Raw genomic sequence first — 72,089 nt, 5'->3', positions numbered from 1 at the left:
CCATTTGGTACCAAAAGAGGTAGAGGCTATATTCAAGCCAAACTGAGCCATGTCTGGCTTTTTGAGTTTGGCTGATACATTGTTTACCAAGTTCAGGTTCAGCTTGATGAGTTGATCAAGCTTGGTCAAGCTCCAGCTCAGTTTGGCTAAGCTCAAACTGAGCTATTCGCTACAAAAGCACATTAAAGGAAAATAAGAAGCTATTTGATTTTGAATGTTTAAGCAATATCCGTGCCCCAGTCCAGTCAACAACTTCCTTCTCACTCTAGATCTTCTTTGAGACTCCGCATCATTGCATATTTGTGTTGTGATGACGGATTTCTTCCTACCATTGATCTATGGGCTTTCGGTAAACATGCTGACAAATCTTCAAACAGGCCAACTGTAACTCTTAATGGCTCCAAGATCAAGCTCATGCTTGACTGTTAACTAAAAGAACAAGACAACTGAGCTTTTAGAGAGTCGAGCTTGTGCATCCTTGAAAATGTTTGGGCCTGTGGCCATCCTTAATAATATAGTGTTTGTTGTTTGCCTGCATGTGTGAATGTAATATGCATATGCATAACATAAGGCAGTAGAGAACATTGCAGAAACTGTCTCTTGAGTGTTTCTATTTGTGATAGGACTATTGAAAATCTTGCCAAGGATTGCCAAGTGTGAATCACCATGCTTTTGAAGCACCATGGAAAGTATCCAAACAAATGGTATAATGGATGCATGCTTTTCACTTCTAAGAATCATGCCCCAGATATGAGACTTTGATTTCTCTCTTTGAAAGTGTGATTCTGAAAAAATCCAAGAATACCTCCGTTTTTCCTTTCATTTTTTTTGTCAAGGGAAACCACTGATTTTTTGGATTGCCAAGAGGTGAAACATTGACCATGCATATCATGGTGCCCTCTGTGTAAAACTCCACGGATGGTACCCCCCCCCCCCAGCCCACCAGGAAAGCCTTCCCTTATGCTTCGGTTGCACAGGGGACAGACCGCCTCGAGTTTTGAATCTCAGGACAAATTGAGCTGCCCCTAACCATGTCTGTGGAGCCTGACCAAGAATTGCCAGATATGACTTGGACAGAGGGTTGGCAATTGGCAATCACAATATATTGCACATTTGCATAGGACTTCAATATTCCAAAAGCTAACATGGTTAATTACAATATGAACATATTCACCATAATCCCAATGTTTTTCTCTGATGGCCCTTTGTTGTATTCAGCTTAGTTGTTAATAACGGCACCTAGGCCTGCTAGGTGCAAGGGCACCACCTAGGCTTATGGATCTCCACAGTAAGACCCTGTTTTCCTGCCAAAGCCCCACCTAGGTGCTAAGGTCACAGGGACACAATAGTCTTCATTTTTTTTTCCTCTTCTCACCCCAAAACCTTTCCTTTGTGTTTTTTTCCTCATTATTTTTTCCTTTTTTCTTTTCCTCTCACCCCTCCACATTCTTCTTCTTCTCCTTTTTCTTCCTTTTTCCCCTTTTTTATTTTTCTTCATATTTTTTTCTTATTTTCTTATTTTCTTCTTCTTCCTCCTCTTGCTCCTCCACTCTTATTTTTTTCGTCCTACTCATCTTTTATTTATTTTTCTTCCTTTTTTTATTTTTTCTTCTTTTTCTTTTTTTCATTCTGTTTTATTTTTGTGAAAAAGAACAATCAAACAGATCATATATTCATTACACACAAAGAGATATATAACTCATAGTTGGCAAACCCAGCAAGTCGACTCGGGAATCGCCCGAGTCGACCTGGATCAGACCCCAACTGGGTCACGATTTAGGACTGCCGATCCAACCCATTAAATAAAATTTTTTATCACGTATTTTATTATTTAATGCATAATTTTTATATAAAGTCACTTGTTATGAAGAATCTAATATTGTTCAATAAAAAAAAAGTTAATAATCATGTATAATTATATGTTTTTCCAACTTATCTATTGACATATTAGCTTGAAGTTTAGTTATTTCATGTGCTTACACTATAAAATTAGAGTCCTAAATGAGTCACCGTGACCCAGTAGGGGTCCGATCCGAGCCCGAGTCATGAGTTTGCCAACTACTTAGTTGTCAAAAGTTGCGCCTAGGTTGGCTAGGCATAGGGCCACCGCCTAGGCTTATGGGTTTAGGCAGTAGGGCCCTGTTTTTTTTCCTAGGTTGTCCATGCCTAAGCTGCAAGGATATAGTTTTTATTTTTCTTCTTTCTCCCGTCCCAAAATCTTTCTTTTTTTATTCTCTCCTTTTTTTCTTTTGTTTTTCTTTTTTACCTTAATTTTTTTCTTCTTCCTCCTCCTTCCTCCGCTTAATTGTCAAAGGCGAAGCCTAGGTTCTGCATAGGCAGCCTTGCCGAGGTAGTCTCTCGGTCTGATACACAATTGCACACACATATAAATATTTTTTGTGTAACTGTATATAATTATATATATATATATATATATATTAACATATCATAAACATATATTATAAAATTTTAATATTATGTGTTTATATTATATATATACTTGTATATATATATACATATCTGTGTACTTAATTCATATATAATCTATATATGTGTATATAATTCATATATAATCTATAAGCGTATGAGTTATATATTTGACTGTTTTTATGTAATATAATTGCTTTACAATGTTCAACATATTATTTTTTTATTGCTTTTTGTTGATTGCTTTTATGTTGTATACATTTGTTATTAATTTTAGTAGTTTGTTTACATATTTTGTATGTTTTTTAAAAAAAATCGCCTGTCCGCCTGTCTTTTTAGCCTAGGCTCTAGCGTGTGTGTGTGTGTGTATATATATATATATATATATATATATATATATATATATGAGGTGCTACCCTAGTGGGTACGGAACTACATAATATATGTTACTGGGACACGCCACTTTAGGTGGCGTACTCGTGTCGACACCTGTACGGGCACCGTACGGAGGCAGGGGACAAGGTCTCCACCCCCATCCCGTTTCAAAATTTTTCCCTCCATCCCTGCCTCCAACCCCACACGGGTTTTGATTTTAACCTCCACCCCCAGTTCATTTCATGTTTCATGTCCTTCATCCCGATCCAAACGGGCGGGGCCCCATTTCTCCCGTCCTTCCACCGCTGCTGCCTTCCACCGTTAGAGGAAGGAGAGAAGAGAAATGAGAGTTCGAGCGACACGTTAGAGGAAGGAGAGGAGAGATTCGAGAAAGGGTTTTATGTTAGAGTTATAAATATACAAATATAAGGGTATAATAGTAATTTCATTAACAAAGAACGGGGACGGGCGGGGCGGGGGCAAGAGTAAGTCCATCCCCGCACAGGTTTTGATTTTAACCTCCATTCTCGGTCCATTCCTCGTTTCATGTCCTCCATCTCCAGTCCAAACGAGGCGAGGCGGGGCGGGGCTCCGTTTTCCGCAGAGCCACTGCCATCCCTAGTACAGGACACGCCATTTTGCATGTCCTATATTTTCAGTATATAATATATTTATAATATATATTTTAGATATAACATATATATTTAGATTATATTCAGTTTATTTTGAATTTATTTTATATTTACATGATATTTAATATATATACACATATATAGTCATGTCCCCATATGCACATTTTTGGAATTGTAGTGTCGTACCCGTACGTGTAGTTGCACCTGAAACCAAGTGACATAACACCTAATTGAAACTCATAGGGGGATTGTTGTTTGACCAAATCAGACCACATGGATGTGATTAGCATGGTCAAAATAGTAGGAATCGACCCTTGGGTCATAGTTTTTCGAAGTAAAAATATATTTTTTTGAGTTTGAAACTTTAGTACATTGTAGGCCGTTGATTTTTCAACCCTCTTAAAAATCTGACATACATGTCAAGAAAACATGATCCAAAGGTCAGTTTCTACTAAACTTAATATGTAGATCACATCTGGACTGTTAGATGTACAAAAACCGAAAAAAATAAAAATATTACATTTTTCACTAGGTGATTTCATACCCACAAGGATAGCAAACATTGCCCATACCTATATATATATATATATATATGTGTGTGTGTGTGTGTATGTGTATGTGTGTGTGTGTGTGTGTGCCGCAGGGGGGGGGGGGGATAAAATTTTACAAATTTTCCGATATGTTAACTGAATTACAAACTTCATTCATAGTTACAATTATATGTTTGTTACTAAATGTAAACTATTTATTGTAATATTTCTGTTTTTCTTGGGGTTTTTTTGTTCCATCTAGGCCGACTAGTCTCGCCTAGGCTCTGACTAGTCCTTTTAGGAGTCTTTCGCCTAGGCCCCAACTAGCGCTTTTGACAACTAAGGTATTCAGTTAAACATTAATTTTAGAGCAAATTATACCTTAAGGACCTGTTTGGTTACACCAAAATATCCAGATAAATGGGATATTGGAAATAAAATGATTTAGATAATTTTGTTTGGGTGTTTTGCTATCCAAATCAGATAAATAAAAAATATGAATCCAATGGCTAGCTGGATTGACAAAAACTGGATTCTTTCAAAAATTTATTTGTCCCAAAACACGGGCTTATGACCTGCTCTCTCTCTCTCTCTCTCTCTCTCTCTCTCTCTCTCTCTCTCTCTGACATGATGACACACCAAAGAAATGACCAGTGCCTCGTCCGTGCAAGTGAGATTGCTCATCAGAGAACTCTTTTGCCTCATTTTTCGGCAGGCCACCTCTGTTTGGTGGCTTCAATTGTTAACAAATTAGAATCTTGGATGAATATGCTAACTTGAGAACTTAGTTATCAAAATCGCTAGTTGGAGCCTAGGCAGAAGACCCCTAAAATGACTAATCGAGGCTTGGGCGAGACCAAAAAAATAAAACATTAAAAAAAACAAAAATATTACAATAAATAATTAAATTTAGTAACAAACATATGATCGTAACTATGGATGGAGTTTGTATTCAGTGTAACATGTCACAAAATTCACGAAATCACATAATATTGTACACCAAAACTTGGGGCACACCATCCGATTACTCTCTCTCTCTCTCTCTCTCTCTCTCTCTCTCTCTCTCTCTCTCTCTCTCTATATATATATATATATATATATATATATATATATATCCTGCCTCTGTTTTGTTAGGTCACTCTTAGGACCCTCCAAAAATCATAGTTTTTAGATGTTTTATGCTCAATCTGAACGGTTAGATGTGTTCATGATTGTAATTGAATGGAGAACATGTAATTGATTAAGCATCTTTATGCTCATATGTGTATTTTAAAGAGGTAAAAAAATCATAGGTTGATATCATACTAAAATTTCATGATAAAATGTTCACATTTTTACATCAAATCAATTTGAAACAAAGTTTGTTTTTCAATAGATAAGTATTGATAAACAATCTAATGGTTCAAATTGAGCGTAAAACATGTAAAACTTTGATATTTGGAGGGTCCTAACAGTAACGTAAAGAAAAAGGGGACAAGATGAACCTTGTTCTTTTATATATATATATATATATATATATATATATATATATATATATATATATATATATATATATATATATATATATATATATATATATATATATATATATATATAGATAGATAGATAGATAGATAGATAGATAGATAGATAGATAGAGAGAGAGAGAGAACTAAAAAACAGATTTTATATATGTATGTGGTGTGTGTGTGTGTGTGTCAAAAACACATGCATACATGTAAGCAACTTAACCGGGACACGGAACTTAGGGTGCCATACTCGTGTTGACACGGGTACTGGTACCTGGACACGCAAATGTCATGTCCCATATTATATTATATATTTTCAATATATAATATATATTTTAGATATATAATATATATTTTTTACTATATATTCAGCCGTGTCCCCATACCCACATTTTTTTTGGAATTGTCGTGAACCCTCCGTACCCGTACCCGTACCCGTACCCAGGTGATAGGTAAGCAATAAAAATAAAAAAGAAGGAAAAAATAAAAAATGGAGAAAATGAAGAAAAAAAAGAAGAGAGTAGAGGGGTGAGAGGAGGAAGAAGAAGAAAAAAGAAAAAAAAGGGAAAAAAGAAAAGGGAAAAAAGGAAGAGGAAAAGAAGAGAAGGTGAAAGGGTGAAAGAAGTGGAAGAAGAAAAAAAAAGAAGATAAGAAGGTAAAAAAGCAAGCAAAAGAAGAAGAAGAGAGAGAGAGAGAAAATAAAGCTTTTGGGGCAAGAGGAAGAAGAAAAAGAAAGAAAGAAGACAAAAAAAATGCAACCATATCTCTACAGGCGATAAAACCTAGGTGGAAAAACAGGATCCTACTGCCTAGGCGCCGCTTTTGACAACTAAACTTGAGAATAACGAGTAATGTCTTAGATTTTCTCTTAATGTTGGAAGTTGTGTGCCGCCTGTTTGATGAAATGTCTGAAATTGATGCCAATTGTTATCTCACAATTACTATATGATTTTTTTTTGAATTATTTGACTATTTATTTTATTATTTACCTTTTCATTTTCTTTTTTTTGTTTAAACTTTAACCAACTGTCTTGCTTCAAGGAAAAAAATTGAACAGGTTGCTTAAGGCATTGAACTTTTCTTCAGCCCTATAATATTATCAGTTAGGCTTTTAGGTGCCTTATATTCTAAAACCTAGTTGGGGGATGGCATAGTTATGCCGTATGATATATTGCCATAACAAGAAAAATTAAAGAATTTCATATAACCAACCAAACATGAAAAAATTAGAACTTGGATAATTTGTCCAATCTTGAAGTACATCCAAACACTATTAGTTATTGAGAACTAAAAAAATTGAGGTTATAAAAAATCATATAAATATGGAACCAGAAAAATAAATTTCTGGATTTGTAACCAAACAGGCCCTAAACAAGTTCAGAGCAATTCTATATTCACCAAGTCATATGCAAACAGTGCGACCATCAAATATTTGGTTAGAGATGTGTTTTTCTTTCTTTTTCATAACCAATTAGAGAAGCATATGCTGATCATGCACCACGAAATCAGTCCTTAACTCTAAATATTCCCATGGGCGACCCATTGATTCTTAAGATAATATAAAATATGTTTATTTAAGCCCACCATAAACCATTCAGGCAATTTTAACATTTAATTAAGCAAGATATCTTCGGACGCCAAATTTCTACTATGTTTTCCAGTCAAAGATGCATTCTATACCAATAGCATACCAAAAAACATAAAGGACATATAAAACCAATTCCCCCGCCCCTCTAACACACACAGTCATAAATTTGGCATAAACTGGAGTTTTGAAATAAAATATCATAATTTTAATTCTTCTACCGCCTTCCTCTGGTGTTGAGAACTAATAATCTTGACATGATAGAAGAGTTCTAACCGTCCGGATTGATCTCGATCCAGCATCAGAAGTGTAAAGACCATTGGTTACATGATATGTCATTTTCCGCAGGCAACACATGGTTGACTGGTCATACCACAAAACCATTTCATTCCTTATGATCACCACCAGAAATAAGAATCCTAGTTCTTACTGCTTATACCTCGTTCATAAGTTTGGATGCACCCACCTATGATATCCCGTATCCGGATAAGGGGATGCATCCAAACAAGAGAGAGTGTACCATAACCCTTAAACCAACCATGTTTGGCAATGAATTTTCCATAGAAACAGTGAAAGCACACAAACTTCTTTTTTTCTCAAAGCGAAAACAAGGGGAAAATAACAAAGAGAGAGGGAAGAAAGGAGCTCACCTGATGTGGGTACGGAGTCGAAGAGTCCGAGAGAGAGAGAGAGAAAGGCGGTGGGAGGCAAAAGAGCACGGAGCGGAGAAGAAACGGTGAGACTCCTCCCACAGAAAAAGAGAGGCGGTGAGTCTGCTCCCACAGAAAAAGAAGAGGGAGGGAGGGAGAGGGATCTAGAGAGAGTGTGTGCGATATATGTGTTTGGTTCCGGGTTAGACCCTTTTTAGAAAGGTTATGATTTGATCCAGAATAACACCTCAAGATCAAGTTCTGTACCTGCTTCTGCCACTCGTACGAGAAAGTCCTATTCCCCAAAGTGATCAGAACGTCGGGAACATTACTTGCTGACGCATTCAAGGTGGCAACAAAATCTCAAGAGACTTTTCTTTTAAACTCATTTTCGTGTTAATATATCAGGTTTAAATTGTTCATAGAAAGTTTTTGCGATATTCTATTGAAGCCCATTTCTTTACCATTAATTCCAAGGATGGGCTTCATGTTTCTGAATTTTTGTGATATAGGCGGCTGGTTTTCTAGGAACTGCCAAAATAAAGACCTCAAGTTAATGTCTGTCACTTAGGAACATGTTTTTTTTTTTTTCAATTTCTCGATTTGTGAATAAATGCTTATTTACCCTCATAAGAAAGTGAAGGGGAAGATTGTTATTTGAATTAGTTTAAATGAGATTTAACCCGAGTAAATGTAAATGGAAAGCAGGATATATCTCTGATTGGCAGTGTACAGGAAAAACCTGATGTGGGGTATATTTTTGAGATTACAACAACAACAACTACGCCTTCATCCCAAAACAATTGGGGTCGGCGATATGAACCAGTGAGGTTCAAAGCATTCATATCCTTTCCTATCACCTCCATCCATGTCTTCTTAGGCCTACCCCGACCTCTTTTAACTAATATATTTTCCCATTTCTCCTTCTAATTAGCGCATCAGGTTTTCACCGAATATGTCCAAACCACCGTAAACGATTCTCTCTCATCTTATTTTCAATTGGTGCAACACCTACCTTCTTATGTATCTCCTTGTTCTGAATTTATCTTTTATTGTATTTTCACACATCCATCTCAACATACGCATCTCAGCTACACTCATTTTTTGAATATGATGTCTCTTAGCAGCCCAACATTTTATACCATATAGTAAAGTGGGCCTAATAGTCGTCCTATAAAACTTTCCTTTCAACCGCAATGGCATTCTACGATCGCACAATACTCCAGTTGCACTTTTCCATTTCATCCACCCAGCCTTTATCCTATGATTTACATCTCCATCCAAATTTTATTTTTTGGTTTGGGCTAATGGGATCTGGAAATACGGATCAGAAAATAGGTGCAATCTTGGGTAAATGCGACACCAACTAAGTGCAGCATCCTATGTATGGTATGAGTCAGACGTTGGACTTGGTTGAGATTGCATTTTAGAAATGGGTGGGTTTTGACTGAGACAAGGACAAGTGGATCATAGATTTGGACCCAAATAAGCAACAAATGGGTCCCTTTGGAAATTGGCATATCTTAGCATATGCTTATAATATTAAAGAAGTAAAAGTTGGGGACCTTCAGCTTTCTCCACTCAAAAGATTTATGTATAGCCCATAGTTTTCCGACTATGTAGGCTTGTGGGGTTTAATACGTGTAGGGTGTCAATGTCGTACCATACCCTATAGACGGTTTGGTGATAAAGAATGAGGTCCATTTAGAATCTGGGTCAGACTTAAAGGGTCCGATTAATTTATGGAGCTGGATATTGTTTGTGAAATTTTATACCACGAGTTTCGATTAAGACTCATGATTTTTCAATGTAAAAAGGAAAAAATATATTATTTTACAAGGTATGGACTAGGTCTGGTTCATGTAATTCGTATAGGATCTGAGTATAGTTTTTCATCTGGTAGACCATATCAGAAGCGGTTCCAAACCCAGTACCCGCACCTTTAGTCAGATCTGGGTTCGAACTAACCTGGGTCAAACCCAGGCACCCCTACATACGAACGCCCATGCATATGAATAGGATCTGTTAGAGGCATGCCATGAAGTACCGCAAAAGATGTGGATTCCGATATGAATTATCTGACCCAGCATAAAACAAGAACAAATGCTAGCCTAACCTCACCATTTAATGGTGGAGTAAACGTCAGAGAGCGGTGGTTGCTCATGTGGTCAGCGGGATTTTTTGTCAAGCTAAAGACCCAGGTTCAAATCCTGCTGTTGCTTTATCATGGTTGGGGCACGTAAATTTGGGGGTCGTGTCTTCAACAGAAAGTTTTTTATTGCAGGGAAGCGGGATCCCGTTTTCGGTGAGGGTTCCTTGGTCATCTAAAAAAGATGAATGATACTGTTTTATTAGCTAGTGGTACATTTGGGTAAGTGAGCCTTGATTTACATAGACAGTTTTTTTTTCTTTCTTTGAGAATGCCTATTTTCAATTAAGTTAAAAAAAAGAGGAAAAGAAAAGCAAATGTATAGTTGGACAAAGAGAGAGTGAGCTTCTCTTTTCTTAGAATTTGGATAAGCATAGATGGATGAGCTCTTTCTCTCTCACACATGCATATGTGAAAGTTGGTATGATGCATTACATATGTTGGCTTTATTTAAAAAAAAATGACCGTACTATATCATAAACATGGTGTGTTTTTTTCAAATGCCTTAAAATTTTGAAATCCTCCAGTTATCCAACACAAATAGAAAACTTTTTAAAGCCTTTTTATTTTTTGCACAAGTGAACCTCAAGAAGTTCGCAGGATATATCATTATGCTTGTCAACTAAGACAAAATCTTACTTAAATAATTATTCGCACAATTACACATTGCAACATGCAAAAATACAGGAAGAACGTGACCTCTAAGGAGCCTTCCAATAGATATGTACTCTCATATCAGAAATTCATACAAGGAACAATACATATTAATACATAATATATTACATAATTCATGTTAAAAAATATTTTAGTTTAAATCAATAAATTAAGTACATATGAAGAAATAACTACCTCCAATAATACCAACATATCGATCATGTTTATTCTTCTGGTCCCTACGCTACTTAACCCTGCATAGATGTGTGCAAGTGTGGTTTCTCTTAATACCTATTGGTCGATGTGGTTAAAGTCTCTCACCAGTTAAATATATGAACTATAGATCGACTTTCCCACCTCTATCGATGAATACACATATGCCCAAGAAGTAGAGCAAGAATGCTATCAGATTCTTATCCCATATATTACGGATACCGATTTTCTCTCCAACTCATGGTATTTTTTCCTTCATTCTCCTCACCCTGCTAGGGTCGAAGTGATTCTTTGACCATAATAACTTCAGTCTTTCTCCTAGGAATGCACCATCCTTTGCTCCTAAATAAATATCACAGATGTTCTTAAAATCTTTTCACTAATGTTCATTCATTGATTTCTCATGACACTTAAATCTGATGATTTGTGTCATGTCCTTTATCATCTCAATATCTCTGAACTGAAATGTGTTGGTCGCAATATTCCAAAAGTATACAATAGCCTCTAAGAAGAGTTGACTGATGTTTCATGATGTGATCTCCAAGAATTTTCAAAAAAATGCATACAATCAATTATGTCATTCGCATCATCTGATAGACATAGGAACCACTAGTGTGCTTCAAACTAGTAGAACTAGTGCATGTGGCATGTTGGATCATTCTTCTCGTCTTGTGACTCCTATAGTATATATATGATAATTTAATAAATGATTGAATGTAAAATTAAAATGATTGTAAACATCTTAGAAACATGCATATAAAAAAATAACAATTGACCAAAGTACCTGTCCAAGAGTATAATACCTTCTTTTTTCTCTTTGATCTCGCCCTCAAAACTTACACTTTCTTCTATGCCTCCTTCCCTTGTTAAGGTGTTTGTTCTACCCATATATCATCCACATTCTCTATGGCTACGTCTCCAACTTCATTTATCTAGTTGTTTAGATTAGCAAAAAATTCAAAGTGAGCACATGGGTTAAATTTTTTGTTCGTTGAGTTTCCCCCTATAACACCCCAAGATTTTCAACCCTTGAAAAATAAGTGAATCAGGGAAACCCGGTAGCCATAGGCGGAGCTGGGGGTGGGGGGAGGGGTGCAGAACTGGGCTGTAGCCCAGTCCTGCCTCCCGACCCAGTTAAAAATAAAAATAAAAATTTAAAAGCCCAGTCCTAGCCCAGCCCTGACTGTAGCAAATAGTTTGATTTGTCCATATGAAATAGATTTGTATTAATAATTGTAGCTATTTTTTATTTTTATCTAAAAAAAAAATTCCGAGGGCGCTGCCCCCGAACCCCATACTATCACACCATTTTTTTTTTGCTACACCCCTATTTGCCCCCTCACATGAATCCTAGCTACGCCCCTGCCGGTAGCTCAAGGGAACCAGGTTAGCTCAGCAAGAAAACTTGATCGGCTAAGCAGGGGAACTGAGTCAGCTAAACAGGGGACCTGGGTGGCTAAGGGGTGAGCTGGGTTGGCTAGGGGGCTGGCTGGTGGTGGAAACCACAAGAGATGGTGGTGCTGGTGGGAGAGTGGCCGAAGGGAGAAGGGTGAGTGAGGAGCTTCGGGGGAGGGGAGGGGAGAGAACCCCCTTTTATAGGGGTGGAGAGGGACAAAATGGGAAGAGAGGGGAGAACATGGTGTTGCCAAATGGCAACACCAAGCAAAACAAGTGTAAAAATATTTTTTACACTTGTTAAAATTTGGTAAAACCATGGGAGAAACATTTTTACACTTGTTAAAATTTGGTAAAACCATGGGAGAAACCCATGAGCTGGTTAGGGAGGGGCTTTAAGGGTCTGAATTGGATCTTAACTGGATCCAATAGAGATCTATTGTGATTTGGATCTAGTCCTTTTAACTAGATCTCATTCTAGTTAGGAAAACTAGGCCCTATATATATTTATTACTTTCTGAAAACTTCAAAAATGAATTAAAAAGGATAGAAAATTAAAATTAACATATGCATCCACGAGAGGTTGACTGCTGGTCAACACACTGCAAGAAAAATATTTTTGCTAGCGCTAAAGCGCACAAATAGAGCCAGCAAAAACCTTTGTTGGTGCAAGAATGTGCCAACAACAGTGCCAGGAAAGGCATTGTCGTTAATGCATTTCCAGACGCAACTTTACACTGCCAAGAATAGACTTTTTGTTGGCGGAAATTTGCACCAGCCAACATTTAATACTGGCGCAATTCTGCCACAAGTTACACTTGTTAAAACTTAGTAAAACCATGGGAGAAACCCAAGGGCTGGTTTGGGAGGGGCTTTATGGGTTTGGATTGGATCCTACCAGATCCAATGTGATTTGGATCTAATTCCTCTAACTAGTTCTCATTCTAGTTAGGGAAACTAGGTCCTATATATATATATATTACTTTCTAAAAACCTAAAAAATGAATATTATAAGGATAAAAATAAAAATAAAATTAACATATGCATCCAGGAAAGGTTGACTGCTGGTCAACACACTACAAGAAAAACCAATTTTGTTGGCGCACAAATAGCTCCAGCAAAAACCTTTGCTGGCGTAAGAATGCGCCAGTAAACGCCAGGAAAGGCATCGCCGTTAATGCATTTCCTTGCGCAACTTTACACCTCCAAGAATAGATTTTTTTTGGCACAAATTTGCGCCAGCAAACATTTAATACTGGCGCAGTACTGAGCCAGTAAAAAACAGAATTGGTGCAGTATAAAACTGTGCCAGTAAAAAGTTTTTTTTTTAAATTATATATTCCAGTGAGCAAAATGGCATCTTTTCACTTCAGATATTCAGCATATTAACATTCTTATGATAACAAAAAAAAAAAGTATTGATAATTCATGGTCAGAGTGCACACATAGGTGTTTTTTTTACATACAGCAGGCCTGTTTTTCCAACAAAATATGAACTAACTTTATTTCCAAGAATGCAGTTGATATTATGAAACCATCCAGAACGAGTGCAGTGCTTATTTAATTATATTCCACTGTGAAATAGCAAAGTTGTTCTTTCCCACGACAGAATTTGTAAATCACAAATTTCAGGGTTTAGATGTGACATGAGTCAATGGTAATCAATTTCATCGATGAATCGCAGAGTATATGCAGGGGCATTAAGGTTCATCAAAATCATCCAAGAAACAGAAAATTTAGTCTTAAAAGACCACAAAGTAAATGATAGAACAATATTAGTGCTACAATACAAAAATTAATCCGAAGGAATTTATTATTGTTAGTTCAGAATATGTACATTAAATCAGATGCCTATAGCCATGGGAACAATGAAGAGATGGTTATTTGGTTCAGAGATGTTATGCCAAATGAAGTATGACATCCAACCACAACCAAGTTTCTGAAAATCAATGGAGATCAAAATACTACCCAATAATAGTTAATTTCATTCCTTCTGGAACTTTTTCTCAGTTTGAAGTACAAACTACCCTAACTATAGCTGCATTGAATTAATACTCAAAGAACAGTAATCTTGAGAAAGACACAAGGAATGCATACTACTCTGGTAGTCATGCAATAATATTTATAAATTACCACTATTCTCTACATGAACTGCTCCATATGCCAATGAAGTAGTGCACCATCAGCCTCCCATAGGCAAATGAATACAGCAATTAATTATAAAATATATGTATTATATATAATTTACAGAATTTACTGTTTTTTTATTTTGAAATTCTCGGCCATACAAGAATGAAGTTACAGCTTTAACAAAAAAAATCAAGGGAGTATTATGGAGGAATACAGCCAACATCATCGGAGGTGGATTGCAAGAGCAAATGGCACTCTGTACAGAGCCTCCCCAGACCATGCCTTTCTAAAATATGAATACAGAAATTCAATGCCGATAATTCATAGATTGTGCAGCAATAAGGAAATCTTCGTTCACAAGTTGATTAGGTGATTTTTTTTTCTTTCTAGTCCTTCATGTTCTGCTTTCAACTGTGTGTGTGTGTGGAGAGAGAGAGAGAAAGAGATTTCAACCCCAATTTTCCTTGTCACAAAAAAAATCACAGTTTTTCAACCTGATCTTCTAGTGTCACAGTCACAAACAAGGGAAATCTTTTCATAGAAAGATTTTTCATATGAAAACTTCTCATATGTAAAATTCAATGACTAGTTACTAGTATGAACATAATAGAACATTTGAAAAAATTTCATATTTGTTTCCACAGACATACCAGTTTACAGGAGTCCAACCATAAGAAATTGCTATCTCTTGAGCCTTCAACACAAAATACTGATATGCAGCTTCCTCAGTCATATTATGCTCTTGAAGCCTGCATATAGCCTGATAAAACTCATTCAAGAAGCATGGATACACAATCAGGCAATAGTATGATAAAATTGGTCTTCAGCATATCAAAGCCCAACCAAGAGTCATTCACATAGACGCAATTTTCCTCTGAAAGCAACTCATTTGGTACATGCTATTGAATTTTCACAACTGATTCGAGCAGACTGATATGCAGCTTCCTCGTCTGCAACTGATTGGAGCTTCCTTAGTCTGCAACTGATTGGAGCAAACCATGTTTACATGCACACATGAACCACATGAGGGCTAGCAAAGAAAATTGCACAGAAAATCAATAGCAACATTTAAGTACCAATACCAGTTCAATGCCAGGTTACTCTTTTATGAATTTATTAGCAAAGGAACATTCCTGAGCAATTTTCAAATGCTTGATTTTGTTGAGAAAATCTCAAGAACTTTTCAGACTTCAAGTTGAAAGGAAGAAAAAATTTATATAAAAAATATATGAAATATATTTGCCAAAACTTGAGGATAAATATGAGGTTAATCTCATCACAGTATCAAGACAAAATCTGATAAATTCAAATCAGTATATCTTCTAAAATTTTAGAATAATATCGAGATAACCCACACTGCTAACATAGATCTTGGTGATCTCAGGCTTGTCACTTCCATGAACCTGTTAACATTACAGTCAACAAATCTTACAAAATTCATGCCAAAGAACAAAATTGCCCAGGAAATTTACAGCATCTTATAGGGAGCTGGTCAAGAGGTTAAGGCACCATTGCTTGTAAGAAGCTAACTTCTATGGATGGGAAGAAACAGTGGCCACACATGGATGATATTCAAGGGAGACCAAATAAAGTTCATATACAAAACAAAGACGTGATAAAAGAGACCCAGAAAGGATTGTTGTGTACTTTTTCTAGGTGATAAAGCCTTCACAAAGTGAATAAGACAATGTCATGGACACCAAGTTCAACAACAACAAACTACAGCATGGTAAACAAAAGATTGTACATGAAAATATGTGCATTTCAGACTACTTACAAGCCATTTATCACGTACACAGAGAACCATATTCAACATATTTTCAAACAGAAAATAGCCCATGCACTCTGAGATAATAATGTCCACATGCTCTACTGGCAACACAATCTCTTCAACCTTGCCCTTCAAAACTGTGATTACTGTAAAGATAGAAGTTATTATGGGAGCAACAAGAAAAAAGCCTAATCATTTTATTAACAACGACAGAAGAAATACAGAGAATACAGGAACAGTGTTTTTAACCTAAAACAAAAGCTGCGGTAAAAAACAAGGCAATAATGGCGCCACAAATGTGGCCGTTATAGACCCATTCTATAACGACAACTTTAAATATCGCTGTTATTGCTAAGTCTATAACAGCGATATCTAATGGCCGTTAAATATTGCCGCTAAAACACTTAAACACAATATTTAACAGCCATTGAATGTCGCGTTATAGATCTATAACGGTGACATTTTGGTGTCATTGTTAATAGGTTTACTCTATAAAGACGACTTTTCATGTCGTCGTTATATAGTTACTCTATAATGGTGACTTTGTATGTCACCGTTATACAATTACTCTGTAATGGCGATTCTATAACCACGACTTTAAATATCGCTGTTATTGCTAAGTCTATAATGGTGATATCTAATGGCCGTTAAATATTGCCGCTAAAACACTTAAATGCAATATTTAACGGCCATTGAATGTCGCTATAGATCTATAACGTGTCGCAGTTAATAGGTTTACTCTACACTATGCCAAAAGGAACCTAGAGCGACGGGCTTAGGCAGCAGACAACATTGTTAAAAAAACAATGAAGGATAAGGTCATCATTGTTCAGGAAAAGAGAGATGACAGAAAAACAAAAAACGGGCCCACTATTCCCACTCTTTCTCACCGTGCCCTCCTGCCTCTCTCCCACTCTTTTCCACTAATAGGAAAGTTTCTTCTTTCTTAACTTGTAGGCAAATATCAAAAAAATCTTTCACCTGCGCGAGTGCACCCTCTCCCGCTCTTGAAACGATGCCCAAACCCGTCTCTCTCTCTCTAAAACAATGGTGCCGGTCGAAGTCGTGAAGCAGCAAGTGAACTACAGCCCTTACGATAACAATGGAGGGTAATTTTTCAACCCATTTTTATCCCTTTTCCCCTTTCATTTTTCTTTTGCGAATTCGCTGGATTCGATTTCATGGTGAAACGATTGCGATCGATCGTTTTTCACCTCCTATCTTGGTGGGATTTTCTCTTTCTTATCTCAGGACGTGTGTCGCAATCACGGGGTAGGATTACTGCATCATCACCGCAGACACGAAGATGTCGACGGGCTACAGCGTCCTCACCCACGACTACTCCAAGATCTCCCAATTGTTCGTTCCCCACAAATCCTAGCTTCCTCTTTTTTTTTTCACTTTTCTTTCTTCTTGATTTTGGATTGCCCGCACTCGGAACCCTCATTTTGGTTGCTTTGTTTTAGCTCGTATATGTTCTTTAAGGGGCTTGTTCGAATCATAGCTTATCTCTCTCTGGGTTTTGGTTGCTTTCCGTTATGTTCCTTTGTTTGTTTTTTGTTAGATGTTTTCATATTCATGATCTCGAATGTTTTGCATGCAATTAAAAATTAGGGTTTTTGGGTTTTTTCTTGTTTCAGACAGAGTGAAGTTTGAGGGAGGCGGATGTACTTGATGTTAGTTAAATTTATGCCTATATGCAGCAACTAGCACACGATTCAATACCAACAAGAGTAAACTGAGAGGTATATAATGTGTCTGGGGAAATCATTGTGATGATATCTAGACTCTTAAAAACATAGGGTTTGAACACAAAATCTCGTAAAAATATAATATGCAACTTTTATACACAGGGTTGTTCCCATGGGAAAAGATGTAGAATTTTTTTTCTTGTATTTGATAATGTTGTAGGTCCATGATTGCAATTGTTTATTGTATCATTCAGATATTCATTGCATTTTTTTGGGTTTTCTTCATAGTTCTTCAATTTCTTTATATGGAGTTTATGATTCCTATTTCTTGGTTGATCCAGAGAATGGTAATTCACTGTGTGAAATATGAATCTTCACATTTAGCTTGAAGTCTGGAGTTTTATATTTTCAATATATTTTGCATGTTTCCTTCTGTGAGTTCACCTTCTTCATCAGTTGTTTCTCTGTTTTTCTTTTGTTAATGGTTAAATTTCATTTTTGGGGACAATGTGGCTCAAGATATTACGCTCTGCTTGAGTTTTCTGTTAACTATCTATGCAAGAAAGCATTTTTTACATGCAGCTAATACGACTCTCATCCCAAGGAAAGTACTGTTGATAATATGATGCAGAATGCAACAAATTTAACCACTTGTTTGAAGGTTTCTTCATAATAAAAATACATGACTTTAATTGTATCCTTCTGCAATGAACCTATCCTTAAATCTTTCAATGCTACCACTAGACTTGTATCTTACTTTATATACTCATTTACATCAGAAAATATTTTTGCTTTATAATTTTTCTTCTATGTCCCATGTGTCATTTGTATATATTGACTTGATTTCATCTTTCATAACTTCTATTCATTTCTCATGTTTGATGGCTTCATAATGTGTGTGCTTTCTTCGTTTTCAATGCTTCTGTTGGGAAGATCTTATATTCATGTGTGAAGGCCTCACATGAAGCTCATATACTTATAGGATGCCTAACTCGTGTGGATCTTCTCAAGTCAGTTTTTGCACTTTTCCTTAATTGTGTTTGTGGTCCTGCACTATCATGGAGCTCCCCGTCAATATTCATTATTGATTGTCTACCACAGATTGATTTCATTGCATATCGTTGTTTCCTTCAAATTAGAAATGTGGCTGTGATTCCTTTTTCTCTCTCTCTCTTCTTTTATGGCCATGCATGGATTAGGTCTGTAATTTATTCGTTCTGATGAATCTAATAAAAATCCACTTTCCATGAAATAATACTTCTCCTTTACTATACACTATCAAGAACCTTTCATGTTGCTTTGGTAGATGCTGTGTATTTTGATTATGTATGTCTGGGTGTATCTACACCTTGTGAATCACCTCTCGATGCTATAACACCTTCATTTCAGCTGTGTTTTGATGAATTTCCTGGCCTCTCCTTGCCTCAACTAGTGTCAAACACTGTGAAGTACTTAGCTGCTCAAAGAATGGAGTAAATATTTCACCTAGATTATAAGGCACTCTCTGTTTCTTTGTGTTGAGAATAGGTGGTTTTAAGTAAAGTTCTTTTATATTAAGATGCTATTTGTATTTTTACTTTTATAATGGGACTTGATTGCAATTATGCTTTTAAGCCTCTCTCTATTTAACATAGAGAGATGCCCTAATAACTTAACGAGTTCTCTCTCTCTCTCTCTCTCTCTCTCTCTCTCTCTCTCTCTCTATCTATCTAGGGCTCGGTTCATCTTCTACATGGTATCAGAGCCTAGCCAATCGTGGGAGCGTGATCGAGTGTGATCAAAGCACAGTCGATCGTGGAGGCTTTCTTGATCGTGATCAAACTTCGATCCAATGAATATCTTTTTCCAACCAGGTCAGCGATTAAAATTTTTTTTTTAGATCTGATGACAGATCTGGGCATGCTGCTGGTCGTGGATGCTTGCTGTGGGTTTCGTAGCTCGTTTTTTTTTTCTCGTGAATACCTACTGCTGAGTTGGTAGTTCCTGTCGTGATTCTGCAAATGTTTGCTTGCTGTTGGTGATTCTGCATCTGTTTGGGGCCCTGTTTCTTTATCGCGTGAGATCTTGATATCGTGGAAATGGGTACAGTTTGCACTGAAGCACGTTAGTTTTTGTGTGTTACTATCTTTGCTTTCTAATCAACAGTGAATGTTTGAAAGAGATCAGTGCTTCTATTTCAGTCGTGATACCCTGATTTTTGGGTCCTGAGTTGGTTTTATCGTGCTTTCATGTCGTGACTTCCTGTTTTTTTTAGAAACAGCAATCCAACTCGTAGTGGTGTTGCTCGTGATTGAAAAATGACTGATTGTCAAGTTGTACATGTCTGGGGAGTTGCCCTTGTTATGAAACAGGTTCTGCGTATGCAGAAGTTATGTGGTCGTGATTCACTGACGTGCTGAAATTTTTTTTTCCTGTTTGTGGGCTGCTGCTCACTACTGTCGTGGGGTTTGTTTTTGTTCGTATGTGAACAACTACTGATTGTAATATCAGTTGGTGTGTGAGTGTAACACATGTTTTTTCCCTGTTTTGATTGGAGTCTGTTCAGGGTTTTTTTTGCGGAACCAGAAGTATGGCTGAAACTTCGAAATGTGATTCAAAATTGGAAAATATTGGAGAATATAAGGCATTTACCAATCCATTTTCGTACGGCTCGTCTGTAAGGTTGAATGACATTAACTATGCCAAGTGGTCCAGAACATTTATGATGTCGGTATCTGGACATCGTAGAAAACATATCTTGTTGGAAGACGAACCCACTGAAAAGGTGGGAAAATATGTTACCTGGGATGAAGATAATGACATAGTTATGTCATGGATTATGAATAGTGTCGAACCCCATATTACAGATGGTTTAATTTACTATAATACAGCCAAACAGATGTGGGACAATCTTCGAGATACATACTCACAAGAGACTAATGTGAGTCGTATCCTACAAGTTGAACAGAAAATATATAATTTACAGCAGGGAGATCAAACCTTGGCCCAGTATTATGCCTCCGTAAAAGTTGCGTTTGAAAGACTTAATGTTCACAGACCCCTCTGTTGTTCGAAACAAAAGGATCATCAAGAACAAACTATGGTTGCTCGGTTTCTTACAGGTTTATCTTCAGAATTCTCCGTTGCAAAAGTCCAAATGTTGACTGGTTCAGATGTACCTACTCTTGCTGAGGCATATAATCGTCTGAGCAGACTTGCAATCTCACTTCCACAGTCTCAGCCTGTGACTCAGTCATCTGCCTTAGTTGTCTCATCTGGTTATGGGCGTGAAAATCTTCAGAATATCAGAGGACGAGGTCGCAGACGAGGTGTGTGAGACAGAGGAAAGCTTCAATGTACATTCTGTGGAAAATCTGGACATTTAGAAGATCGTTGTTGGGATAAGCATGGCCGACCAACCTCCTCTTCATCAAAGTCATATGCTCCTAAAGCAAATGTTACTACTCTCGAGGCAACAAAGGCACAGGAAAATATCTCTGCAAGTGACAGTAGTATCACCCTCAATCGTGCTGAATATGATGAGCTGGTAGCTCTTCGTCCTTTGAGTTCCACCTCTCTTGTAGCTGGTGTTGCCTATTCAACTGGAAATCCTCTTTATCCGACTCACAGTAAGTGGATTATTGATTCTGGTGCATCCAGACATTTGTGTGGAAATTCACTTGTTTTTTCAGATCTAAAGGATATTAAGGCTCAGCTCGGAGTCTCATTAGCCGATGGGAGCACCTCCCCGGTTGTTGGTCAGGGAAATATTTCTATATCCTCCTCATTACAGTTGAAAAATGCTCTTCATGCTCCAAAATTTCCTCAAAGTTTACTCTCTGTTAGTTGCCTTATAAAAGAACAAAACTGTAAAGTAATATTTGATCCAATGGGTTGTCATTTTCAGGATTTGCTGACGGGAAAGAAGATTGGTGGAGGCTATGAAGAAAATGGAATTTACTACTTACATCATCCAATGGGTACTGTTCATGCTGCAGTGGAACATTCATTCAGTCCTGTTCAGTGGCATCGTCGTCTTGGTCATCCTTCATTGTCAAAGCTCTGTTCGGTCTTTCCTCAGATTCCTTCCACCACATCATTTCAGTGTAAAGCATGTCAGCTGGGCAAGCATCATCGAAGTTCGTTTCCTTCTAGTCAGAGTCAGTCTAGTAATAAAGTCTTTGAACTTCTTCATGCAGATTATGGGGTCCTAGTAAGATTCCTACTAGGACTCAGTGTCGATACTATTTAGTTATTGTTGATGATTTCTCGAAGTTGTCATGGGTGTTTTTAATAAAGGAACGATCTGACGTTCCAAGTATTATCAAAACTTTAATTCTTGAAATAAAAACTCAGTTTGAATCTAGTGTCAAGATTGTTCGCACTGATAATGCTCTCGAGTTTAAATCAAAAGGTCTGTTACAGTTTTACCAAGATAATGGCATCCAACCCCAAACTTCTTGTGCCTATTCATCTCAACAAAATGGGGTGGCTGAGCGAAAACATCGTCACCTACTTGATGTTGCCAGGACCATTATGATTCAGTCCAATGTTCCTGCGTTATACTAGGGAGATGCAATTACAATTGCTTGCTATCTGATCAACCGCATGCCATCTTTTTCTGTGGGTGATCAAATTCCAATTCATATCCTAAAACCCAATACCCCCCTCTTCTCCCTCTCGCCCAAAGTATTTGGATGTGTTTGTTTTGTACACAAACTTGGCCCTGACCGTGATAAATTAGCTGCTCAAGCTACAAAATGCATATTTATAGGTTATCCCAAAAATCAAGAGGGATATCGATGTTATGATCCTACTTCTCGCCGAGAGTATGTCAGTGCAGATGTATCTTTCTTGGAATCCACTCCATATTACTCTAGTATCGGTTCCCCGCTGCAAGTTGATCCAGCTGAGTCTTGTCCATTACCTATACCTCCTTTTCCTTTGGAATCCGTGCCCTCATTCCCGAACCAAACTTCATCCTCTTCTAGATTTCATAATCCTTCATTGGTATATGTGTGTAGAGATCCACCTTCGCAAGTGCCTTCATCGTCTTCTTCCCCTGAGGTAAGTTCTACTGACAATAGTGATCTTCATGATGATGATAATAGGCCGATTGCTCTACGCAAGGGGACACGACAATGTACCTTATATCCCATATCTCATTTTGTCTTCGATGCTAGAATTGGAAATCAGATGAAATCTTTTATTTCAGCTTTATCTGCTGAAACTATTCCTCTGAACTATCATCTGGCAGAACTTGATACTCGCTGGAAGCTGGCTATGCAAGAAGAAATGAATGCTTTAATATCTCAGCATACATGGGATCTAGTTGACTCCCCAGCAGATGCTGACATTGTTGGATGTAAATGGGTATATACTATAAAGTACAAATCTGATGGTTCAATTGAAAGGTACAAGGCCAGATTAGTAGCCAAAGGGTATACTCAGACATATGGTATTGATTTTTTTGAAACTTTTTCTCCTGTTGCACGGATGGGTACCATTCGTCTTGTTCTCTCAGTAGCTGTTCAACATGGTTGGAGCTTGTACCAATTAGATGTGAAAAATGTATTTCTATATGGGGACTTATTTGAGACCGTTTACATGCAACAACCTCCAGGATTCGAGGTTGAGGTGGAGTGTCAGAAGGTGTGTAGACTGAAAAAGGCGATTTATGGCTTGAAACAAAGTCCTCGTGCATGGTTTCGAAAGTTGTTTGAAGTGATGTCACGTTTTGGCTTTAATAGGTCAGCATCTGATCATACACTATTTATAAAGAAAACTAGCTCTGACATAGTTGTTATGGTGGTATATGTGGATGACATCATTCTTACAGGAGATGATGTGAAAGCTATTGATGCCACAAGCTCATCTTCAAAAACACTTTGTTACAAAAGACCTTGGTTCATTGAGGTATTTTCTGGGTATAGAAGTTGCCAGGAGCCGTGAAGGGATGGTTTTGTCTCAAACGGAAGTATGTTCTTGACTTATTAAAGGAAACAAGAATGTTGGGAGCTAAACCAGCAAATATTCCCATGGACCATAAAGTTCAGTTGTTTGAAGAAGGGTCAAAATTGGTTGATAGCAAAAGCTATCGCTCCCTAGTAGGGAAACTACTGTATGTAGCTGTGACCATGCCGGATATTGCTTTAGCAGTAAGTAAAGTTAGTCAGTTTATGGACAAACCAACTGAGGTACACTGGGATGCAGCTATTATGATTCTCAGATATTTAAAATCTTCTCCTGGAAAGGGGTTATTGTTCAGGAAAGGTGGAACTCTGGAGATAGTGGCCTATTCTGATGCTGACTATGCAGGATCTGTAGTGGATAGAAAATCTACCACAGGATTCTGTGTGTTCCTGGGAGACAACTTGATCTCTTGGAGAAGTAAGAAACAAAATGTGGTTTCTAGGTCGAGTGCAGAATCAGAATATCGGGCTATAGCCCAAACAGCTGCTGAATTGATGTGGGTTCATACTGTTCTTCTTGATCTTCAGGTGAAGGTTTCCTCTCCCATGACCATGATGTGCGATAACAAAGCTGCAACATATATAGCGAACAATCCTGTATTTCATGAGAGAACAAAGCACATTGAGGTTGATTGCCACTATGTAAGGGATATGGTTCAAGCTAGTCATATCACTACAAAATATCTAAAGTCGGAAGACCAAGTTGCAGATATGTTTACAAAACCTCTTGCTAGACCAAATTTCTCAAAATGTTGTGACAAGCTGAGCATGATTGATATCTATGCTCCAGCTTGAAGGGGAGTGTTGAGAATAAGTGGTTTTAAGTAAAGTTCTTTTATATTAAGATGCTATTTGTATTTTTACTTTTATAATGGGGCTTGATTGTAATTATGCTTTTAAGCCTCTCTCTATTTAACATAGAGAGAGGCCCTAATAACTTAACGAGTTCTCTTTTTCTTGTGCAGCCGTCTCTCTCTCTCGCTCTTTTCTCTCTCTATCTAGGGCTCGGTTCATCTTCTACACTTTGCATGCTGTCCGGATTTGCTTATGAACTCGGGTCACATATTTTATCACCTTAATTTTTGTCTTATTGAAAATTTTCTGCACCAATGCCCTTAGGAAGATGATAAAGATTTAATTTATCAAAAGTAACATTCCCAGAAATTGATCAAGCTTAGGAAGTTCAATGATTTAAGGGCTGTTTGCTTTCTGTCAAGTTTTGCTTGGTCCTTACTGAATTCTTTGTTTCTTAGATTTTCATCCGATGTCTAATAACTTATTATGTGTAGTTCTGTAATGAATATGCTATCCCAAAAGATAAACTGGAACATTTCAGAGATGTCACTCCACAGGATATTGTCTGCTCTCAGGTACTTAGCATTTTCTTGTTCTCATGTTAATGCTATTATGTTCATCTTTGTGGATAAAAAAAAACAGTATGTTCACTCTTATCTTTATTTTCAGAAGAATGCAGGAGTTACTTTAAGAGAAGACAATATTGCTGTTAGCAATGTAAAGATTGATTTGACTCGAGGGAAAGATAACCCGCTTGTATGGTAATAGCACATCAAATATTTGATCAATTTTACAAATGTTTCTATAGAAATGTTTATGTTTTATGCATTTGCATAATAATGACAATGTTTTCCTCTGCATTCGTGGAGACATGCAGGATCCATTTTTTCAAGGTAATCTCTTTGCCTTGGCTAATATTTATTAAATTGTTTCGATATACTTGTCTTCATTATTATGCTAATTTCGCCAAAATATTGCTCAAGTATATTAGCATGTACAGAATTCCAGGCATGGTTACCATGCTGGACCTCTACTTGTCTATATTCATGCCATCAAAATGTTTTAATGGATATTGATGAACTGTAGAGGGGTGCCATTGCACTAATTTTTTTATTGGCGAGCTGGGGTTAGGAAGATCCCTAACAGGTCTGATTCAGACCTGGACCTGTTTTGACAGGTTTGAATTAGACCTATTCCATTAGGCAATTCACATGCTGATATATATTATATATTATATATGTGAATATCCAGGACTGATATATATATATATATATATATATATATATATATATATATATATATATATATATATTTTGCCGCTATAGCCTATAGTAGCGACAAAAATTCGCCGCTATAGGCCAATAATGGTGACTTTTTGTCGACGCCAAAAAATGGCCTTTGTTGGCCAATAGCGGCAATTTTTTTTTGTCGCCGTTAAAGGGTGAACCAATAGCAGCAACCAATAGTGGCGACTTTTTTGTCACTGCTATAGCCAATAGCGGCGACTTTTTGTCGTCGCTATTGGTTATATGGCCGACTTTTGGGTCGCCGCTATTGATTCACCCTTTAACGGAGACAAGAAAATCGCCGCTATTGACCAACAAAGGTCATTCTTAGCGGCCACTTTAAGTCACCGTTATTAGCCTATAGCAGTGACATTTTGGGCAATAGCGGCGAGAAAAATCGCTGCTATTGACCCTCATCCTTGTAGTGATATAGAAAATGGAAATAAATATAGAAAAATCAAAATGGAGAAAGAACAATGAATCACAAACCTGATGCCTTCTCTTTCATTATGCAGGAAAGAAATCACAAACCAACCAATCATTATGGGAATCTACATCCCCGTCTGGGTTCATAAACACCAGAAATAAAAACTAACCAATCATTATGAGGATCTACATGGCTGCACTTGTTATAAAAATAAACTTTAGCATTGTACAAGATTGGAGGTAAACCATTTGTTTGTGAAAACAGAAAGGTTAGCACAACTAAATACAAAAACATAAGACAGGCATCTTCAGGATTTGAGACTGCTCTCAGCTCCCATCATCATTTTGGAGCAGATCCTTAATGGGAATCACTTGTAAGAAGCTAACTTCTATGGCAGCAATTACTTCCTCTTTATTCTTAGTATCTAGGACAATTAATTCATTTTGGTCCTTAGTATCCAGGATAATTAATTTTTCTTTGTAGTCAGAGTATGCTGTGTATGTCATCGTTAGACAATTGTGGTTCTTGTGCTGCCTGTGCCGATGGACCATCATTATTTTCTTGTTTTTTTTTTTCAGAATCTGAAATAATTAGTGTGCTAAATGCCTCATCAGCTTCATCTCTAACAAATGCTGGAAGGTGAGGTGAGAGACACTTCATTGCCGAGTGGTGTTTGAAAGGGATGATGCTATCCATAAAGCAGACACGACAATAGTTGCACTTTAAAAATTTTACTTCCATATATGTGCAACATTTTCTCAATGGATCTTCATGTCCCCACATATTTGTATCTATTAACAAAATCAAAGAAAGCAGTTAATAATAAAATATCAGTTCTCATAAATGCAAAGCGCAGAAAGAAATCCATAAAAAACTCAAAATGGCAACCCACTACATCACAATATTGAAGGAGAAAAAAACAAAAAAGGGGAGTTTTTGCAACACACCTTCAGAGGAGATACTAGCTGGCTGACAGGATGGGTAGGAGAGGCCACCCGGGAACCTCCAGCCCCTCCTTGCTCTGGCTCTTCTGAGATATTTGGTGCTGCCTAAGTCACACGGACTCGGCTAAAAGGTCGACGCACCTGCCTCGACATGCCTCGACACGGGTGAAGACATGGACACGGGGCGGATACGGGCAACGAAGTGTTGGACTCAGTCAATGCACCGGGGTCGAGTCCATTCATATTTTGGACTCGGTCAACTTTGATCGAGTCTATTTTTGTTCATTTATTAAAATTAATTTTGGATTCGGTCAACTTTGACCGAGTCTATTTTTGTTCATTTATGATTGTTATATATATATATATATATTTATTGTTATTATTGTTATATATATATTGTCAACTTTGATCGGTCAACTTATTGCTTTAAAATTTACAATCTTATTATATATATATATATAGCCGTGTCCCTGTGTCCAAAATTTTTGAAATTGCTCTGCACCCGTACCACACCCATGTGACATAGGGTGCTGCATTTTTGCCGTTAAACATATATAGTTAAACATATATAGAGACGACTTAGTTGAACCTCTCCTTTTGAAAACTTATTTCTTTAAATATTTTACTGCACACATTTTCCTTAACAGAAATCCAGAAGGAAAAGAGAATGAACTTGCCATCCTAGAAACAGATCTTAATTTGCATCTAATGGTCTATGTTAACCTTTTTCATTTGAAAAGCTTTAAAGAATGATTGATGAATTAAGATGCCACACGAAAAAAAGATTATTGAAACTTCCATCATCAGAAGTTATCAAGGCTTGATGAATCAACCAATCTATGACCATGATGACCAAAAAAGAAGAAACGGATACATCCCCTATTACAATCTAGTGTCAGGGTTTCCTACATTGTATAAAGTACCCAAATTGCTATAATATGCTACTTTACAAGAGAAAATGCCACATGTTCAAAAGAAATTAGAAAATCTCATACATTTACGAATATTTCAAATGACTGGAATATCCAAAAGTGCTAGTATGAATGGCGATAACTAGATGAAGCCCACTGAGATGCCCGAAAACCTCAATTCCGGGAAACCTCAATACCATTTTTTTACATCTTGAGAAACTGAATGAGGTATGCTTTAAATGGTTGGCTTGTTTCCTTTTATTGCAGGCATATGCATATTTTTTTCAGTTTTTTATTTAATGCATGTTCGGCTTTGTATTGAATAAATAATCTTTGTCTTGTTTTTTTTCTCTTCCTGGTAATGGGTGAAGTGCAGCCAATATAACACCCATGCCAGATAAAGCCCTGAAACCTCAATTCCACGCCTCCTCCCAATGCCTCACTCTTTGACACCCCGATCTTATTAAATCCCGTCCAACTCATCACATTCCTCCCCCTCCGATCACAGAAAACTGAATTTCCGAACAAAATCGAGAAAAAAAAAGATCCAAATACAAAAAGCAAGAAAAGGACGGAAATCCTCACTATTTCTTCGCCTGCTCGAGATATCGGGCGTGCCCAAAGTGGAAGAGATCGTAGATTCCATCGGCGTACACACAGACAGGCTTGTCGGCGGACGACTCCGAGCACGAACTCACGAGAGACGGATCCGGCTCGAACCTCGTCGAGGCCATCACCGATCCTTCGCCGGATTCCGACGTCTGCATCTCACAGAAGACACTGAGAGTGAGAGAGACACTGAGAGTTGGCCGGAAAAGGGCCATCCTAAGGGCTTTTCCGGCCAGAATAATAGAGAGAATCTGTTAAGGATGTTGCGCAGGAGGAGACACCCGATGTCGGAGAGGGAAACCCTCGTTGCTGCTCAGGAGGAGAAGACTTCCAACGCGAGAGAAACCCTCGCTGCTGGAAATGAAAAATCGGGAGGGAGAAAATTGTTTTCCCACGCGCAGCGTTACGTTGCACCAGAAAACCTATTTATTTTTTTTCTGGCATAGTGTTATGTGGAAGCAGATCACGTCATGCTGAACATGAGCGTTTTTGCTCATGCTGACATCGTGGCCATCCGATTTGCATTTTAAAAAGCTCGAAAGCCAACAAAACCACGTGGCATTCATCCAAAATGCAAACAGACGGCCACGGTGTCCGCATGAGCAAAAACGCTCATGTTCAGCATGACCTGTTGCGCCAGCAACAAAAAAAAATCTCATTGTATGGACTGCGCCAGCGAAAACATTTTTGATGGCGCATCCCATTTATGCGCCAGCAAAAGCTACTTTTCTTGCAGTGACATGAGTACGGACGACCAGTAAGTGATCTCCGAAATCTTTTGAAACTATCATAATATCCCTGGTCTTGACCAACGCCATCAGAACTCATGAAGTCTTATTTTTATTAAATTTTGATGCGAACGCAGTCGTGTACTTGAAAAACATAAAATAAATTATTAAAAAAATATCTATTATATTAATATTATAATCAATCAAAAATACAAAAAAATATCAAATATTACATTCTACTTCTTTAAAAAAAAATATCATCAAAATTTGACACCAACAAATCAAAATATAAACCATAACATAGCTCATCATATTTTCACTGTGCACTCTTATTAATTAATTTAACTCAATACTTATTAAAAACAAATTATTTTATACAATTCAACATAAATTCTAAAAAATAATACAATTTATATCACAATTCACAAGCAATGTATCTAACTATATTTTCAGGTTCTCAGTATTACACAAGTATATTAGCATCATACTACACATAATTCCATCATACTGCAATATATACTATCAGGCTTCACATGAGTGAAATCATGCTGCGATTTATCCTATTTGGTCCCATCATATTGTGATTTAAGCTCTGCATGGTTTCATCATGTTGTAACTACCCTACTAGGCTTCACATGATTTCTATAAATCTGCCCGACATCCTGAAAAATAAATATCAAGTGGATGCGATACACAACATTCAAAAAATAAATATGAAGTGGGTGTGATACCCAGAATCTAAAAATAAATATTAAGTGGGTGTGATACTCGGAATCCCAAAAATAAATATCAAGCGGGTGCGATACCCAACATCCCAAAAATAAATATCAAGTGAGTTCAGTACCCAGCATCCCAAAAATAAATATTAAGTGGGTGCAATACACAACATCCAAAAAATAAATATCATGTGGATGTGATACCCAGCATCCCAAAAATAAATATCAAATGGGTGTGATACCCAATATCCCAAAAATAATTATCAAGTGAGTGTGATGATGCCTCAAAATTTAAAACTCAAAAATTTTAAAAATATTTCTTTTTGTATCAAGATAGCGGAAAACGATGTTTTTGTTATTGCTAATAGGGTTTCACAATTCTGGGCAGATCACAGGGATGAATCGATATCAAGCATATCAAAGTAAAACCAAAATCTCAAGCTGGTTTGTGGATCCTCCGAAGAGTGCTGGTCCTCGACTCTGCTCCTGCCTCACTGCAATTCACTACATATTCTAACCTAAACCTGAAAAAAATCCCAAAGGGTAAGACATGTGACAGTCTAGCAAGTAGATACCAATTCTAGGTAAATTTATGATATAAAACAAATGTTGTCAATTCAAATGTCATAATTTATATCTGTGTGCAACTCGGATGTCATAATTCATCAACTGCTTTGCATATAATTATTTCACAGAAAGGTGCATGCTTTATAGTAATTATGTTGAAAAACACAAAAAAGAACATGTTTAACTGTTTGTATTATCAAGCTATTTACGTGAGAGACGACCATTGTAGACAGACAAAACATTTTAGGGTTATATTATTCTCATATATTTTACTTGGGTCCTGACTGCATACCTAAAGCGAGCGGTCCATAACCAGGGGAAGACACTGCTAAGGCTTATGGTCACCATGTAAGATGCATCACGTACTAACTGCAATAGCTAGGAATTTATCACTTAAGACACGTCGATAGCCTTGACCAAAGACCCTTGGAACGCCTTGCTCCTAAAAACATATATTGTCACTCGAGGTTGTATCATCTACTTTCTCCAAGATAGTTAAATTCCTGAATAAGTCTGAAAAGTTATCTTTGTTACAGGGTTCATTATTCAATGTGCCTCACTCTTGTATGCCAAATTAGGGTTCAGTAACCCCAATACTCGTTTAAGATATCAACTATAGTCTTGTGTACCCAACTCATTCAGTGATTGCTCTGTATATATGGCCACTTCATCTGTGCAAATAACAACTTTAGGTATGTATAAGCATGCATTAATTTCATTTAGTACCTTATTGAACCTATGGGTTTTAGTTTATCTCAAGCTCGCATACGAGCCAAACTTTGTACAATTATATGTCATACACACACTTTTGTGCTCTTATGACACTAACAGGGTTCCTCGAACTTAGGCCTTGTCCATTCTTTGGCGTGATTATTCGTCGCCTGCAGGGTTTCAAAAACCCTAGCTCTATTATTGAGCTACAATAATTATATTAGGTGTTTATGCATACTCGTACTAACATACACAAAATTAAATATTATTTTACCCATAAAGCAACATATGCAAATTAGATATTATTTATAAAGTGATGTATGCAAATTAAATATTATTTTACTCATAAAGTGATGCATACAAATTAAATATTATTTTACTCGTAAAGCAATGCATGTCAATTAAATAGTATTTTTTTCATAAAGTGATGCATGCGAATTACATATTATTTTTACTGGTAAAGCAATACATGCAAAAAAATTTGATTTCACTATGCATGTAAATTAAATATTATTTTACTCATGAAGCCATGAAATATTATTTATACATATCAAACACAAATAAATTATGCATATGAATAAAATATGATCTTTATATATGTAATATAGAAACAGGCAAAATTATTAACTCTGGTCTATACGTAAACTAAGGCAGGAGTAAAACATGCAAAAGCATAATATCCAATGTAAGTGAGTACATGTGATCTATATCATGACTTACGAGCATTTGGTAATAATAACTTTCTTCAAAAACTGTGTCAAATCAAAAGAGACAAAATTCTCAAAATATCTCTGAGAGAACATGTGAGACCGAACTAGTTAAGGAACCGGGTGGCTTCGGGGAGGGGGGAACCAAACCGGGTGCTAAAGGAGAGAACCAAACCGAGCACTAAGAGCCATTTGCAAATATTTTTATGCAAAAAAAAATTAGTATATGTAAGAGTATGATATTTGTGAATTTTGTGGTTTTAGTTTCACCGAGATTTCGCAAATAAATTTATGCAAGTTATTTAAGTCTAAATTTGCATAAAAAAAAACTTGAGATTTTGGATTTGAGTGTTGGACATAGCCAATGGGCAGTACAATTTTATCGCAAAAACAACCTAAATTCACAATTGTGAAGGGTAAAAGTGTCCTAATAATGTCAGATATTTACAATTTTGAACATTGGGAGAACATAAAAAATTGTAGGTTTTTAATGTATCACATCAAATTACTTGTACAATAGTCATTTTTTCGTATAATAAGAGTAAAAACATAACTTGCAAAATGTTTGACTCTACTGGATTGGTTGGCAGTGGTGGTGTTTCTCTTTAAGTTCATCAAACAAGCCTGTTAACATATTAACTATTACAAGGAGAATCGATGCTTGCTTCCACATTTTCATAAAATCCAGTGTAACCATTTCATCCAAACAGAAATTCAAACATCCAAGTATGATTATTTACAGTGCAGAGGCATCCCATGTAAATAGAACATTCTGTTTGATTTACAACAAGTTGAATACATGTACAGACACTGAAATGTTATGAATTGTGTTACAATTGGTGTCACGGATCAGCATGACCAGCCATTGCCTCATCACTTGATGGATACTCGTCTTCACTCACTTCTTCATCAGTACTTTCCTCTTCAGGAACGATGCCTATGTGCTCTGGCTTGGCATATTTTTCACAATATTCTGGACAAAGAGAAGAAGAGCAATGCAAGAGACAAACAAATTGCAGATTCAGGTCATACTGAGCACAAAGTGGGAATTCAACTAAGATTCAACTAAGCAAAAAATGAAGCACAAACTTTCAATTGAAGCTCTAGCATGCATCATTGAATAAGCAAAAGAAACAAAAGAGGCCCAGACATGAGAACTGAATGTTAGCAACTGTGTAACTTCAAAGTGAAAATTTCACAAGATGACAGGTAATATGTAGTCGTCTTCCTGCTAAGAGTCATGCCCGAACTGACATACACAACTTTCTGATACTCGATGTGGGGTGCCAGACTGCAATCCCTAAGGAACTTGCAAGTGAACCCCAAGGCCTCCAAATGGAGATGTGGGAATGCATAAAACTTTTCCTATACACTTCCATCACCCAAACAGAATACTTTCCAACAGCATGCAAAGAATTTTCAGAAAGAAAAAAACAGCAGACTAGAATATCGGCTTTGCTCATGCAATACATGACCAAAGAGCTGATAACTTCTGAAATTTGGACTGTAAAATTGGGTCAAGTCTATGTCTGCAAAGCAAAAAATAAACTCGGTCAATTAGACAACCGTCCATCTCAGACAATGATAGGCATTGAAAGAGGGACATTGCTGTCCTTCTTTAGTTGACTGTTCCATGGGTACTTTGACTTTCTTGTAAATGTTTAATATGGGATCATGGAAAGACCTTTTGGTCTCTGTACCTATGTCACATGGACACTCCATTTTGGGGCCTGTATCATGTCTACTTATATACTAATCAATAGTCATAATGGAAACTTCATAAAAAAGGTTGTATCCCTGTATATGCAGCCGTCTCCATGTGACTTAGACTTAACCTATTACTAATAAGTGTAGTGAATGAGAAGAGCAACCAAGTAAGACCCTGTTCTTTCCTCAACCCTCTTCCTCCTATTCTTCATAGATTCTCTTTCTCACTTTATTTTTTGCTTGCAGGTACCTAAAGATCATTTTCAAGATGTAATGATTAATCTACTTGAGAAAAGGCTTTGTTCCGGTAGAAGATCCAAAGTTTGAATGCCAAAAGGGGAGAGTTCACCTAAGTAACATAAGTTTTTCATAAATCAGTCTGATACTGATTTTATGTAACCATAATGGCCAAAATGGAACACAAACTGATATTATACAAAATGAATTAAACCAGGAAAATTCATCTAGATGAATTTGGCTGTTCACACCTCAGTCCCATGCTGATTCTGTGAAACAGGGTGAACTACACATGAAAAATGGTGAATGTATACTTCCAAGTGAATTAGCCACACAAAAAAAAGAGGCAGACCATAAGAATAGTCAATATAGAAACCAGAGGAAAGCAGACGATTTTAAGAGCTTGAAGAGGGACAATTGCAAGAAACTAGACAGGCTACATTCTCCACTGGTGAAGCTCGTTAAGAATATCACTGAAAAAACAAGGCTCCTGAAGTAATGCTACATGAAAAAGGAAAAAGGAAAAAGAAAAGAGAAGGGAAGAGAAGGGAAGGGAAGGGAAGGAGTAAAGCTACTTAGAAAGCATTGATAGATAACCTCAAAACATGGTCACTGGGTTCCCCACTTTTGGCAGCAAAATGCAGTCTAGTGTTCCAAGCATACCAAAATCCTTTTTAATTCAAATCCTCCTACCCCAGTGTACTGAGGTCTTTGGGCCTTCGCCACATGGCCACAACCAGTGAATGGGATAGACCACAAACCAATTTTCAGTGGTCTTCAGTGCATGTTTAAGTTAAATAGATTGTCCTGACAGCATCAAAAAGGGGAAATCTCAAATAAAAAGCATTTTTAATCTAAAAATGACAGCATACATTTTTTGCTGGTTGACTGCCAGCAAGCATATGAATTTCCGATTCTCCTTTCTCTACAGTCTACCCCCTAGAACTGGAACTAGGAGAGCCAATGCACCCTTTAAGACAGTTTGGTCATGGTAATGCAGACCTAAAACAATAAAGACTTCCAAAGCAAAATAATAAAAGATCGTGATTTCACCAAACTTTAGCTGAAAATAGTAATAAATAGGGAAACGAAGAAAACCCGAAACCATCTAGACGTGACAAGCATTTTCTTGTCTCAAAAGAAAATAAGGAACAGCATGAAATTCCAATATGCAATTTCTGTTGTCACAATCAAAGCAGAATAAGATTGAAAGCAAAAGATGTAGAAAAAGGCCAATCTCATTATCAAAACCCTGCATTTTAGCTAAAATTTCCCAAGCCATATGTAGACTGGTCCCTCTACAAGTTCACTGTTCAGTTTACTTCTCTTTACACCAGCACAGTTACATGCCCTAAGAGCACTTTTTGACAAGTGAGAATTGCCAACATGTGCATTTCTGTGATTAGCCTCCTAAAGAGAAAATAATAGTGGACTTAAAAGTCATACTATGAGGTAACATAACACAGATCTCATGCTAATCTCAGTGCTCATCTATGTTACTGCGACACAGCACTTAGGGTGCCGTACCCGTGTCGACACGGGTACTGGTACCTGGACACAGCATTTGCCGTGTCCTATATTATATTATATTTTCAATATATAATATATATTTTAGATATATAATATATATTTTAGTCATATAATATATATTTTAGATATATAATATATATTTTTCAGTATATATTTATCCGTATCCCCGTACCCACATTTTTTGGAATAGCAGTGTTGTACCCTCCGTATCTATACCCGTATCCGTACCCAGGTGGCATAGGTGCTCATATGCATCAAATTTGTGAAGCAACAAATATTATACGTCAATTTCATGAAGCTACACCAGTGGGTTCTGAAACCCTAGCTGAAACTCATGGGGGCAGGCTGTGTTGACCAAATCTGAACCCATAGATGTGCTGAGTGGTCCAATCTTTGGTGGAACTAGACATTAGATTTCTTATGAACTGACAGGGGCTGGTGTTTTTAGAAGAAATCTCTAGCTAGCCTTCCGGAAAGAGGTGGAGAATAAAAAGAAAGGAGATGAGATTCGCTAAGTATAATATGAACAACCTTCTGTGTTTTCGTGATTCCATGTACATATGTACATATAATATTAATGTAAGGGATGTCGTGCAGTTTGGTAGCATGTTTGTTTTGGGTACAAAATGTTATGGGTTCAAATCCTGCCATTGATCGACCCTTGGGTCATGCCTTTTGTTAAGGAAGAGTCCCAAGAGCCAATACGTCCCAGAAGCAGTGGGGTCTACATTCAGAGTCCAAGAATCCAAAAGACACGTCCAAGGCTGAGTCTTGTAGAAACTCATGCATGAGGACTCTCTCAAAGAGTCATCATCCAACAACCTCAAGGTAAAAGAGTCTTGTATGCTTCCCAAAATCAATTGTATCCTTGAGAGAGTCAAAACTCTCCTTAATGTTGGACTCACTGTGGCTAGGTCAAGCGTTGAAGCCGAGTACAAGGCAATCGCAGGAGCAGTTTCTGAACTTGTGTGGCTCAAGCAGTTATTGACAGAGATGAATGTCGTCCGATGTGAAACTCCAATACTATGGTGTGACAATTTGGGTGCCACATATTTTGTTGCAAATCCAGTATTTCATGCCAGAACCAAACACATTAAGATTGACTATCATTTTGTTCGAGAGAAGGTCTCTAAAGGAGAGATTGTTGTCCAGTTTGTTCCCTCACAGGACCAAGTTGTTGATATTCTCACTAAGCCTCTTTTCGGGATTAAGTTTGGATTCTTCATAGACAAGCTCAATCTCACGGAGATTGGCTTGAGGGGGCATGTTAAGGAAGAGTCCCAGGAGCCAAAGACGTCCAAAAAGCAATGGGGTCCACATTCAGAGTCCTCACGTTCAGAGTCTAAGAATCTAGAGGACACGTCCAAGAGGATTTGAGTCATGTAGAAGCTCATGCATGAGGACTCTCTTAAAGAGTCCATCCAACAACCTCAAGGTGAAAGAGTCTTGTATGCTTCCCAAAATCAATTGTATCCTTGAGAATCAAATCCACAAAGAACTCTCCCTAATGTTGGACTTGTACACATCTTCATAAATAAAGAGAGGCCCTCTCGTCCTCTCTGTCGTGTGTGTGAGAGAGAAAGAATCTGTGGATGTAGGTCACGTTAAGACCGAACCACATCAAAATATTGCCCCTCTGTGTGTGTGTGTGTCTCTCCGCGTTGGTGTGTGCACAAAACGTGTTCTTGAACTTTTCACCTTTTATAAGTAAAAAACACAACGTTTTGAGGGGTGAATTTTGGTACATTGTAGGTTGTCGAGAAGTTGATTTTTCAATCCCCGAAAAACCATACACACTAGAAAATGATGATCCAAGGTCAATCTGTATTCAATCAAGCATGTCTATCAAAAAAAGAAAAAGATGGTGGTAATTTTTGTTCAAAAGTTTGGAACCCATGTGTAGCAAAACTTTTTAGGGGTGCACTTTCGATTTTTTTTTTTGCAAATTTTTCTAGAGAATTGAGTTTCAACATGAGCTTTGAATCTAAAGAAAACAGAAAACACTTGATCCTTGGATTTCAAGAAATATATCTAAGTGAAATGAGTAAAGTCATCCACAAAAATAACATAATATTTCAATTTTGATAAAGACATAACGGGAGAAGATCCCCAAACATCATAATGAACAAGCTCAAAAAGAAAAGAAGTGCTCTTATTAGATCTTGAAAAAGGAAGTTCATGACTTACAAATACGACAATTGACGCAAGAAGAATTTTTTTTTTGACATTAATTAATCCTTTATTATATAGAAGATCAAGAAAACTCAAATTGCAATGACCTAATCTATGATGCCAAACATCAACTTGTGGATGAACTTTTGGACTTGATGACAACAAAAACAACGAATGACAAAGTAGGAGCTTTCGAGCTTCATTTAAGACATATAGGTTTTCACATCTTCCCTCAACGAGTGTTTGATTCGTGCGAATTCCCTTCACAGAAACAGAGGACGGAGAAAAAGAGACACATGAATTAGTATCACAACAAAGTTGAAAAACAAAAATAAGCTTTTATGAATGTTAGGAACAAGCAAAATGTTGAGCAAAGAAAGAGATCCTTTACTTGTGGGAACAATGGTTGTGCATGTATGAGTAATATGATGGTGTTTTCCATCTCTCGTAATCACACTTCTATTACCATGATAAGGTTCAACATGAGAGAGTTTACCTGAATCACCTGTGACATGGTGTGTTACCCCTGAGTTCATAAATCAGCCGTATGAGGGGGCTGCTAGGAGCAGATCCTTAAAGAGTCTGAATACCAAGCCCACGAATTTCCAACAGGATTATGATAGTGTTGGAAATTAAGCTGCCCAAAGCCAACACTAAGAGCCGCTAAGTCATGTGAACTAGCAATAGACGGAGGATATGAGCTAGTAGGAGTAGGAGCCTGAATAAAATTTGCTGGAGCACGAGGACCAGCACCTGTTAGAGGTGGGGCAGCAGTTGCAAGTGCTCAAAAAATCTGTTAGAAGAATCAGCATTGTAGGTGGGCGATAGGTAGGAATGTAATGCCAATAACAGTTGGAACAGGTATGGCCCTTCTTTCCACACAATGCACACATCTGATATACTACGATTGTTTGATTGAAAGAAGAATTCGGTGTGGGAAGAATACCTATTCCACGTCCACCAAAATTATGCCTGCGGCCACTCCCTCTTGCTCTAAGGGGATTGAAATTTTGGATTGCAACCATACCCTCATGATGCACTTCTTCCTTATAAGATATATTAAACATGGTCTCATGTTCCAAGAGCGTGGTTCTCAATTTATCAAAAAGGTGGGCGAGGTGTACTGCTAGTGTAAATAGTAATGAACATGTTATATTTTTGGCCAAGCCCACTGATGGTTTTCATGCATATATCTTCATCTAATAATGGTGATCTGATGGTAGCAAGTTGATCCACTAGAACCTTAATGCTGTCCAGATACTCGGCTACAGGCGAATCCCCTCTTTTAATCTCTGCAAATTTTGCTTTCAGCTGATATATCCGAGTAGATATCTCTTCGTACCATTGATGTAGAGTATCCGACAGAACTCCAAATGGGATATGTAGAAGAACTGTGATTGTGATGAAAGCTACAGCCGACTGATCATTATTCCACCACGCGATAAAATCTAGAATTCTGACCATGGTCTTCGAGGATTTCTCTGTACTTCCATCTTGCACTGAAATCGTTTAGGAAACCAGTTCTAGAGGCACATGGATCGTCCTATCAAGGTGACCCATCAGATCATGGCTGGAAAGGAAAGGGACAATCTGCTTCTTCCAGGTGATAAAATTGGAAGAGTCAAGTTTTTTGTAACTAAATGGCTGAGAAAAGAGGTATTGATAGCAGCCATTTGATGAGACGACAAAAAAAAATCAGAAAAGACTGACATGCACAATAAATAAAAGAAGATTCAGAAATCAATGAAAGAATAACAAAGGAAGCACAGAGAATCAATCTAACAATAAAGAAAATTTTTCTGACCTTAAATAATATCTGTGTTTTTTTCTTTTGCACAGATTATTTGCTTTGGTCAAATCAGAGTTCAGCAACAAGGATACATGTCAAAAGTGATATGACGTGTTTGGAAACAGAAAAAAAAATTGCATAAAGTATTATTGACGTATTTTTTTTAATCAAGATCACGTCAGACTGATTGGACGTGATTAGGTTTTTTTTTATTCAAAACCAGACAAGGAAACAATTTTGAAAAAGAAGTCTGATCGATTTTTTTTTTTAAATCGACCCAGGAGACATCTTGCAAAGAGGAAGGAGGATCAGATTTTGCAAAGAGAAAGGAGAAGATCAGATTTGGCTAGGATCTGATCAGATCTGTTGTTGATTATCAGATTTGAACCTGACACAAAAGAAATCACATCAGATCTCACTAGGTTCAGATTTGATTCGAAGAGAAAGAAAAAGGGATTTAGGGTTGAAGAAAGAGGAGAAGGATTTGAAGGTGAAGTGAAGAAAGAATAGCCAAGATCAATGAAGTTTACCTCTTTTCAGGCTCTAATAGCATATGTGAAAATCCTCCGAAGGTCTGTTCTTGCACAATAAACAAACAAGAAATGAAGAAAACAAAGAAAGCAAAAGAGAGAAGAGTTGTGGATTAGAAAGGAAGACGTCTCAATAGATTTGACATCTTTTCTTATATTTATATGTGTGTGACGTGTTACATTATGGATCTGGATCCAGATCCATAAACAAACTGAGTATTTTTAACAGCCCTCTCCTGGCCGTCCCAAGTTGTCCCACCTTGGGATGGCCAGGTGTCGTGGTCGTCCCACCTTCCTTGTCCTTCCTGTTCTGGCTTGACGTCCACATATCCATGCCATCCCACCTTTATTGTCCTTCCTATTCCAACTTGTCACCCACATGTCCAGGTCATCCCACCCTAGACGACCTCCTCTGTCGGCCCCCTGTCCTAGCCGTCCCACCATGGGATGGCCCTAGGACAGGGTCGTCCTGTTTGTTTCGCTTTGTCTAGGCCTTGTCTCCCTAGTGCCTAGTCGTCCCATCTTGTCCCAACCGTCCCATCTTGGGATGGACCTGTGTCCAACTGTCCCAGGCCATCCCACCCTGGGACGACCAATCTTATCCCAGTCGTCCCACCTCTGTCCACCACTGTGTCCAATCGTCCCACCCTGGGATGACCCATCTTGTCCCACCTCTATCCACCACTGTCCCAATCGTCCCATCTTGGGACGGCACTGTGTCCAATCGTCCCACCTTGGGATGACCCATCTTGTCCCATATGTCCCACTTGTCCCTCTTGGACCCACTTGGGACAGCCCCAAGCTTGGTCGTCCCACCTTGGGTGGGCTATCCCGTTTCATCTCGCCTCGTCCCATCTACCTTGGGATGGGCCCTAAGTTTCTCCATCCCACCTTAGGACTGTTAGAAAACCAAAGACACAAGAAGTTGGGGTTAGAGGAAGCTCAACACCAAAACAGGAAGGAACACAAGTTCACGTCTATTACATATCGTGAATAAAGTTCACTTACAACTAAAGGGTTGACCCCCTTAAGACATCAAAAGGAAAAAGAGATAAAAGACTAATATACCCCTCCTTTATAAGGTATGTAGATAGTAGCCTAAAAGTTACTTTACACATCTCTATAATACACTATATTATATAGACTTTTAATACTCCCCTTCAAACTTGGAAGGATGTAAAGGAATTATTACAAGTTTGGAAAGGAAGGAACTCAAATGCAAAGGAGAGACTCTTTGTAAAGACATCTGCAATCTAATTCTTTGAGCTATGTTCCAAAGTTATAATCTCATCCTCTGAAGACCTTGTATAATGACAATCTATTTCAATATGCTTAGTGCGCTCATGAAACTTTGGATTCTTTGCAATATGAATAACGCTCATATTGTCACAATATAGCTGAGTTTTCTTTTCACATGAAATTCTTAGTTTCTTTAACCATTGAATCAAAATAATCTCAGTCATGACTTGAGTCATAGCTCTGTATATTGCTTCTGCAGTTGACAATGCAACCCTTTGCTGCTTCTTGCTCTTCCATGATTCAAGGAGCTTCCAAGGAAAACACAAAACTTTGTAGTGGAAAGTCGATCTCTAGTGGATCCTCCAAAATCAACATCACAAAAAGCTCTCAACTCTTTGTCAGACGAAGATGAGAAAAACATGTCATAATGCATAGAATCTCCGACATACCTAATGATCCTGAGTACAATTGCCAAGTGCACTGATCTGGGAGGACTCATAAATAGACTCACTATGCGAACTACGTAAGATATCTAGTCAGGATATAGTCAAATATATAAGTCTCCCAACTAACTATCTGTATATTACAGGATCCTCTAGCTCAACACCACCAGTTGCCCTCATCTTCAAATTTGCCTCCATGGGGGAATTTACTTGTTTAAGTGAATTTTGCTTTTACAACCAAATCTGTAGCATATTTATGTTGGGACAAGTATTGTCCCCTGGGGGAGTAGGCTATCTCAAGCCCAAAGAAATGCTTCAAACGCCCCAAGTTTTTCATCTCAAACATATTAGCCAACTTCTTTTTGGTCTCTTCTATTTTCTTTGTCATCTCTAGTGAGAACCATATCATCTACATGAAGAAGCAATATACATCTTCCAAGAGCAGAGAAAGACACAAACAAAGCAGGATCATGATCACTATGCTCAAAACCAAGTGACCTCACTGTTGAACTGAACTTCTCAAACCAAGCTCGAGGTGCTTGTTCGAGACCATATAGAACCCTGTGAAGCTTGCAAACTCTGTCTTCTGGATCTGAGTATCCTTGAGGTAGTTTCATATGTACCTCTTCATGTAAATCCCCATTCAAGAATACATTCTTGACATCCAACTGCCAAAGATCCCATTGTTGCATGGCAGCTACTGCTAGCGGTATACGAATTGTGGTCATATGAGCCACAGGAGCAAAAGTTTCTGTAAAATCAATTCCAAAACACTGACTGTATCCCTTAGCTATCAATCTGGCTTTATACCTCTTCACTGACCCATCTGCCTTTGTCTTTACCTTGTACACCCATTTGTTGCCAATGATATTTTTTTTTGAGGAGGTTTTACTAGCTCCCATGCCTGTATTCTTTCAAGTACATTTATTTCATCAACCATGGCTTTTTGTCACTCCTCTTTTCCTGCTGCCTTTGTATAGGACTCAGGCTCAACATAGGAATGGATTAAGGCTAAAAAAGTATGATGATGAGTAGCTAAAAAACGAGATGGAAGTACAGAAGGTTTAAAACTTTTACGTACATGAGAAGACACGAAAGAAGAAGATGGTAACTCTAGGTTTTGTTATTGTTGTCTCGGATCAACTGTCATAGGAATTTGATCAAGATTGGCCTCTTCACTTCCATGTTCTTCTACCTGATTAAAAAATGGAATTTCAATCACACCTTCACATCTCCTTGAATAGGTCTGACCAAACCTATCTTCTCTAGCAAGAACTTGTTCTCCTTGACTTTCCATCCTTTCTCTTCCACCTTTCCTTTCTTAAAAGGGAACAAAAAAGGATAAGTTGGTCTCATTCTCCAACTTTTCTCCATATTAACTAAAGTATAGCACATTCTCCTGGAACACATGCCTAGATACCCACACTCTCTTTCCAACCGAATCATAGCACTTGTACCCTTTTTGACACTCAGCAAAACCAAAAAAGCAACATTTGACAGCTTTAGAAGATAACTTGTCCCTATATCTGTAAGGTAGCAAAACAAAACATATACAACCAAACGCCTTTAACATATCATACTTTGGAACCTTTCCATACAGTTTTTGAAAAGGAGATATGCCTTTAAGCACTCCAAAGGGCATCACTCCTGGACCGGAAAGCCATGAGAACCATGGTTGCCAGGCCTCAGGACATAGGATGGCAAAAGTAAGGAATAAGCCCCTTCGAGCTAAAAACAAAGAATCCAGAAAACTTACCTAGAGTTAAAGGTGTACTTGAACGTGTTCTCGTAAAGCTCTAGTCCTTCAGGGTTCAAGCCCTTAGTGGAAACCATTAGACCCAACATGAATGCTTTGAGACCTAATCTCATGTTCCTATAACTAGTCGCTTGAAACCAAGACAGAATTAGAGGAGAAAAATCCCAGTGAAGCCGAGTATTACTATCTTATACCAACCTGAGAGGAGAAAGGTATAAAGGGTACGCATCTCAAGTGTAGGAATCAACTTGTCAAGAAGGTTCTAATTTTGAGAAGGGAGAAAAGAACAAAAGTATTTGATTCTAAATGATTAATCATTTTGCAATAGACTACCCACTCTAATATAAATACATGAGTCTCACTCAGAGTTACCGAAAGCGCCTAGGTAAGTGGGGAAGCACGCTTCAGAAGCGTAAAATGTTGTGCTTCTGAAATGCACGGGGAAGTGCCATTTTTTAATGGGAAGCGTGCTTCCCTTTTATGGGAAGTGTGCTTCCCTTTAATGGGAAATGTGCCTCCCTTTTATGGGAAGCGCGCTTCCCATCACGCTTCCCCCATTTTTTGCATTTTTTTTGTTTGTATTTTTTTATTATTATTTTTTTGCTTCCCCCTCGCTTCCGGTTCGCTTCATAGGTCGCTTCTGAGACGATTCCTTATTCGCTCTTAAGTGGTCCCATGCTTCCCGCTACTTAAAATTTTGAAAGTGCCTCGCTTTCTGCTTCCCGTATCGCCTCCCGCTCCCGCTTCCTCAACTGGCAACCATGGTCTCACTGCATACCATAAAAGTTCATTGCATGCACCAAAGAGTCTAGCCATAGGGATCCCGAGTCTAAGGAGTACACAGAAAGATTTGTCCTTTTCCTTGGTGTCACATGACCGAAGCATGCCTGACTCTCCTTACCGGTGTTATCAAAAACGCGCAAAAGGCGCGCCTCGCCTTGAGGCGCGGCCCTCTGTGCCTCAAGGCGCAAGCCTGAAGCGCAAAAAAAAAATTTACAACAAGACTTCTGAGACAATGAAAAAGATTTATGTAGGTTAATCTCATATATTTTCCAGTTATTTCAGTTATGTAATAAGTTTCTTAGTATATTACTATATTTTAACTTTTGTTGGTTAATCTCGAATATTTTTCAGTTATTTCAGTCATGTAATTAGTTTCTTAATATATTTTAACTTTTGTTGGTTAATCTCATATATTTTTCAGTTATGTAATCAGTTTTTTAGTTACTTTTATATGTTAATCTCATATTTTTTAGAATAATCTTATATATTTTAACTTTTGTAGGTTAATCTCATATATTTTTCAGTTATTTGAGTTATGTAATCAGTTTCTTAGTATATTTTAACTTTTGTTGGTTAATCTCATATATTTTCCATTTATGTAATCAGTTTTTAGTTACTTTTATATGTTAATCTCATATTTTTTAGAATAATCTCATATATTTTAACTTTTGTAGGTTAATCTCATATATTTTCCAGTTATTTCAGTTATGTAATCAGTTTCTTAGTATATTTTAACTTTTGTTGGTTAATCTCATATATTTTCCAGTTATGTAATTAATTTTTTAGTTACTTTTATATGTTAATCTCATATTTTTTAGAATAATCTTATATATTTTAACTTTTGTTGGTTAATCTCATATATTTTCCACTTATGTAAACGGTTTCTTAGTATATTTTTTCTTTTATTGGTTAATCTCATAAATATTTCAGTTATGTAATCATTTTTTTAGTTACTTTTATATGTTAATCTCATATTTTTTAGAATAATCTCATATATTTTAACTTTTGTAGGTTAATCTCATATATTTTCTAGTTAATTAAGTTATGTAATAAGTTTCTTAGTATATTTTAACTTTTTTTGGTTAATCTCATATATTTTCCAATTATATAATCAGTTTTTAGTTACTTTTATATGTTAATCTCATATTTTAGTACTTATTTGAGATTTTTTATTTCTTATTAGTTGTTATTTCATCAATAAAGCATTTCTTTATTTATTTGTATTTTTAGATATTTTTTATAATTTTTTTAAGGTTTTCAAAAAAAAATTTGAGGCTTACGCTTTACGCCTCCACTCGGTTTTTGGTGGAGTGCCTCGCTAGGCCTCAACACTTTTCACAACACTGCTCCTTACTAAGGCAGAAAGTCTCATGTTGAAATTAATCATCCCAGGTATTAGAATCCAGATCGGATATGGATCTGGTAGAGGATCCATACCCATATAGGTCACGTGTATGCTATATTATAATGTAATATTCATGGCTGCCGATTCCAAAAAAAAAATCCCTCTCCTCTCTTCCTCCTCTCCTTCTTCTCGATATTCACATTAAAAGAGCAGCTTTAACATGGTATCAAAGCAGCGATTGATCTGGGCGTAAAAGTGCATTCATCAAGGAACGTGAAGGGGCCCTGGCCACGATCTGCCGAGTCTGATCGAGTCTTCTCCACCCAGAATCGAGCCTGTTTCTTCAGCCAAGATCTACCGAGTCTGATCGAGTCTTCTCCACCCAGAACCGAGCCTGTTTCTTCATCAAAGAACGTGAAAGGGCCTATTCCACGACCTATCGCGCTTGCTCCACCTTCAGTCACGCTTGTTCCTTTCCAATAAGACGAGCCAAACCTGCCATTTCTCCTCTTCAGCCGTGATCACAGACAAGTCACGTCTGTTTTCGATCTTTTTTCCTTTTCAGTTGAGTTCTCCCCTAAGCAGGTTGATCTCTCGTCAGTCGCTGAGTCCTCCTCCTCATCCTTCAACCGAGTACATCTTCCTACTCATGACAGGCTGAACCCAAAGGTCGTGTCCTTCTCTAAGCAGGTCGATTCCTTCCTATTTCTTGTTTCACGATTCAAGTTTCTTATTTTGTTTTCTTCATACACGATTTTACACGATCTTCCGATTCTCTCATCTTGGTATTCTCTATTGCTACTATTCAAAGTTTGATGTTATTCCCTACCACTTCAAAGTCAGTTGCTACTTCTTTACTAGTCGAGTCCCTTGATCCACATTTCTCTAGTCTCATACCACATTTTTTTCCCTAGCATAATACCAGCCGAGTCCTTCCCGTTCGTGGATCTGCCCACGTCTCTTCCTTCTTTTAATACCAGTCGAATTCTTCTCGTTCGCTTGCACAAAAATTGTGAATGGATACTTCAACTAATCAAGGCCTTTCCTCCAACTTTCTTGGGCAGCTAGTTTCTGAAAAGCTAAACACCAACAATTATTTGACTTGGAAGAGACAAATTGCTCCTTTTATTCGAAGTCAAGACCTTTCAGGCCACTTGGATGGCTCTACTCCAATACCTCCATAATTTATCATAACTGAAGCCAAAGAAGATGGAGGATTACCGAGTACTATTCGCAATCTTGCATTCGTTTCTTGGATGAAGCGCGATTAGGCCCTTGTTGCATACATCACTTCTACACTATCACAAGAGATATTGATTTTCATTCCTGATGATTGCACATCCAAAGTTTTGTGGGAGGTTTTAGCTCAGACATATTCTCAGATATCAGAGGCTAAAGTGTTGTTTCTCAAACGCGAATTTCAGATGTTAAGAAAGGGGGCAATGAGCATTATTGAATTCTTAAATCAAGTTAAAAGCATTACAGACCAGCTAGTCATGGTTGGATGTCCAGTATCAAATAAAGAAAAGGTGCAACAGACATTGAATGCCCTGGGTTCAGAATATCATGTCCTTGTAACCTCTTTATTATGCTTACCTACATTACTCAGTTTTGAGGAATTACGTGTCAAACTCCTTCAGTACGAAATGACTCTGAAGAGCATGTCTGATGCTTCAGCTGGACAATCATCTACACATGAGGTTCTTGCCACAGGAATGATAGTTGATCGTGCACGTGGAGGACGTGGCAGAGGCAGGGGATCTGCCATCTAGGGTGGACATGGATTACTACCTACACCAAATTCCACAGCCAGTTTTTCAAGGAATGTTCCCACATGCTATCAGTGTAATAAACGGGGTCACATCAAAGCCAACTGTTGGTTCAACCCGCAAAATCGAAACAGAGCGCAGAATAATATAAACATTGTTACACCAGGAACTGCATGTACCTTTCGGGTCAGTGATGATGCTAAGGATCTTCTATTGTCTGCTATGGCTAACCTGAACCTGAAGCAGAATGATGATGGAATATGGTACGTAGACTCAGGGGCAGCGGCTCATGTCACTGGGAATGCAGGTAAATTCTCTACTTTGGTTCCCTATTTTGGAAAATCTAATATTGTAACTGGAGATGGGACTCACCACCCTATTTCAAACATAGGCAATGTCTTTATTCCTTTGTCTGAGTCATCTATTCCTTTATCTGATGTTGTTCATGCACCAAATATAAAGAAAAACATTGTCTCTGCATCTAAACTTGTTGATTCTACCAATTCATCTGTGGAATTTACTCCTACTTCTGTCTTTGTCAAGGATCTTCAAACGAAGGAGATGTTCGCTAAAGGAGAGCGACGTGGAAACATGTATGTCTTCAATGAAGATCCAGCCTCCAGTATCTTGAAACTCAAGTCTGATCATGTCCCTAAAAACGTCCTAAGTTTATCCAAATGTAATAAGCCAAATCTCTGGCATTCTCGTCTTGGTCATTGTAGTCAATTCTTTATTGAAAAGTTAGTGTCCAATGGTTTTCTTTCAGAGTCTGTTTCACTTTCATTAAAGAATAAAATATGTCCCAGTTGTCAAGTTTGCAAGAGTCATGTACTTCCTTTTCATCAAATAAATAAAAGAGCTTCTATTCCTTTTGAAATAATATGTTCTGATGTTTGGGGTCCAGCTCCCAATCCTTCTTCTGGAAGTAAATATTATGTATCCTTTATTGACAGTTTCTCTCGTTTTACTTGGATATTCTTCATGAAACACAAATCAGAGGTCTTTCTTATTTTTCGTCACTTTCATGCCTATGTTAAAAATCAATTCTCCCAAAATATTCAAATTCTCCAATGTGATGGAGGTGGTGAGTATTCCTCCAAAGAGTTTTTAGATTTCCTCAAAGATAATGGGATACATCGTAGAGTTTCTTGCCCGTATACTCCACAACAAAATGGAATTGTTGAACGTAAACACAGACATATTGTGGAAAGTGCAATGAGTATGATGCATGATTGTAATGTGCCCATTTACCTTTGGACAGAAGCCTTTCACACTGCCACTCATGTGATAAATCGGCTTCCTATGCCTATCCTTGAAAATCAGTCTCCCTATTATGTTCTTTTTGGTATACAGCCTAATTATGATGAGTTACGAGTATTTGGATGCACATGTTAGGTACATGCTGACAAATCCATGAGAAACAAATTTCAAGACAAAGCCTCTATATGCCAATTTGTAGGTTATGCAGATAAACACAAGGGGTAAAGGTGTTATGACCCTATCAATAAGAAGATCAAAATTTCCAGAAATGTTGTCTTTGATGAAAATAGCTTTCTGGAAAATAAAGCCAGCAATGATCGTGAACATGGTGATATGGCTGATAATTGGTATGATCCATGGCTCAGTGCTGAACTTATTTCACATGCTGCTAAATGTACCACTTTGGCTCCTGAAAACATACATGATGAGACGGTTTCAGATAAGGTATCGGAAACAGAATGTCAGAAATACAAAGGGAATGTCTACACCAGAAGACCTAGAGAGCAAACAGATGCTCCTGTTGGAGAACACATGACATTACCCAGTGACAGAGAGGCACCAAGAAGATCAAGCAGAATAAGGCATCCAATTGAAAAATGGGTAAGTTATGATAACTTCTCTATGGATTTTCAGATCTTTCTATCTAAGATTGAAAAACATGAGGAACCACCTGGGTTTTGTCAAGTTGTTCAATCTCACAAATGGATTGAAGCGATGAATGAGGAGATAGAGGCACTTCATGAGTGTCGAACATGAGAGATAGTTAGCCGCCCCCAAGATAAAAATGTTGTTGGCTCAAAATAGGTGTATAAGATTAAATACAAACCGGATGGGAGCATTGAACGATACAAGGCACGTCTTGTTGCCAAAGGTTTCACCCAAGAATATGGTGAAGACAATGATGAGACCTTCAGCCCAGTAGTGAAAATGGGAACCATTCGTATTATCATTGGTTTGGCCATTGAACATGGGTGGAGCCTTAGTCAGCTTGATGTTAAAAATGTTTTTCTTCATGGGGATTTAAAAGAAGAGGTCTAATGGAGCAACCTCAAGGTTATGCAGAGGGAGACCCAAAAGAATATGTATGTAAATTAACCAGAGCATTGTATGGTTTAAAGCAAGTCTCCAAGTCATGGTTTGAAAGCTTCTCATCAGAGATTCAGAACCACGGTTTTATTCGTTCCCAACTAAATCATTCTTTATTCATATACAGGGATGGAACCACTGTGGTTTTCTTACTTATATATGTTGATGATATAGTGGTCACTAGTAATGCTCCAGAGCATATTCAGCAAATTAAAGGTTTATTGAGTATGCGATTCAAGATGAAAGATCTTGGGAGGCTAAGATATTTTCTTGGTGTAGAGGTAGACAGATAGGATGGAGAAATGTCATTAACTCAACACAAATACACTTTTGATCTTTTGGCCAAAGCAGGAATGACAGATTGCAAACCTGTGCCTACACCCAGTGTTATCAATCAAAAACTCAGCATTTGTGATGGCGAGTTATACCCTCATGCAAGCAAGTATCGCAGTTTAGTGGGCATGTTACAGTATCTTACTTTTATCTCAATTTATGCATGAACCAAAGATTAGTCATATGGATGCAGTCAAACGTATTCTCCGATATCTAAAAGACACAGTGGGTGATGGACTCAAATATGCTCAATCTTCATGGGTAACACCGAAACATGACATATTGGCCTATACAGATGCAGACTGGGCAGGGGACCCAGATGAAAGGAGTTCTGTTTCAGGATATTGTGTTTTCATTGGAAGTAATCTTATCTCATGGAGTAGCAGAAAACAGAAAGTTGTGGCAAGATCTAGCATATAGGCAGAATATAGATCTATGGCAGCTACCACAGCAGAAGTAACCTGGATTAGGCATCTCCTTACAGAGATGGGAGAGAGTATCTCCAGTTCAGTCCTCATGTGTGATAATAGAAGTGCAATACAAATTGCGTTCAATCCTATTCATCACGGTCGGACCAAACATATTGAGATTGACCAACATTTCATCAGACAAAAGGTAGCAGATAAAGAGATTGAACCGGTTTATTGTCTTCAGAAGACCAAGTTGTTGATATGTTCACCAAAGGTCTCACAAGTAACCGCTTTTGGTATCTGAAGAACAAGTTGCACATGGTCCAATCCCATGCACAACTTGAGGGAGGGTATTAGAATCCAGATCGGATATGGATCCAGTAGAGGATCCATACCCATATAGGTCACGTGTATGCTATATTATAATGTAATATTCATTACTAACTAGGGGTAATCCTGCCATTGTAAAAAGACTTTGTAAACCTATTTACCTTAATGATGTTTAGTGCAGTCACAGAAAATAACGTGTGGCTGCCGATTTCAAAAAAAATTCCCTCTCCTCTCTCCTCTCTTCCTCCTCTCCTTTTTCTCGATATTCACATTAAAAGAGCAGTTTTAACACCAGGAAAGGCATCTCTACCCTGAATCCTTACTACGGCAAACCAGAAGAGGTGTAGGACTCCTGATGTTTGTCCCAATAAATTCTCAAAAAGAAAAATCATTCTCAAAGCATCAAAAATCAAAATTGACCTAAAAGGCATGAAAGCAAGCTATATTCCTCTGGTGCTACCCTTGCCTGAAGCCCAACACTTTCTCTCTACTACAAATAAAGTGGTTCCCGAACTGGCCCGACGTCGTTCAGCGAGACCCACAATAGTCTCCACATCCCAATTCTTCCCCATTTTTTACACTGGCACCGACCTCATTCGGCGGAACCACCAAATGGTCTTGGCAATCCAATTGTCCTCGGACTGATCCGACCTCACTCGGTGAGACCCATAACAGACTCGACAGCCCAACTCCTTCCTTCGAATGTTGGTACCAACCTCGTTCAACGAGACCTAGCAAGATCTCGACAACCTAGTTTTCCTTCAAAAACACTGACCCAACCTTATTCGACAAGACCCCAAACGATTCCCAAAACCCAGTGGCTTTTCTAAAAACTGGCCGACTTCACTTGGCGAGACCAATCACAGTCTCAACAACCCACTGTTTCAAAAATTGGGTGTATCTATTTCTTTGTCATAAATCGAATCACATTAATTAATGACAAAGAGAGGCATATGTAAACACCCAAATTTTTCAGAATGCCCAAAACCCTAGAAAGTTCACTCGTCCTCACCCTAGGATGACACAGTCTGTGCAGACCTACCCCTATCCATGTGACGGCATAGGGTGTGCCATCCTGACCCTTGGACGACAGTGTCTTTGTCGTCCACCTCCCACACTTGGGTTCTGTTTTTGGGTTGAGATGGCACTGTGTTGTCTTGGCAGTCCCAGCAGGGGCAACCTCCTCTCCTGGTCATCCCACCTTGTCCCAGACCCCCCATAACTTGGGACGACCCTGTCCTGGCCATCCCACCTTGGGACGACTAGGTGTCTTGGTCATTCCACCTTAGAACGGCCTATCCTGGTCATCCCACCTTTGGACGAATAAGTGTATTGGTCATCCCACCTTGGGATGGCCCTTTCTTGGTCGGCCCACCTTGGGATGTCCAGGTATCTTGGTCGTCCCACCTTGTCCTTCTTGTTCTGGCTTGTCACCCACATGTCCAGGTCGTCCCACCCTGGACGACCACCCTCTCTTGGCCCTCCCACCATGGGACGGCCGCCATGTCCTAGTCTTTCCACCATGGGACGACCCTAGGACAGATTCATCCTGTTAATTCCACCTTGTCAAGCCTTGTCCGCCCAGTGCCTAGTCATCCCATCTTGTCCCAGTCGTCCAATCTTGGGATGACACTATGTCCAGCCATCCCACCCTGGGATGGCCCATCTTGTCCCAGCCATCCCACCATTGTCCTAATCGTCGCATCTTGGGACGGCACTGTGTCCAGTCATCCCACCCTGGGATGGCCCATCTTGTCCCAGTCGTCCCACCTCTGTCCCACTTGGACCCACCTTGGTACAGCCCCAAACTTGGTTGTCCCACCTTGGGTGGGTCGTCCCGTTTCGTCCCGCCTCATCCCATCTACCTTGGGACGGCCCCTAGGTTTCACCATCCCACCTTGGGATGGCCAAACGCACTATCATCCCATGACCCGAATGCAGCGATAAGCCATTTGGCTTATCCTCATTCGATCCTATCCTAACCTCCCCCCTCCTGCACGTTTTTTAGGAGGGGAGGACTCTTATGGATTGATCTCTATCCGCATTTGAGATCAACTTGGCTCTATTTGGACTGGATATACAATAACAACAACTACGCCTTCATCCCAAAACAATTGGGGTCGGCGATATGAACCAACAAAGAAAATCATTATGGGTCTTCCACATGAATCCTTCTCCTCCATTCATTTCTATCCAACGCCATGTCCTCGGTGAGGTTCAAAGCATTCATATCCTTTCTTATCACCTCCATCCATGTCTTCCTAGGCCTACCCCGACCTCTTTTAACTAATATATTTTCCCATTTCTCCATCCTTCTAACTGGAGCATCATTAGGCCTTCGTCGAATATGTCCAAACCACCGTAAACTATTCTATCTCATCTTATTTTCAATGGGTGCAACGCCTACCTTCTTACGTATCTCCTCGTTCCGAATCTTATCTTTTATTGTATTTCCACACATCCATCTCAGCATACGCATCTCAGCTACACTCATTTTTTGAATATGATGTCTCTTGGCAGCCCAACATTCCGTACTATATAGTAAAGCGGGCCTAATAGTCGTCCTATAAAACTTTCCCTTCAACCGCAATGGCATTCTACGATCGCACAACACTCCAGTTGCACTCTTCCATTTCATCCACCAAAGCTTTATCCTATGATTTACATCTCCATCAATTTCTCCATACTTTTGAATGATAGATCCCAAATATTTGAAAGAATCATCCACCGGTATTTCGTACTCACCAAGCTTCACTACACTCCCATCACTACTTCATTGCTTACTAAATCGACATTCCATGTATTCTGTCTTACTCTTACTCAACTTAAAACCTCTTGCTTTCAATGTCTGTCTCCATAATTCTAACTTAGCATTAACCCCAGCTCTAGACTCATCAATCAAAACAATATCATCAGCAAACAACATACACCACGGCACATTTTCTTGAATTGATCTCGTAAGCTCATCCATCACTATAGCAAATAGGAAAGTGCTTAAAGCAGATCCTTGATGTAACCCAACCGTTATAGGAAAATTGGTTATCACCCCTCCACAAGTGCGAACATTGGTTATTACTCCTTTATACATATCTTTAATTATACTAATGTACTTGAGAGAAACACCTTTCTTCATCATTGTCCACCAGAGAACGTCCCTAGGTACTCTATCGTAAGCCTTCTCCAAATCAATAAAAACCATATGCAAATCTTTGTTCCTCTCTCTATTTCTCTCAATAAGTTGTCTAAGAAGATGTATAGCTTCCATAGTTGATCTTTCAGGCATAAAACCAAATTGATTCTCCGATATCATGACAATCTTCCTCAACCTAGACTCAATCACCCTCTCCCAAAGTTTCATAGTATGACTCATGAGTTTTATACCACGATAGTTTGTACAATCTTGTATATCACCCTTATTCTTATATAAAGGCACCAAAGTACTCTTCCTCCACTCATTAGGCATCTTATTTGTCCGCCAAATCTTGTTAAAAAGATTTGTCAACCATTTTAAACCTTTCTCTCCCAAGCATTTTCAAGCCACGATAGGTATACCATCTGGGCCAACTGCCCTTCTTGATTTCATTTTCTTCAAAGCCTCTACAATTTCTTTCTTTTGAATCTTGCGCATGAAGTCACGATTCATCTCATGAAAAGGAATTGAAAAGTCTCCAAGATCCTAAGCATGACTTTCATTAAATAGCTTATCAAAATAATCTTTTCATCTCTCCTTAATCTCCTCATCTTTGACTAAAACCCTTTGCGTTTCATCTTTGATACATCTAATCATACCCAGATCCCTCGATTTCCTATCTCTTATCTTTGCAAGCCTATAAATATCCTTCTCACCCTCTTTGGTATCCAACTTGTCATAAACCTCCTTATATACCTTATCCCTCGCGTTCCGAACTACTTTTTTAGCTTCCTTCTTTGCTATCATATACTTCTCCAAATTCTCATTATCACGATTTTTACTTAGATTTCTATAACACTCTCTTTTAACCTTAATAGCTAATTTGACATCCTCGTTCCACCACGATGTATCCTTACCTAGCGGTGCACCGCCTTTAAACTCACCCAATACCTCCTTAGCCACCTTTCTCATGCCACCCGCTATCTTATTCCACATAGATTCTGAATCCTCCTCGAGACACCAATCAACTTCCTTAACTACCCGCTCTACAAACATTCCTTGTTTAACTTCTTTCAGTGCCCACCACTTAATTCTAGGATCTATCATATGTTTATCCCTTTTGCGGTATTGTTTAATTCTAAGATCTAAAATTAAGACTCTATGTTGTGTAGCTACACTTTCTCCCGGTATAACCTTACAATCGATGCAACAACCCCTATCTCTCTTTCTAAGTAGGAAAAAATCTATCTGACTCGTATTAACCCCACTTTTAAATGTTACTAGGTGATACTCCCTCTTCCTAAACCAAGTGTTTGCTAAGATCATATCATAGGACAAACCAAAATCTAAAATCCTTTTTCTACTTTCGTTTCTTTTTCCTATACCATAGCTTCTATGGATACTCTCAAATCCATCCCTACTGATGCCTACATGTCCATTAAGGTCACCGTCGATGAAGAGCTTTTCTCCATAAGATATCCCTTGTACTACTCCATCTAAATCTTCCCAAAATTGATGCTTAATGGAATTATCTAAACCTACTTGAGGTGCATAAACACTAATAATATTAATAATATCCGTCTCTAATACTAATTTAATAAGTAAAATCCTATCACCATTCCTACGGACCTTAACTACATTATCTATAAACTTACGACTCATAACTATCCCTAGTCCATTCCTATTCCTATTTATTCCTGTATACCAAATCTTATATCCCCAAGGTTCTATCGTTTTTGCTTTCTCACCTACTCATTTGGTCTCTTGTAGACATAAAATATCAATCTTTCTCCTACACATAACATCTACTAACTCTACCAACTTACCAGTTAAAGATCCTATGTTCCAAGTGGCTAACCTAATTTTATGGTCTTGGACTAACTTCTTTACCCCCACCCGTCCAACAAAGTGAGGGAACTCTTGCCTATTTGACACCACACCCGGGCGCCGGTGTGACACGTCGCTTCCGGGCGACGACCTAGCAACCCTTGCCCATTTATCACTGCCTCCGGACCTATAGAGTACAGCGCGCCGCTCAGTAGGGAACGCCCCAACGAACTTCTCATATTGGTTCATATTCATAGGGTATGACTAAGTTTTTATGTTGGCTGTCACAGGCCTACCGCAACCCTCCTCCTTTATCCGGGCTTGGGACCGGCAGTGTATAACTAAACAGTTATACACAGGCGGAGTTCTATTTGGACTGGATATGAATACGAAAATTTTGGTGATTTGTATCCCACTCAAAAATTTATAAGTAGGGGTCTGCCCCTGGAGTCTGATCATCAGGATTTTTTCCTGTCTGAACCCTGGTCCTAGAGAGAACGTGCCCTCGCTTTGCCATACCTCTCTCTCTCAAGTTGCCATACCTAGGCAGAGGTGCTGGAGAAGTAATTTCAACAGTCATCGTACTTGAGCGAAGGTGAGCCTAAAAGCTAAATGAACCCTCAAGTCTGAAAGAGGTAATTTTTTCAGATAATTTAATTAGATTCATTATTTCATTTTGATTTTTATTGTTTTAGAATGGATACTTATACACTTCTGATCTTTGTTGCATATTTTAGTGTCTCAACGGTGAAATTCGGGCTACAGAGATCAGAGAACTTGTCTGGATTTTACCTTCCCATCAGGCGAAGGACGGTGGAGATATACGGCATCCCTACACTTCTAAAAGGATTTTAGTGAATCCGGGTAAGTCCCTTCTTTCCCCATTCAAATTTTTTTGTAAAGAGTACCCAACCCGACTCGAGTATTTTATGTATTTTTAATATAAATAAATGTATGAAATTATGTGGGTCCAAGTCTGGGATTCCATTTTCATGACCCGACAAAGCTCGAATCCCAGTGATTAGTTATTTGGGAGGATTTGGGTATATACCCTAATGGGTCAGGTACCCAACCCATTTACAACCCTACCTCTAGAGGTGCAACTCTTCTGTATGAAAATTGAGGATGCAAGATAGCGGGAGGGATGCAACAGTTCCTCCCACTCTTGTCCGTTGTTTGTTTTAACTGTAGGGCCAACATTGAAAAGGACGCAATAATTTCTATTGTATGTTGTGTCTCTCGATTCAAATGCTACCTCATTGAAAGCTAGATCTGCTTTTGTGGACATGGTACTAAACAGACCATGTAAAGATTAAAAATCAGTGGCTTTAGTGTGATCATAATGAGGTTCCGAAATGAAATAACTTTTGAAGAGATTTATATGATGGTGATGTTACATATTGACATATGACCTTATGGTTTGATGGCTTTCTAATTGAAAATAGTGGAAGAAAGATAAGTTGATTTAAAATGACCAAGAAGGGTAAACACTCAATATTGAGAAATGTGCAATACAATTGTGACATACAAACTATGTATCAAGCGCAATGAATATCTATAATAAACGTGTGAATTGGCTGATAAAAACAGTCAATATAATAGATGACTAAGAATACACCAATCATTTGAATGTAATGTAAAATGAGGCATGTGAAGTGGCCATATTGAGGCTTCCTTAAGAAGGGGTGGAATGGAGTCAATGAGAAGAAATTGCATGTTGGAGGATCACCTAAAAGCCTAAGCAAAGGCTAGATATCATCTTTTAATTTGGATATAGAAACATGGAACCCTTCATATGCTATTGCACCAAGAAGGGCCACTCATATCAGATATCGGAAAAGACAAGCCCTTGTTAATTGTATAATACAACATCAGTAATAGGAATAGAAACTTTATATTTGAAGGTTGAACACTAAAATGTGGAACATTAACAACTGATAGGCTGACATATTCTAGAGATGCAATCATCTGGTTGAATCTTAGGACAAGCAAGCATATACCACATCTTTTTGTTATACTCTTAGTTGCTTATAACCACAAAAAAATTTCCTTTTCATAGAGATTGCAACTATGATCCAAAGAAATAAATGGACACTTTAAATACACTGACATAATTATGGTTAGGATCCAAAAGATAGATACTATTTAAACTATACAAAAATCTTTCACTACATATCTAATCTTGCATGTTTCATATCTCCATAACCCATTATGACACCTGGCCACCAAAAATTAATCTAGATGCAAAAAAGGGAAAAAAGGGGGAGAATTAGGAGAAAATGGAAAGACTGCACATGTTGATGCAAGTAGTGGAAGGTAGCCACAGTAGTATGGCTTCCAAGGCTGAAAACAGTGAGGTGTCTGACGGTTGAAGCATGGACAGAGAGTTGGTAATTGTGGGATACCGAAATTACTCTTTTATTTGTAACATAATCATCCTCCCAAGCATCATCACTTGCTTGCATATTTATCATTTCCTTAGGCACCTTAGTTGAAGATGCCTCCTGTCACATTCTAAAGCTTTACTTGAGGGAGGAGGGCAATGGGAGTCAAGCTGTTGAACAATGATCAACATGACACCTGCTACAATTTCAGCAGATCCTATTCTAGCTCTGCAACAAGAATACTTCATATATGATATCCACACCAAGATAAAAACAGTTTATGGTAAAGCCAAATCTGTCAATTTTACAAGCTTGCACCTACTTTAGAGGAGCTACAAAGAGCTTGATAAGCTGGAGTTGATAATAGATTAGCTTTCACAATATGTACTCTTAGTGACAAAATGCCTTATCGAGGTCATCCTTTTCTGCTGTCCAAAGAAAGACCCCATCTCCCTCGAGTTCTTCTCCAAGTTGTATAGTTCATGATTGCTGGTTTAAGCAACCTAGCAATTCCAGATCTTGGCCTCCAGCAAACTGGTAAGTGGCAACCCGTGTCTAGAAAATGGCATCGTCAAAAAATGCACAAAGAAACATGATCATAATTATCAACTTGCAAGTCAAAATTTCAATAAGGAAAGAACAAACCAAATTCCAGACTCAAAAACAAAGTCATGTCAATCTCCTATTGGCTTTGGCGTTTCCTTGTCTTCCTATTCACATTTTCCTCGGTAAACAAGAACCTGATAGTAATCTCATCATTCCACTTTTTCATGTCCATTATCCTTTTCATCTTCCCTTCTTTGACAATGGGCTACAGTTTTGGCACTAACTCGCTCAATTGCACATGGTATCTAAGTTGCTTAAAGCTTCTAAGAACCTTAAACCTGGAAATTTTCTCTAGTGTCTCCATTTCGTGCATATCTTCAGATGGAAGCATATAATTGCCTTCAAAGTTCAAACCATTCAAACAACATATCAAACTGGTCTGTTCAATAGTTCAGATTACTTATCTTTATTAACACAGACCATCGTAGAAAGAAGTAATTGATTGAAACAACTGGGAAACAACCACTATTAAATATTGAAATCTCAGTTACATGCTAAACAATGAAATATGAACTAGACTATACTAATGGAAACTTTTTGTTTTATAGACAAAATCAAAATGCCACTGTTCACAAGGTTATATCCACTCTAGAGCTTAAACAAGTGTAGCAGTTATCTACATGTATACAATGTTTTCAGGGTGACATAAAGAGTTTTACTGGATCCACTCACTTACAGATTCTCAACATTCTGCCCATTTTGTTACTAGAAGGCATTTTCAACTAAAAAAGGACCTAAGAACCTTGTTTTCTAAATCCCAAACTTCCATATAAAAGAATAATTTTTTAGAGGAAGTAAAACTTTATAGGGAATGAGAGAAATCTGGTGATAAGAGATTACCATTTTAACGAGTAATTCAATTTATGCATGCCCAGTTTTTCCCTTTAAAGAAAGCAGGATCATATTAAGCAATTAACAAAGTTGATAGCATGAACACCCTCCAAGAGAGAAATAGAGAAAGAAAGACAGAGATCAGCAACATCTGAAAGAACTTCCCCAAGAGGAACTTTTTGCATCTCAGGCATTGAATTTCAATTTCTTTAAATGTGCCTGAAATTTTTATATTTCACGTTGAAAATGATGCCAATAAACCCCATATATAATCTGAAAGAGTTCCTAGATTAGATGGAAGGTCCTCAATATTTCAAAGCACAGACTAGATATTGCACACACCATTGGTCTAGGGTACCATTAGCGCTCTTCACCATAAACCGGTACAAGTATAGTCTTCCATAGGTACATTCAATAAAAGACTCTCAAGTCTCAATGATAAAATCTACCTCCAGTGAAAGAAACTCTTTGACGCCACTGGTCACCAAAATTACATGGATTGTGCAATGCAATGGATCAAGTGCAGGTAATAAGCCAGAATTCAACAAGTTGACTTTGTGTTTCCATTAACAAAATGCAGGATTTTCCCAAAATTCATATTTTCATTGATAAAATGCAGGATGTTCTTGACCAAAAATAGGTACTATTTCACAATGGCATAATTTTGCGAACCTTACTCATCACTAGTATCCCAGAAACTGCAAGCTGCATTACTTTTGATTGGATGCAGAGGCATGTTATTTGTTTTGCTCAATTTTGTTGTTAACTCATATTTGTAGTTGCCCATGCAAGACAATCTTTTCCACTACCTGAACTTAATCCATGTACCCATTCAATGATCGTTACTTTCAAAGAAAATATATCAAAGAAAGCACATATAACATTAATTGATCCAATAAGTAGGCCACTAGAAAACAATGACAATCCAAGATAATTTCAACATGAATGTCATCCAAATTCTACTCAACTGTAATTCAAGCACCTTTCCCTAAACAGAGGTGCATTTCCATAAGCAGATATCTTCAACAAAATAATAGCCACTAGAAGACTGAAATCTATGTAGAGATTATGGTAAATTCCAAGACAATACCAGTATTCATAAGTCCAATCACTTGCGGGTAAGAGAGCCATGAAGGCTCTCATGACTATAGCAAATTACACAAATTCATGGTATTCTTTAAAACGAGGGATCCTTGTTCACAATATCAATGTGATAATGGAATTGAAGGATTTAATTGGCCACATGCACATGTTTACAACATACACATAAAAAGAGTAAAGGAAAGACATGAAATTTCTGTTGCCAGGAAAATAAGCAATGTTGTAAGTATCGTACGATACGGTACAATATGTATCGTTACTATGTATTCTAACGATACGATACACACTTGTATCACAATACGAGTGTCTATCGCATCCATATCGGGTGTATCGTATGATATACCTCTGTATTGTACCGTTTCGTAGGATACACTTCAGGCGCACTTTAAAATGGCCAAAACTTTTTTTATTTTGGGTTTTAAAGACCTTCCTAGGGTCGATTTCTCCATTTGTGTAGAGGCCATTAGAGGGAAACTCACGCACTCATAGGAAACTTGAGAGCGTTTTGGGGTTTGATTCTTGCACAAGGAGGATGCCTTTGTGGTTTTCTCACATAAGAGTGCATTTTCACCCAATTTTCACTCAAGAAAGTGAGATAAAGTAAAAAAAACTCGTTCTTTGCTTCATTTGTGTATGATTAAAGTTGAAGGAAGGTAATCTCCCTTCTTTTTTTATGCTTCTAGAAGATATTACTTTACTTCTAGTTTTTTACCCTTAACCCCATTTTTTTGCCCTTAGAACTCAAATTTTGTCCCTAAGTGTGCTATTGAGCATTGTTTTACATCTTTGTAGTGATTAGATTTAGTGATATGTACTTTAGGAGGTCGATGGAAGGTGGAGGCCTTGGAGGATGCCTCTTAAAGGATCCTACATTTAAATATTGTACACCAGTTGACTTAGAGATGTGTTTGAAAGAAATAGTGAAGTGTAACTTTTGTGGTTTCATAATACATGGAGAATTGTATAGATTTAAATGTCATGTTGTGGGGCATAGATACTTCATCGTGAAATTATGTATACATCGCATTCCTACTTATATTCGTGTTGAAGTTCTTACTAGTCTTATAGAAGATGATAAAAGAAAGGCACGAGTATGTGCAGCATTTGTGCGAGCAAAATTGCTAGAGGTGGTCCCTGATTTAGAAGATGACCCATCATCATCTCAAGCCATTGAATGATGCAATAAACGAAGAAAATCATTGAACTGAATTTTGATACTGAAAGATGACTTTTATATATAGACATATGTTTATGAACTCTAGCTTGTATGCCTTTCCCCTTATTATGGCATTATGTAACTAAAAAATATAACTTTAACTTGTGTAATGAGTTATGAAAACCTTTTGGCTTTTGAATGTATCATTATTTTGTCTTAACCAATTGTATTTGTGGTGATTAGATGCGTTGTTGTACAACCAAATGTGTGTATGTTAAATGTTTAATGACATATTTATGTTTAGTTAATCTTATCATATAAATATATTGTGTTCTTGCATTCTACGATTTTTTTTTCAAATTGTGTTAGATTTTTTATTTTTTTAGTGAATTTTTTTATTTTTTACGATACGATACAATACGATACGTATCTTACTTTGGGCCCGACCGATATGGGTTACAATACGCTACTTACAACCTTAAAAAATAGTTCAGCAATCAACAATTTAGTATGCCCAGCATGCAGCATATTCACTTGTGTGCAGTTACTGCTCAAAAAAGAAAAAGAAAAGATTATTGTGGACATAGGATGTATTTACATATAGCTATTTGGATTAAATAACAACCATTAGATATCAGGCTGTTGACATGCTCCTCAGACAGAATATCACCTTAAGAATCTCGTCAGCCATCAAATTTAGGAAAGCACATTTTGGAGATTAAATCCAATTATTAAATATGTAGTACTTGCTTGCATAGATTAAGTATCCAGACAAACTCATGACAATTAGCAAACCAAACACATTGTATTTTCAGAACAATATATAAAATCAATTAGTTTTTAAGAATACGCAGAAGGTGCTTCATATTATTCATGTTTTCAAAATAATATGGAAATAGTTAGGAAAGGAATCGATGTTTTAACAAAATTTAAATGAGAACTGCAAAAAATCATCGAAAGAAAAGTAACACTGAAAATACATTCAGGGGTTCACTCATATTAACAGAATGTACCTTTAACTCTCTGCTCATAAGCAGCTCGATCACGCATCATCAAAGCAGCAGCCTCTCCATTCAATGGATCCGATGGGTTGGGATACAAAAGAAGTTGAGGAAGAAATACCTCAAAAACATTGACAAGATCTGGAAAACAATGACAATGTTATGTTTGAAAATGTGTGCTCATCTGATTTTCACAATTGAAGTTTGGTTTATAAATGCTTAATAGAACCATGTATTAACAGCAAAGATACAACGTGGTTCAATGTTATATTACCAAACATTGGACTCCAAGTCTGGTTGATAACATCCAAGCAAACAGAACCGGACCTGAAATTTAACAACCAGCATGAGGTTCCATTGATTGAGAAATCATGCCTACTGATCCCCAAGTAATGTATATAATATCCTATAATTAGCTTATGAATAAAAATAATTATTAGGAATTAGAAGCTCACATTTCATCAACATTTGGATGATATATCTTATTAACAAAACCTATAGATGGAGACTTGTAAGGATAGGCATCTGGCAATTCCACCCTAATCCTCCATACTCCTCCATAGTAAGGACCTGTCATATCATAAATGCTCTTATGTTTGTAAACGAATCATTCATATGCTTCTCCAGAGTATATCAAAGTTAATGCAACAATCAAAGGCCAATACAATGGTGGCAGTTTCTCTAAGAAGACACACGACATCATGAAGTGAGATGCAAAGGGTGACTTGAGCTGACACACGCCACATGCAAGTTGTTTACCATGCAATTAAGGTTATTTTGACTTTTCGCACAGAACAACTCATGCATTGCCAATGCAGGATCCACCCGATTGGAAGCTGTACAAGAACAAGTCAAGCCACAAATTTTGAACGACTGCACAATGGTTTAGCAGTACTAGCAGTATGACTCACAGCATGGAAGAATCAAAAGGATCTCCAAGCACCGGAATGGGTATAAATGAAGTCAATTACAAATTAATCAACCAATTTAAGACATGAGACCGTGATGAAATACTATAATTTACATTTTACAAAAACTTCTGGATAGACTAAGAGGGAACCATTTCGACATTAGCAACTCAAGGAGAAACAGCAAACTTCAGCTGCAACGACAATACTCAGAATGGAACCAGAGATTAATCATGATTATACTGAAACGGTACCCTTCATTACATAACAATAGTAAGTACCATGTTGACAAGTTTTATTATAAGCCAGTTGAATTACTAGAAATCAAAGCCACGCAAAAACTAATTGGTAACTCTTCCCTTCAAGTTTAGGATAATGACAAGATAATTTTCATCAACAAATAGGACGGGCTCCAAAATGACAAGTAAAACACATAAACAATTAAAGTCCCAAACAAAAAGTTCATTTCCATATAAGGAATGACAGAGGATCTAACGAGCCAAAAGGGAACTGAAATACGAAGTTTCGACGATGTGATAGTGATAATGATTTCTGAAGGAACCCATAAAGGACTTCATTTATCTATAAAGAAAGGAGAAAAAACAGGTACTAACACTATAAAAAGTAGCACCTTTACAAAGACAATCGCTACTATGAACTCACCAAAACAAAGTGTTTGACCATAAGATAACAATTGAATGGCGAATGTGGTGGTAATGTTCCGAAGAATCCCAAGGTAATGTTTCAAAGGATCCCAAATAAAAATCCATATAATTAAGCAAGAGCTTGCAAGAAAAACGAACACCCAGATGGAAATTACCCACAAAAGGCCATGGAATACGATAAATAATCAAACGGGTGGTGAAGACTCACTCTCGTTTGGCCCATGGAAATCCACATAAAACTCTTGCATGCTATCATTGATTGTCTCCACTTTGTAATCACTCATCATTCTGCATCATACCCAAAAAAAATTGACAAAAACCCAAAAGAAAAAGATGAGAAAAATCACGAAATCAAGAGATGGGTACAATTTCATCAGGTCCATCTCCCGACGTTTGCTTGGAGAAGACATGGTTGGTCGGACTCTTTGCTTTTCTTTCCTTGTATTTTCTTTAAGAAACCTAAAGGCTATAAGAAAAAAGAAGACTCGCTCCCTCTCTTGTTGGTGAAAAGAAGTAAGACGGCTAAAGCTGACGTCTTTGTAAAGATTCCTACCATAGTGACAAACGTGCTTATCCGCAAAATCTCGTTTTTCAAAAACTCGCGAGAAATTGAAAAATTTTCATAAATCTCACCTTTTTCTGCAAAATCTTGGCAATAAAAAAATTAATTAAAAAACATAATTTTTTTAAGAAAATTATTAATACAAATTGTTTAAAAATAAAAATACACAGTTTTTTCATGATAAATAGCCGTTTAAAACGTAAATATCACGTTTAAATCGCGATATTAGTATTTTTTCATAAATCTCACTATATTTTGAAAATCTAGCAAGAAATTTCCATTTTAAACTTTCAGGCAATTTCTCACGATATTAATGCGAGATTTTCATAAATCTTGCGATATTTGTCACTATGATTCCTTACAACAGGGAGTAAAAGGAGAAAATGAGGGTTTAAGGCAAAAGGTTGGTGGGTATTAACCTGTTAATTACATCCATTTTACTAAAACAGTCTTTTACATGTTTAATAACTTTTTTTTCGATAGAGAAAGCTGGTTTAGGCAGACCCCTAACGGTTATACAACTATACCATAGGGATTGGAACTTGCTGCAACGTCCCACCAACGCAAGTTGATGCGCATTAACGGCTCCTGCCACACAAGCAGACCCGTTGGTATATGATTAATAACTTACTAAAACACTTTTTTACCTTTCAAATTGCTTGTTCATACTCTTCAAAAACATGGTAATATCATAAGTGATAAGTGTGTTGTGGCCCTTATCTGCAGTAAAACAGCCTGTAGAACGGGATTGCAATGTTGTTTCAAGTCTGGTTTTTGCTTATATGGCTTAGGCGATTTTAGGAAAGGTTAGAGACTGATCCTAAGGTAAAATAAGAGTCCAGGAAGTGCATAAATACTTAAGATATCAATGGGTGAATGATTGATCAATAGAACCACGGTTGATTGGGCTCCTTTTGCGGGTAATGATATGCTTCATTGCACGTCGGGGATATGAGAAGGGCTTGGGCTCTTAGAAGAGGTAGACAATCAAATCCGCAGGCCTAATCCACACATGAGCTCATAGACGAGAGAGGAAAATATGTAAGACAGGAGAGAGACAATAGAGAGATACGTCAATGGGGTTAGGGAGGTATGGAGAGAGGAGAGATAGAAAGAGAGTGAGGAGAAATCGTTCAGAGAGAGGGAGACGGCTAGAGGGAAAGATAAAGATTGAGAAACTTTAATATATTTCTATGTATAAAAAGGAAACCCCAACCCTCTGTTTATAGAATGGCGTCTTAGTGTAAAATTCTAAACTAACTATGATTTCATAAAGAATCCTACCAAAAATAAGAAACTTAATAAAAGAGAGGGTCTTAGAGGTCAATCTCTATCATGACTCCTATAAAAAATAATAATAATTAAGACTTCAATTAATTATTAACTAATTAATTTCAAAAAGAATTTATGAAGCCTCTAAAATAGAGGATGTCACATGTTGGACTCATGGTTCACGCCCCTCTGTGTGAGCTCTGTCGGTGGCCTTCCTTGGTTCTAACATAAACATGTGTCAGACTCTCTTTTCTTCAAGTATAGACACATGTCCATTGACTTTTTTATATGTAAGGAAGACACATCAGTTGTCACATCACTCTCTTGGGTTTCACCTAGGTCTGGACAACTCTCACTGTTTGTAGGGAAAGGCATGTGGATCTTAAAGCTCGAATCTGCACCATCTTATAAATCGGGTTGTAAAAAGTGTCATGTAATTTTAATGAATTTATGACACGCCACTAATTTTAATACAAGTTTTTTTTATTTACACGGAGAAACCAACCCCCAAAATGAGAGGCCTAGTCGTGCTAACTTTGCCTACCATACTTACAGTCATTGTCCTGAAAGTGTAAAACTTTGTGGGCTTATCCCTTGCCCCTAGATATTTGCCACACTTCAGCCTGCGCAAGGGGTGATGCCCATGGGATTTGAACCTAGACCACTTGCCTAGTGGCCTAGGTCTCATTCCGCTATGCCAAACTCCTATGAGGTTAATACTAATTGAATACAAGCATGTGAACATACACGACCTCTTAATGCTAGATTACTACCTTTTTTATGGCTAAGGAACCCTCACCAAAAATTGGGTAACTTAATGGGCTCAACTTCCTGCGAGGTAAAACTCTAGGTCGAGGGCATGACCACCCAACCTCAAGTGCCTCAATTGTGATAAACTAACGACAACCCCCAAGCACTAGCAGGATTCAATCATAAGCCTTTAATGTAATACCTGAGAATTTTGTATAATTATTTAATAAATAAAAATGAGTTTTATGTCTCAAATTCGGTTTAAATTCAATTTAAGTTTGAATCTCAAGTTGATTTTAATTTAAATTTGGATTTGAGTTTCAATTTAAATTTAGATTTGAATTTATAAATTGGATTTGAATTTAATTCGAAATTTCATTAGGATTAAATCAAGGAAACTTAACCCATAGGGTGGGACACCCCTTATGTGGGCCCCACCTACTTGGCTAATCCTACATTCAAAGCTAAAGTCAAACTATCAATTAGTTTCCATATTCCTTAAAGAAACCTAGTTAGCCAATGTGTTTAGTTTTCTATTTCATGTAGGAATCCTACTTAGCTAGGATTCATAGAATTGAAATAAAATTTAAATAAAACTCACATGAAAATCAATTAAGATAGAAATTAAGAGAGTTTCCTTAAACAAATTGGAAACTCAAGAGGGGATTATAAAAAGGGTTCTCTTCCTCCTCACTTCCACACACCCCTTAGTTCTCTAGTTTTGATTTTTTCTATTTTTTATCTCTCTCTCCCGCTTCCTTCTTCCTCCCACACACCTTTCCTTGGAGCGGAGGAAACTGGTGTTGGTGGTGTGGTCGCATCAATTGGTGGTGTATACATAGAAAGGATACATGGTTGAATACAAATTAAGAGAGTTTTTTTGTAGATTTCTCAATTTAAGGTAGGTACATTGTAGCTTTGAACGTGTGTATGGGGATAGAATACATGAGCATGTCATGTGATGATCCCCGAATGCATATCAACCTAGATTCACCTAGGTACTTGTTTAGTTTTGTGCATAAAGGTTTTAAAACACAAAATCTCTTTTGGAAAAATCAATTTTTATGATCTTTATCAAAAAAATGTATTATTTATATAAAACATTGGATTTTAGATGTTTGATTCATGATGTGTTGTATCTCTGAATTTACAACATGTTTAAATGTGTATATGCATGAATTTGGTGTGTTCGTGATGAATCAAAATTTGTTGGATGTGTTTTTTGATGATTTTGTTGAAAATCATGTTCTTGTTGAATTATTGCAAAACTTCATGTTGTTTTGGGCATTTTATTCTGACCAGTCATAATAAAAAATCTGGTTCTCCAAAATCATGAACCCTTAAATCTTAAAAAAATTATGGAGATATTTCAGATATATGTAGGCAATCTCAGTAAAAATCAAAGGCTTAGACAAGTTATTGTTTGGAAGATATGCTCTATACAAGTCAAAATAGAATTTTTGTCATAATAGAAAGTTTTTGTAGGTTGTATATTTTTGTAAAAATCATATCTCACGAAATACTTAGGATTTAGGGTTGAGATTTTTATGTAGGTTAATCTATACATAAAAATATAGAGAGAGGAACAAAGATTTGCATATGGTTTTTATTGATTTAGAGAAGGCATACGATAGAGTACCTAGGGACGTTCTCTGGTGGACAATGATGAAGAAAGGTGTTTCTCTCAAGTACATTAGTATAATTAAAGATATGTATGAAGGAGTAGTAACCAATGTCCGCACTTGTGGAGGGGTGTCAACCAATTTTCCGATAACGGTTGGGTTACATCAAGGATCTGCTTTAAGCCCTTTCCTATTTGCGATAGTGATGGATGAGCTTACGAGATCAATTCAAGAAAATGTACCGTGGTGTATGTTGTTTGCTGATGATATTGTTTTGATTGATGAGTCTAGAGCTGGGGTTAATGCTAAGCTAGAATTATGGAGACAGACATTGGAAGCTAGAGGTTTTAAGTTGAGTAAGAGTAAGACTGAATATATGGAATGTCGGTTTAGTAAGCAACGAAGTAGTGATGGGAGTGTAGTGAAGCTTGGTGAGCAAGATATACCGGTGAATGATTATTTCAAATATTTGGGATCCATCATTCAAAAGTATGGAGAAATTGATGGAGATGTAAATCATAGGATAAAGGTTGGGTGGATGAAATGGAAAAGTGCTACTGGAGTGCTGTGCGATCGTAGAATGCCATTGCGGTTGAAAGGAAAGTTTTATAGGACGACTATTAGACCCGCTTTACTATATGGTACGGAATGTTGGGCAGCCAAGAGACATCATATTCAAAAAATGAGTGTAGCTGAGATGCGGATGCTTAGATGGATGTGTGGAAATACAATAAAAGATAAGATTCGGAACGAAGAGATACGTAAGAAGGTAGGTGTTGCACCCATTGAAAATAAGATGCGAGAGAATCGTTTACGGTGGTTTGGACATATTCGGCGAAGGCCTAATGATGCTCCAGTTAGAAGGTTGGAGAAATGGGAAAATATATTAGTTAAAAGAGGTCGGGGTAGGCCTAGGAAGACTTGGATGGAGATGATAGGAAAGGATATGAATGCTTTGAACCTCACCGAGGACATGGCGTTGGATAGAAATGATTGGAGGAAAAGGATTCATGTGGAAGACCCAAAATGAATTTCTTTTTTGGTTCATATCGCTGACCCCAATTGTTTTGGGATGAAGGCGTAGTTGTTGTTGTTGTTGTTAATCTATGCATAAGAGGACACACAATAAAAAATTTGGAGGTTGATTCTTCATAGTTTGGAAAATAAAATTCATATAAATTTGGTCCAGAACATAAAATTTCTGAAATTTGTTCTAGCAAATAACAGAAACAACCTGTATTACGGGATTTTTAAAGCTTTGTTGGAATCCAATTTGATTTTATCTTTTTTTTAGACATACCAATCTAACCATAGTAAAAATCTCAACATTTAATTCATTTTGTATAATTGTTGGTTGATTTTATATTGAAAAGACTAAATTTATCAATACTCTTCTATGAACAGAAAACATTTTGTGTTTACAAAATTTTTAATCACTGATCTTGAATGAGTTTAGGATTGAATTTTTTCTTTTATGCATGTAACATGTTTAAGAATATTCTATTAAAGTTTTAGAGCCTAAATCATTGTATATGATTTATGTCAGAATTTATAATGACAAATAAATTTTGTCATAATAGTCTCAAATTTGAAGAATTGTATTTGAATGCATGTCATGGTTTCAAAAGTAAACCAAATGGACATGGAATGGTTCCAAATATGAACCAAATGGACACATGACATACTAATGTGCTGTATAGCACATCATCATTGCATGCTATCATTTGTCAATATCATTTGAATGCTATACTATAAATTTTTGTTTATAAAGTTATAATATGTTGCATGATGTATATCATGATGTGTTAATATGCAACATAATGTTATGATGTACTATAATGCATGAAAAACATGCATGCACATATGAATGTTCATGAATGAGCTTGTGGTTCAAAGGGACTTGATTTCATAATGGCATGGATATGTTGTGTGGCATGTGATGATAATGTGCTATAAGGCATAAAAAACATGCATATACATAAGATCGCTCATGAACGAGCAATGAGTTAAAAATAACCCACAAAACGCTAAAAGTACACTAAGTTATGGAAAAATCTATATGTACACATAACATAAACATATCCTACAGTTGTAGACGAGGGTATAAAATGCTCGACTAGTTTAAAGGCATAGGAGTATACTAAATGAGTTATCAATATGAATAAGCTAATGAAACTATGCAACTAACATAAATGAGTAATATGATGCTCATGGTATAAACGACAATGTAAAAGTTAACTTGGAGGGGTAATTGGGCAATTGAGCCATGGAGTGTTAAATGATATACAACACTTGTGATAAATGCAATGACACTCTTAATAGAGGACCCAATAACTCATTCAGACTACGACTTACCTTAGAGAGAGTAGGTGATACAAAATTTTATTGGACCGTAGGATGTTTGTGAGATCTAGGCATCTCATCTTGGTCTCCAATCCTTGAAGTCTGGGGGTCGGACTACCAATGTGTCTTATGTGGTATGTTCATGTCTTCTGCAAAAGTTTAGGATGCATCCTATGTTTTATGTTGTCATTGGTGAAATTTCTCTCCGTTATAGACCGTTCATAGTTTGATGAGGCACTCGAGTAATTAAAATACATAGTATAATAAACTCTCGAGTGAGCTCTTTGTCTCAACGTCTGTCCCTACGAGCACCCACATGGATATATACAATAGAGAAATAAAAGCCTTACACTCTAGCATATTTATTTTATATGAAAACTTGTATTAAAAACATGCCCTAATAATGCAAATGCTTACTCATGGATATGATCATGTATTGGTAATATGATGCATGAAATTGCTATAATTTTTCAGCTGAATACATAAAGTGTTATAGTTATTTATTGAATTATATTATGACATGATGTTGCATTGCACATATTCTGAAATATATATGTTTCATGTCTACTTTGTTTATATACACATGCATTATTATTGTGTTTTTACTAAGACTTGAGAGTTTGACCCTTATATCACAAACATATAGGTAATGAGTAGAAAGTTGTAGCGATGACAGGATGCCGTGAGTAGTGTCAATAACCAAATGCTTAGATCCAAGATTAGTCTTAAATTAAAAGACTTGTTATTTTGTTTTGACAATTGTTTAGAATCAATTCAGTTAATTGATGAATGATTTTAAATTGATTCATAAACTATATTGTATCTTTTATATTTCAGAATCAATAATGGGTAGAAAGCTGTAGCGATAATGGGATGTCGCAGGTGGTGTCAAAAAACCAAATGCTTAGAGCTGAGATTAGTCTTAAATTGAAAGACTTGCTATTTTGTTTTGACAATTTTTTAGAAAAAATTCAGTTAATTGATGAATGATTTTAAATTGATTCATGAACTATATTGTATCTTTTATATTTCAAATTTAGATTCTTAAGATATAACTGATTCACGATTTGGACTTAGAACTAAGTTTCATATAGGAATTGGATCCAGTCCCTTGTTGAGTTGAAATACCTGTAACCTGATTAGAATTCTA

The 72,089-nt window shown here is 37.4% G+C and overlaps 2 protein-coding genes and 1 long non-coding RNA gene across 5 annotated transcripts in view; 1 reads left to right on the top strand and 2 right to left on the bottom strand.

Moving 5' to 3' along the window:
• Window positions 1–7,842, bottom strand: part of LOC149818938 (histone deacetylase 19-like) — a 13,433-nt gene extending 5,591 nt beyond the window's left edge. For all 3 annotated transcript variants that reach the window (XR_016427436.1, XR_016427435.1, XM_089985947.1), the window contains exon 1: window positions 7,708–7,842. The gene's annotated coding sequence lies outside the window, so the exon portion shown is untranslated. The remainder of the gene's footprint in view (window positions 1–7,707) is intronic.
• A 9,136-nt stretch (window positions 7,843–16,978) lies between these two features.
• On the top strand, window positions 16,979–25,349 carry LOC149818937 (uncharacterized). The gene is made up of 4 exons (XR_016427344.1): window positions 16,979–17,128; window positions 17,271–17,378; window positions 24,951–25,031; window positions 25,126–25,349. It is a non-coding gene; the product is annotated as an uncharacterized LOC149818937 (long non-coding RNA).
• A 7,394-nt stretch (window positions 25,350–32,743) lies between these two features.
• On the bottom strand, window positions 32,744–64,891 carry LOC149818936 (ubiquitin-conjugating enzyme E2-23 kDa-like). Its single transcript, XM_089985946.1, has 6 exons — window positions 64,757–64,891; window positions 64,599–64,678; window positions 63,273–63,387; window positions 63,092–63,144; window positions 62,830–62,958; window positions 32,744–33,035 (listed from the first exon to the last, which is right to left on the bottom strand). Exons 1-6 carry the CDS (start codon window positions 64,798–64,800, stop codon window positions 32,905–32,907), a joined length of 552 nt encoding a protein of 183 aa, XP_089842072.1. The 5' UTR covers window positions 64,801–64,891; the 3' UTR covers window positions 32,744–32,904.
• Window positions 64,892–72,089: the final 7,198 nt, after the last annotated feature.

The sequence above is a fragment of the Nuphar pumila genome, chromosome 13 (assembly GCF_984573655.1).
Source record: "Nuphar pumila chromosome 13, dmNupPumi1.hap1.1, whole genome shotgun sequence".
Classification (NCBI taxonomy): domain Eukaryota; kingdom Viridiplantae; phylum Streptophyta; class Magnoliopsida; order Nymphaeales; family Nymphaeaceae; genus Nuphar; species Nuphar pumila.
The sequence above is the reverse complement of the archived record's forward strand: the minus strand, read 5'-3'. Positions and strand labels throughout refer to the sequence as shown.

Bases quoted from the DNA above. Each gene is read 5' to 3' on its own strand.
- LOC149818936 (XM_089985946.1), bottom strand. From the start codon at position 64,800: ATGTCTTCTCCAAGCAAACGTCGGGAGATGGACCTGATGAAATT. The intron at 63,388-64,598 runs GTGAGTCTTCAC...ATGATATGACAG, and splicing joins TTTCCATGGGCCAAACGAGA to GTCCTTACTATGGAGGAGTA. The intron at 63,145-63,272 runs GTGAGCTTCTAA...GTTAAATTTCAG, and splicing joins CATCCAAATGTTGATGAAAT to GTCCGGTTCTGTTTGCTTGG.